The sequence below is a fragment of the Salmo salar genome, chromosome ssa06 (genome assembly GCF_905237065.1).
Source record: "Salmo salar chromosome ssa06, Ssal_v3.1, whole genome shotgun sequence".
Taxonomy (NCBI): Eukaryota; Metazoa; Chordata; class Actinopteri; order Salmoniformes; family Salmonidae; genus Salmo; species Salmo salar.
The window spans coordinates 90,376,234-90,448,322 of record NC_059447.1 but is presented as its reverse complement, the minus strand read 5'-3'; the positions used below and the strand labels follow the sequence as shown (position 1 = coordinate 90,448,322).

Here is a 72,089-nt window from a genome sequence, read left to right as displayed (position 1 = left end):
TAGGCTGGGTTTCTGTACAGCACTTTGAGATATCAGCTGATGTAAGAAGGGCTATATAAATACATTTGGTTTGATTTGACTCTGCATAAACTAAACTGGATGCGAGTCCTGTTTGTTAACCTGGAGCAGTGGCCCTATTGCTCTTAGCCAGATCAGTTTTGTAACACATTTTTATTCAGTTAAGAACAAATTCTTATTTTACAATGACGGCCCTACCCCGGACCAAACCTGGATGACGCTGGGCCAATTGCGCGCCTCCCTATGGGTCTCCAAATCACATCCGTATGTGATACAGCCTGGATTCGAACCAAGGACTGTAGTGATGCCTCTTCCACTGAGACGCTGTGCCTTAGACCGCTGTGCCACTCAGAAGCCCAAGCGCCCTCCCACCCCTCTTAGCCAGACCCGACAATCTGGTTCTAACCCTGTTACTGGGCCTTCTCTGACTCCACAGTCTGGGTCTAACCCTGTTACTGGGCCTTCTCTGACCCCACAGTCTGGGTCTAACCCTGTTACTGGGCCTTCTCTGACCCCATAGTTTGGGTCTAACCCTGTTACTGGGCCTTCTCTGACCCCACAGTCTGGGTCTAACCCTGTTACTGGGCCTTCTCTGACCCCACAGTCTGGGTCTAACCCTGTGTAATGTGTCTATGTGGGACAGACAGCCCTTAGTGACAGAGCCCAGTTATGTTGCAAACCAAACACAAACACTTAGAGACAGAAACGCACACAAACTGCTGTTGTGGAAATATCAGATCTGTTCGTGTTTTGTCTAGACAGCTGGTTACCATCGGCGATGGTGTTGTTTCACTTCAGAACCATGATGTCATAATGAACTCAGGAAGCACCACAGACACAGAGGGTTTTTCAAAAGAAATGCATACTACCGTATCTTCTCGAATACGTACTTCCTGTTTTGTACATATTTTGAAGCATGCATCGACGCGAGCTTCAATGGAAAGTATGCAAAGAACTATGACGCAACCATGTAAAAAAAAAAAAAAAAAACAACGCTAAATTTATTGAAATCAATGGTGGACATTATTTGAGCTGAAGCGAGATAAAATACACTCCGATGATGGAATTAAATGTTGCCTTTTCACATCTCATATGTTGCCTGACTACAATATTTAATTTTTATACGTTAATAAATACATGCTGTGTTAATTTTGGCATGTTTACCTGCCTACGTACCGTATATAGCAAGCCTATAATAAGCCAATAGGGCTAACTGGCTAGCTACAAGTACTGTTAGCTAGCCAGATAGATGTCAATTACTCGCTGTTATCTTGCTTAATATTAGTTTTAGGTCATTTTTGCCTGTTTAACTAGCTGGCTAGCTAGATTATTACGGTTCACATATCTAGCTGATAGTTATGAAGTAAAACGTTTGCTTTGTGTATATCTTGTTTTGTCTCTATTGTTGCCATTGTCCTGGCTGGAAGAAGGTTCAGTGAATGGGGAGGTGCAGCATGAGGTAATACAGTAGGGGGAGTACTGCTCAGCGTGAGGTAATACAGTAGGGGGAGTACTGCTCAGCATGAGGTAATACAGTAGGGGGAGTACTGCTCAGCGTGAGGTAATACAGTAGGGGGAGTACTGCTCAGCGTGAGGTAATACAGTAGGGGGAGTACTGCTCAGCGTGAGGTAATACAGTAGGGGGAGTACTGCTCAGCGTGAGGTAATACAGTAGGGGGAGTACTGCTCAGCGTGAGGTAATACAGTAGGGAGAGTACTGCTCAGCGTGAGGTAATACAGTAGGGAGAGTACTGCTCAGCGTGAGGTAATACAGTAGGGGGAGTACTGCTCAGCGTGAGGTAATACAGTAGGGAGGTGCTGCTCAGCGTGAAGTAATACAGTAGGGGGAGTGCTGCTCAGCGTGAGGTAATACAGTAGGGGGAGTGCTGCTCAGCGTGAGGTAATACAGTAGGGGGAGTGCTGCGAGACGTGAGGTAATACAGTAGGGGGAGTGCTGCTCAGCGTGAGGTAATACAGTAAGGGGAGTGCTGCTCGGCGTGAGGTAATACAGTAGGGGGAGTGCTGCTCAGTGTGAGGTAATACAGTAGGGGGAGTCCTGCTCAGCGTGAGGTAATACAGTAGGGGGAGTGCTGCTCAGCGTGAGGTAATACAGTAGGGGGAGTGCTGCGAGACGTGAGGTAATACAGTAGGGGGAGTGCTGCTCAGCGTGAGGTAATACAGTAGGGGGAGTGCTGCTCAGCGTGAGGTAATACAGTAGGGGAGTGCTGCTCAGCGTGAGGTAATACAGTAGGGAAGTGCTGCTCAGCGTGAGGTAATACAGTAGGGGGAGTGCTGCTCAGCGTGAGGTAATACAGTAGGGGGAGTGCTGCTCAGCGTGAGGTAATACAGTAGGGGGAGTGCTGCTCAGCGTGAGGTAATACAGTAGGGAAGTGCTGCTCAGCGTGAGGTAATACAGTAGGGGGAGTGCTGCTCAGCGTGAGGTAATACAGTAGGGGGAGTGCTGCTCAGCGTGAGGTAATACAGTAGGGGGAGTGCTGCTCAGCGTGAGGTAATACAGTAGGGGGAGTGCTGCTCAGCGTGAGGTAATACAGTAGGGGGAGTCCTGCTCAGCGTGAGGTAATACAGTAGGGGGAGTGCTGCTCAGCGAGGGGTAATACAGTAGGGGGAGTGCTGCTCAGCGAGGGGTAATACAGTAGAGGGGAGTGCTGCTCAGCGTGAGGTAATACAGTAGAGGGGAGTGCTGCTCAGCGTGAGGTAATACAGTAGAGGGGAGTGCTGCTCAGCGTGAGGTAATACAGTAGGGGGAGTGCTGCTCAGCGTGAGGTAATACAGTAGGGGGAGTGCTGCTCAGCGTGAGGTAATACAGTAGGGGGAGTACTGCTCAGCGTGAGGTAGTACAGTAGGGGGAGTGCTGCTCAAATGTATTGCATTCTCACACATGGTGGGAGAATGCACTCGGTGCATGAGAGTGTGGAGCACAATAGAATAGCATATTGAGAAACACCCAGAGTGTATCTTGTTGTTTCCAGTAGCTTTTTGCTGATGGTAACCACAGTAACAGTGACCGTGATGATGGTTATGGTGGTGGACAGTTACTGTAAGCCAATTTTTACTGATTGATTGATTTTAATACTAATCTCCATCCCTCTCTCTTCTCTTCCTCACAGTTCCTGCGGCATCAGAGGGATGTCCTACCAGTCTGGATTCGTCTGACCATGGCCCTCTACGGCTTCCTGTTTAACAGAGAAGCCCCTGCTGTACCCCACCTGAGAGGACAGGAGAGATGAGAGGGGGTACCCCCCCCCCCAAAACCCTCCACCCACCTCGGGTGTCCCCTCTTGCCTCCTCCCGTCCCCGAAAACGAGGGACCAGACTTGTAGATGGCACTGTATGATGGAACACGGGTTTGGATTCCTTTTTTTGTTTTTTTTAAATCAAAGACGACGAAGAAGAGAACGATAGTCACTGCTGGACGGAGATTAGAATCACGTTCCTTCTCTCTCTCTCTCTCTTCTCCTCTTTCTTCATGGTGATGATGATGATAATGAAGAAGAAGAAGCCATGCTGTTTGAAGATATAAATATTTTCTAAAATATATATATATATATATATATATATATATTTACTGTACTAAATAGTTTATATATATATATATATATATATATATATATATAACTATTTAGTACAGTAGATAGCATCTTTTTGGTTTGGTTTGAAAACACGCCAAAAGGAAATGGACAAGAAGCACGGGATGAAATTTAAAGAGAAATCCCTTAAAGAAAACACCATTGTGGACATGGAAGTTCTTGTGGACATGGAAGGTCGTGAAGTTCTAGTGGACATGGAAGGTCGTGAAGTTCTAGTGGACATGGAAGGTCGTGAAGTTCTTGTGAAGATTCTTAGAAGGTCTTATGAAGTTCTACTCACCCATCTACCACGATCTTACCAACAGGCACATTTTTTTCCAATGTATTTTCTGAAGAATACAAACTCCCTGTAACTAAATATTTTTCACTGTTCCACACTGATATATATATATATATATATATATATATATATATGAAAAATGGTTTGTCATAAAGATTCTGTGGTGGTTTCGCCAAGACAAGCGTGGTCTTAAGACGTGTCTTGTTGATCTCCGGTGTAGATTGAGAGAGAGAGAGAGTCTTTATCCTGCGTCTTTGCCAACAACATTAACATTCAGTCTGAATGAGATGAATGACCAGGTCCATTTTTTTTTGATTGACAGTATGAATGTATGTGTACTTAAAGATTCTAAGACTTAGGTCTGCAATGTATTCATTCAATCAAGCAACCTGACTTTGATTTGAAGTTTTTAGTGTGAGTAGGCATTTGTCGTCCGTGAAACCCAAAAAAAAAAAAAAATAACGCAAGCGTAAAATTTGTTTTGTCGGAGTTGAGGACTTTACTCCTGTGGAAAAGCATTTTTATTTTTTTTATTTTATGAACCTAAATCTTTATGAAGATGAATTTATCTGGCTGGATTGACAATCACAAACCAACAGACCCGGTGATTTGATACAGTTCTATCTGTTGTTGCATTATGAGTCTGCTGTGAAAAAGGGCAAATAAAAGTTGTTGTACAATCAACGATTTGGAGCAATACTGTATAGACTAACCAGTGGAAGGCACTAAAACCTTAGGGATCTATTGCAGTTACAATCAAATTGTCATTCATGGAAGAAATGCTCTTTTAAAAAAACCAAAAGTTCAATGAAGTTCATCTTCACACTTGACAACGTCACTCAGTTCAATGAAATAGATTTCACCTTTAACTCTCTCTCTTATCACAATCTTAGCGTGAATCACTTTGGCTTCAACTCCCATACACAGATACAATTGCCATGTATACAAACATGAGTAAATCCACAATAGGTATTTTACTGAGGGCTCAGCAGCAACAGTTCTAGTGAGTCTTTACCTACACTGTTACCTACTCCGTATGCACCTATGGCCTAGAATATGTTTACGTAATGGTGACCGCATTTAGATCATGCTGCATTTCTAAAATAAACTAACGACCACTGCTTTTCAAACTTGAGTTTTATTTCAGAGTTCTTACTACAAGTTCTTATTTGAGTACATTTTTTAAAAGTGGTTTTAAAGATGATGATATTAACAGAAGACAGGATTTTGTTTTTAAACTAATGTAATTTTTTTTCCCAAAAATCATTGTGATGTGAATATATTTGATGAAGACACTGATGGGGTTTCTCTTTTTTAAAAATTTTTTTTATATATTCTTCAGGGAGTAGTTGTTCAGTCACATGCCCACAATACTGAGTGTTTTTATTCTACTTTAAACAAGATGAAAATATGCAAATTCCTAATACGAACAACAAGCTTTGCATGTGTTGCTCTACTTCACATGACGACATCTGATCGACAGGCTTGTTTCCCAAATGTCACCCTATTCCCTAATATGGTGCACTACTTTTGACCAGCTTTGATCAGAAGTAGTGCACTATATAAGGAATAGGATGCCATCTGGGCTTCATCCATGTTCTTTGATGGTTATCAGTGACATCATTGACCACAGACACTGTTCTGTTTTTGACAGAAAGTTGCCTGCAAACCACTGAATGCTGAGCCAGTTGAAGTAGCTCTCTCTCTCCTCTCTTCTCTCTCTCTCTCTTTCTTTCTTTTCTCTCTTTCTCTTTCTCTCTCTTTCTCTCGTTCAACTACTCCCTGGACTTTCTATAAAAAAAAATCTTTTTTCTTTACATTTCTTTTTTTTTTTTTTGAAGTAATTTATTCTAATTTATTTTATTCACTCAGTGCTACTGTATAGCTATCGGGATGTACACAGTTTCTTCTCCTAGTTGATGGAACAGTCAGTCAGAAACAGTACTGTGTGTCAGTGTCCTAAATGGAACCCTATTCCCTATGTAGTGTATTACTTTTGACCTGAAAATAGTGTACCATTGGGGACTCAGCATGTGTGTTAGCTGGGCCTGTGGTTTTGGGAGGAAAGATGGACTAATGTGTCTTTTATACTAAGCTGTGTATGGGTCTTTTTAGAAATCACACCAACCAGCAGACAATCAAATGTACTAAATGTGCCTTGTGAGTATGAGACCAACCATCATCCATCACAGCCTTCTGGTCATGGTTATCTATAGAATGGTGGTCACAGCTCTCCTAGTTCAGTCTGGTCATGGTTATCTATAGAATGGTGGTCACAGCTCTCCTAGTTCAGTCTGGTCGTGGTTATCTATAGAATGGTGGTCACAGCTCTCCTAGTTCAGTCTGGTCGTGGTTATCTATAGAATGGTGGTCACAGCTCTCCTAGTTCAGTCTGGTCGTGGTTATCTATAGAATGGTGGTCACAGCTCTCCTAGTTCAGTCTGGTCGTGGTTATCTATAGAATGGTGGTCACAGCTCTCCTAGTTCAGTCTGGTCGTGGTTATCTATAGAATGGTGGTCACAGCTCTCCTAGTTCAGTCTGGTCATGGTTATCTATAGAATGGTGGTCACAGCTCTCCTAGTTCAGTCTGGTCGTGGTTATCTATAGAATGGTGGTCACAGCTCTCCTAGTTCAGTCTGGTCGTGGTTATCTATAGAATGGTGGTCACAGCTCTCCTAGTTCAGTCTGGTCGTGGTTATCTATAGAATGGTGGTCACAGCTCTCCTAGTTCAGTCTGGTCGTGGTTATCTATAGAATGGTGGTCACAGCTCTCCTAGTTCAGTCTGGTCATGGTTATCTATAGAATGGTGGTCACAGCTCTCCTAGTTCAGTCTGGTCATGGTTATCTATAGAATGGTGGTCACAGCTCTCCTAGTTCAGTCTGGTCGTGGTTATCTATAGAATGGTGGTCACAGCTCTCCTAGTTCAGTCTGGTCATGGTTATCTATAGAATGGTGGTCACAGCTCTCCTAGTTCAGTCTGGTCATGGTTATCTATAGAATGGTGGTCACAGCTCTCCTAGTTCAGTCTGGTCGTGGTTATCTATAGAATGGTGGTCACAGCTCTCCTAGTTCAGTCTGGTCGTGGTTATCTATAGAATGGTGGTCACAGCTCTCCTAGTTCAGTCTGGTCGTGGTTATCTATAGAATGGTGGTCACAGCTCTCCTAGTTCAGTCTGGTCGTGGTTATCTATAGAATGGTGGTCACAGCTCTCCTAGTTCAGTCTGGTCGTGGTTATCTATAGAATGGTGGTCACAGCTCTCCTAGTTCAGTCTGGTCGTGGTTATCTATAGAATGGTGGTCACAGCTCTCCTAGTTCAGTCTGGTCGTGGTTATCTATATAATGGTGGTCACAGCTCTCCTAGTTCAGTCTGGTCGTGGTTATCTATAGAATGGTGGTCACAGCTCTCCTAGTTCAGTCTGGTCGTGGTTATCTATAGAATGGTGGTCACAGCTCTCCTAGTTCAGTCTGGTCATGGTTATCTATAGAATGGTGGTCACAGCTCTCCTAGTTCAGTCTGGTCATGGTTATCTATAGAATGGTGGTCACAGCTCTCCTAGTTCAGTCTGGTCGTGGTTATCTATAGAATGGTGGTCACAGCTCTCCTAGTTCAGTCTGGTCGTGGTTATCTATAGAATGGTGGTCACAGCTCTCCTAGTTCAGTCTGGTCGTGGTTATCTATAGAATGGTGGTCACAGCTCTCCTAGTTCAGTCTGGTCGTGGTTATCTATAGAATGGTGGTCACAGCTCTCCTAGTTCAGTCTGGTCGTGGTTATCTATAGAATGGTGGTCACAGCTCTCCTAGTTCAGTCTGGTCGTGGTTATCTATAGAATGGTGGTCACAGCTCTCCTAGTTCAGTCTGGTCGTGGTTATCTATAGAATGGTGGTCACAGCTCTCCTAGTTCAGTCTGGTCGTGGTTATCTATAGAATGGTGGTCACAGCTCTCCTAGTTCAGTCTGGTCATGGTTATCTATAGAATGGTGGTCACAGCTCTCCTAGTTCAGTCTGGTCGTGGTTATCTATAGAATGGTGGTCACAGCTCTCCTAGTTCAGTCTGGTCGTGGTTATCTATAGAATGGTGGTCACAGCTCTCCTAGTTCAGTCTGGTCGTGGTTATCTATAGAATGGTGGTCACAGCTCTCCTAGTTCAGTCTGGTCATGGTTATCTATAGAATGGTGGTCACAGCTCTCCTAGTTCAGTCTGGTCATGGTTATCTATAGAATGGTGGTCACAGCTCTCCTAGTTCAGTCTGGTCGTGGTTATCTATAGAATGGTGGTCACAGCTCTCCTAGTTCAGTCTGGTCATGGTTATCTATAGAATGGTGGTCACAGCTCTCCTAGTTCAGTCTGGTCATCTATAGAATGGTGGTCACAGCTCTCCTAGTTCAGTCTGGTCATGGTTATCTATAGAATGGTGGTCACAGCTCTCCTAGTTCAGTCTGGTCATGGTTATCTATAGAATGGTGGTCACAGCTCTCCTAGTTCAGTCTGGTCGTGGTTATCTATAGAATGGTGGTCACAGCTCTCCTAGTTCAGTCTGGTCGTGGTTATCTATAGAATGGTGGTCACAGCTCTCCTAGTTCAGTCTGGTCATCTATAGAATGGTGGTCACAGCTCTCCTAGTTCAGTCTGGTCATCTATAGAATGGTGGTCACAGCTCTCCTAGTTCAGTCTGGTCATCTATAGAATGGTGGTCACAGCTCTCCTAGTTCAGTCTGGTCATGGTTATCTATAGAATGGTGGTCACAGCTCTCCTAGTTCAGTCTGGTCATGGTTATCTATAGAATGGTGGTCACAGCTCTCCTAGTTCAGTCTGGTCGTGGTTATCTATAGAATGGTGGTCACAGCTCTCCTAGTTCAGTCTGGTCATCTATAGAATGGTGGTCACAGCTCTCCTAGTTCAGTCTGGTCATGGTTATCTATAGAATGGTGGTCACAGCTCTCCTAGTTCAGTCTGGTCATCAGTCTAAAGGCTCAGCTGTGACACATCCTGTAGCACAGTAGCTGCCTGGTTGACCATAAGTGCATCCCAAAACTTCACTGTGTAGTAAAGGGCTTTGTCCCAAATGGCACCCTATTCTCTATGTAGTGCACTACATTTGAGCAGGGCCCATAGGGAATAGGGTGCCATTTGACCAGGGCCCGTAGGGAATAGGGTGCCATTTGACCAGGGCCCATAGGGAATAGGGTGCCATTTGACCAGGGCCCATAGGGAATAGGGTGCCATTTGACCAGAGCCCATAGGGAATAGGGTGCCATTTGACCAGGGCCTATAGGGAATAGGGTGCCATTTGACCAGGGCCCATAGGGAATAGGGTGCCATTTTGGACACAACCATATCCACCCTCTAGGGCACATGCCTAATCTATGACCTTTAACCCTGACCCCTCTCAACCCTGACCCCTCTAAACACACACACTCCCGGCTTATCACCCCAAAACTCAAATATCCAAACGACTGTTGACAATCAACGTGCACTGGGAAGTAATGTTGTTTTTATATGCACCCACTCTTCAGACTCCTGTACTGAACCTCTCTAGATCCATTTGTCTTTAAGATCTGTTGTATGCTGACTCAGCCTAGCTCAACAAGACTAGCTTTCTTGTGTCCCAAATGGCACCTACTCAACATTATAGTGCACTACTATTAACCGGGTCCCATAGGGGGTCCCAAATGGCTCCCATAGGGCTCTGGTCAAAAGTAGTGTACTATATAGAAAATAGGGTGCCGTTTGTGACACGACCTAGTAGCGATGTAGGATGAGGGTACAAGGAGGAGTGAGCCACCACGGCGTCCAGAATTATTTGTAAGTAGGAGGGGTTGTGTGGTCATCCTATGGGTTGGTGTTGACGTCAAATCCATAAGAACCAACCATTGTCTCAACCCTCCTTCGAGGTTAAAACTTATATGATATGTTCAACCTTCAATATCTTGAATATTAAGTTTTTTAAAAAATTCATTCGGTTTTTTGAATTTCCCAAGAAAGAGTGAATCTTAACTGTTAAGTGCTGTGATTATTTGTGTTTTATATCAACAAACAAAACAATTCGCTGCAGCTAATTCTTAACTTGTTAACTTTCTAAGCGAAAAAAAAACTTTTGTATACTTTTGTAAAAAAACAAAACAAATGTAACAATGAAGTCCGAAAACATGATTTTTATTTTTATTTTTTAAAGATCGCTTTTTAAATGTTGTGACATGCTTTTTGGTTTTTACCAATTTAAGTCCGCTGTGTCGTTCTCAGTTCAAGGGCTGTTTTTGATATTTGATAATTCTGTATATGGAGTAAAAATGCATGTCCCAGCATTCCTGAAATCTGTGTTTGAATGTAAATGAATTGAGAGGAAAAAACACAATGTCTCTTTTTTTAAATACTATATAAACTGAAACATTGTGAACTTCCATCTAACTCCTGCTCTGTTGAATTGGGACTCTCTTTAGCATTGCCTTCACATCACATCATTCTAGAACACATCATTAGAGCTCTCAGAACCATCTTCAGATATCACATCACATCATTCTAGAACACATCATTAGAGCTCTCAGAACCATCTTCAGATATCACATCATTCTAGAACACGTCATTAGAGCTCTCAGAACTGTCTCAAGGATTCCACATCGGTCGGGGCGGTGTGTTTTTTGAAGGAAGGCTCAGTCTAAATGTAGCAGACCTGTCTGTCCAAAATGGCACCCTATACCCTATGTAGTGCACTACTTTTGACCAGTGCTCTATGTTCCCTGGTCAAAAGTAGTATATAAGATATCGAGCCATTTGGGATGCAGGCGGCATTATGAGACGCTTCTGAGAGCCCTGCACAGTTTTCGAACAGCGTGAAACACAAGGGGAAAGAGAGGGGGAACGAGGGACATATTTGTTTGTCTAGTGCAATATGCTGTACATAAAGAGCTTGGCTCTACAAAATCCACAAATCTTACATTTTTCTCTAATGAAATGTAATTTTCTTGTTCAATGGGTACATTGCTGTCTTTTTCATTAAAATGTTCTGAAAGTTTCAAAATGTCTTGTTTTCCCTTTTGTTTCTGTCTCTTCTTATTACAAGTGGTATGCATTTATTTATTTAACCTTTATTTAACTAGGAAAGCTTTGTTCATGTACACTAGGCAGACACACGATAATGAAGATGTTCTACACACTATACGTACTGAAACGCGACCCTAGGCAACAGCAGTGACCAGGGTCTGGTTCCCTAGGCAACAGCAGTGACTAGGGTCTGGTTCCCTAGGCAACAGCAGTGACTAGGGTCTTGTTCCCTAGGCAACAACAGTGACCAGGGTCTGGTTTCAATGACAGACTCTTTTGAGAACTTCGTTAAGGCAAAAAAAAATGTTTATCTGGGGTGGGGTCTCCCAACAAATCACGGGGCAGACATACCAGAATATCGCGATTCGAAACCAAAGTTTTCAAGCGCAACCTTTTGCAGTGGTTTTAGTGAAGATAGTTGATGAAAACTAGCCACTTGCGAAACGCACCCATAAAAAATGAACTCCGTGGGCTCCATCTTGCTAGCTACTATTTTGTATTTTATTCAGTCGGATAAGGCAGTGACGTAGTTCCTCCATGCCAAACTGATGTTCTGTTGCGTACAGACGTGTTAAGACAGAACGTTTAGAAAATTGTGGGAGGCAATCCGGATGTCTGCAGAGACCACTGTACGCACACAGCCTGTGCCCAAACGGACCCTGGTCAAATGTAAAGCACTAAAGAGGGAATAGGTTGCCATTTTGGATGCACAACACACAGTCCATTTCTGCTCAAGTGGAGCATACATGATTTATTCTTGGCTGTTGTATCTTAAAACTCCACTACTACAGCACTCAAACACTCATCGGGGAGAGTGGTGTAAATTGAGCCATGTTTTACATTCTGCATCACTCCGTCAAGGAAAATATAGTATTATTTCTAACAAAGAAATCTGCGTATATTTCAAAATGTTGTGTATCCATGTAAATAGTCAGAATTAATGTAAACCTAACCGTTTTGAAAACATAGCTTGTCCAAAACAAAGTGGTCTCTTGGCACAACTTACCCCGGGGTATGGGGTAAGTTGAGCATAGGGACAGGGTAGGTTGAGCCGTGTTGAGGTAACTGGTTGATGGTGTCCTGTGACTGTGGGTGATGGTGCTGGTAGATCAAAGTTTAATTACTGGAATGGGGATGTGGTATATTGTATGCCTACTTTCAGATATAGATCTATGTTCAATATCACTTACCCTTCCATTTTTTGACCTGTTGTCTGGGACAGGGATGTTGTTTTGATGTGCCAGTTCGTAGGCAAGTTCTCTGCATTTGAGGCTATTAAGCCCATGAAACTGGTCTGCGAGATCCATTATATGTTTAATTAATAGAATGGCGGTGTGGTATATTCAACAATCACAGCACTTACACAAATGACTGATGACTGGCTGAGAGAAATTGATGACAAAAAAAAGATTGTGGGGGCTGTTTTGTTAGACTTCAGTGCTGCTTTTGACATGATTAATCATAGTCTGCTGCTGGAAAAACGTATGTGTTATGGCTTTACACCCCCTGCTTTATTGTGGATAAAGAGTTACCTGTCTAGCAGAACACAGAGGGTGTTATTTAATGGAAGCCTCTCCAACATAATCCAGGTAGAATCAGGAATTCCCCAGGGCAGCTGTCTAGGCCCATTACTTTTTAAATCTTTACTAATGGCATGCCACTGGCTTTAAGTAAAGCCAGAGTGTCTATGTATGCGGATGACTCAACACTATACACATCAGCTACTACAGTAACTGAAATGACTGCAACACTTAACAAAGAGTTGCAGTTAGTTTCAGAGTGGATGGCAAGGAATAAGTTAGTCCTACATTTTTCCAAAACTAAATCCTTGTATTTGGGACAAATCATTCACTAAACCCTAAACCTCAACTAAATCTTGTAATAAATCATGTGGAAATTGAGCAAGTTAACCTGTTAGGGCTAGGGGGCAGCATTGACACGGCTGGATAAAAAACATACCCGATTTAATCTGGTTACCACTCCTACCCAGTAACTAGAATATGCATATACTTATTACATATGGATAGAAAACACCCTAAATTTTCTAAAACTGTTTGAATGGTGTCTGTGAGTATAACAGAACTCAAATGGCAGGTCAAAACCTGAGAGATTCCTTTACAGGAAGTGGCCTGTCTGACCATTTCTTGAACTTCTTTTCCATCTCTATCATTTACTAAGGATCTCTGCTCTAACGTGACACTTCCCACGTCGTCCATAGGCGCTCAGAGCCCGGGAAAAAACAGAATGTCGTCATTCCAGCCCCAGGCTGAAACACATTATCGCCTTTCTCAAGTGGCCGATCAAGGGACACTGGCTTATGCGCGTGACCCCGACCGCCCCCGCCTTTGGGATTTTTTCCTCTGTTTGCCGAAAAGGAGATTCCCTGTCGGAATATTATCGCTTTTCTACGAGAAAAATGTCGTAAAAATTGATTTTAAACAGCGGTTGACATGCTTCGAAGTACGGTAATGGAATACTTAGAATTTTATTGTCCCGAATTGCGCCATGCGCGTGACACTTCTTTACTATTTCGGATAGTGTCTGGAACGCACGAACAAAACGCCGCTATTCGGATATAACGATGGATTATTTTGGACCAAACCAACATTTGTTATTGAAGTAGCAGTCCTGGGTGTGCATTCTGACGAAGACAACAAAAGGTAATCAAACTTTTATAATAGTAAATATGATTATGGTGAGTGCTAAACTTGCCGGGTGTCTAAATAGCGAGCCCGTGATGCCTGGGCTATGTACTTAGAATATTGCAAAATGTGCTTTCACCAAAAAGCTATTTTAAAATCGGACATATCGAGTGCATAGAGGAGGTCTGTATCTATAATTCTTAAAATAATTGTTATGCTTTTTGTGAACGTTTATCGTGAGTAATTTAGTAAAATGTTAGCGAATTCCCCGGAAGTTTGCGGGGGTATGCTAGTTCTGAACGTCACATGCTAATGTAAAAAGCTGGTTTTTTGATATAAATATGAACTTGATTGAACAAAACATGCATGTATTGTATAACATAATGTCCTAGGGTTGTCATCTGATGAAGATCATCAAAGGTGAGTGCTGCATTTAGCTGTCTTCTGGGTTTTGGTGACATTATATGCTGGCTTGAAAAATGGGTGTCTGATTATTTCTGGCTTGGTACTCTGCTGACATAATCTAATGTTTTGCTTTCATTGTAAAGCCTTTTTGAAATTGGACAGTGTGGTTAGATTAACGAGAGTCTTGTCTTTAAATGGCTGTAAAATAGTCATATGTTTGAGAAATTGAAGTAATAGGATTTTTAAGGTTTTGAAAATCGCGCCACAGGATAGCAGTGGCTGTTACGTAGGTGGGACGAATTCGTCCCGCCTAGCCTAGAGTTAAGGTGACTAAACTGCTTGGAGTAACCCTGGATTGTAAACTGTCATGGTTATAACATATTGATACAACAGTAGCTAAGATGGGGAGAAGTATGTCCACAATAAAGCGCTGCTCTACCTTCTTAACATCCTGGATGGTAGCTACCAACAAGTGTGGTGGCTAATTTCCGCATTACCAAATGAGGATTTACAAACACACCAGTCCGAGTTAAAACTACATCTTTAATACTTAAGATACTTTTGCAAAAGTTCTTGACCCCCAATAATGCATTCTCTCGAATGAATCATTTAATGAGGTGATTGCAGAATGGCTACAGGGATCTTTTATAGCAACGATACAGCCCCTTCAACGTTCATTGACAAACCACAGATACTTAGTAACAGTTCACAAAGGTTACGTTTTGTATGACAGATATCCATAAAACACATCAGACAGTAACTGCTATGTCAACAGGATTAATGGTATAGCCCAGTATCTGGTCTCCTTAGAACCGTCCCTCCCTGGTACGGTATTGAAAATAACTATTTCATCTAATGGCATATATCAATTGTCAACTCTAGATACTCCCATCTCAAGCAAACCCCCTCTTGACCCTACTCCTGGACAGGCTCACTGGAGGGAGTGAGCCTCTAGGCCATATATTATCACAGGATAAGTGTGAGATCTAAGAGACCATGGTCCCAGACACTGCCATAAACCTCCCCACAATAAGGAAAAGGAGGGTGTGACTTGCTCACAGACATTGTGGAGACAAGTCATTGGTTCCCCAGTAATCACGCCATCCCTTCACATGGTTTAAGAAATAGGTAAAGACACATTCCCATGACGACAAGTCTGACCTCTCCCCTCTCTGGGCCCCAAGTGTCTGAGCCCCAGCTAAGGTAGACATGCAACTGAAAAGACACCAGAGTCCAATGGACACTTTCTAATGACAAGTACCTCAAATAAGCATATTATACTAATAAAACATCTTAATTATGTATGTTACCCAACTAATTCTGATTCGTCCACGACACAAGGCAGGTCCTTCAGGCCCTAGGAAAATTACTACAGTCCAGGTGCCACAAAAAAAAAGGCCTTAGCAAAATTGCAATTGTCTCAGAACAGGGCAGCACGGCTGGCCCTTAAATGTACACAGAGAGCTAATATTAATAATATGCATGTCAATCTCTCCTGGCTCAAAGTGGACGAGAGATTGACTTCATCACTACTTGTATTTATGAGAGGTATTGACATGTTGAATGCACCGAGCTGTCTGTTTGAACTACTGGCACACAGCTCGGACACCCATGCATACCCCACAAGACATGCCACAAGAGGTCTCTTCACAGTCCCTAAGTCCAGAACAGACTATGGTAGGCGCACAGTACTACATACAGTGAGGGAAAATAGTATTTGATCCCTTCTCTCACTTCCTTGGCTGTTCTCTCAAGAACCTCAACGGGGGCTAGATCCCTGCTTGTTTTACGTTTGTATATACAGGGGGCATGATGATGTCTGCTCTGGAACAATACAAATGACTTGAGTTCATACGAACGACACACTGCAACAATATGATACATAAAATGGACTAAATGTTATAATCATTTGTGAACCCCTTTGGTTCAACTAACCCGTTTGGTTCAACTAACCCCTTTGGCTCAACTAACCCCTTTGGCTCAACTAACCCCTTTGGTTCAACTAACCCATTTGGTTCAACTAACCCTTTGGTTCAACTAACCCCTTTGGTTCAACTAACCCCTTTGGTTCAACTAACCCCTTTGGCTCAACTAACCCTTTGCTTCAACTAACCCTTTGGTTCAACTTACCCCTTTGGTTCAACTAACCCCTTGGTTAAACTAACGCTTATGTTCAACTAACCCCTTTGGGTTAACTTACCCCTTTGGTTCAACTTACCCCACTCTCCCCTACCGTGTACACACACACACACACACACACACACACACACACACACACACACACACACACACACACACACACACACACACGCACACGCACACGCACGCGCACGTTAAAGCTATTTGTTATGCAACCAACTGAGAATCAGATTTCCAACTACACAAGTTGAAATATAGTGCAGAACAAGATGAGATATAGGCCATTACAGCCCTGTAGAGATAGATAGTGTTGTGGTAGAGAGAGCACACAGTAACAAGTTTAGTGCTAGTCAACATCCCTGAAGAGTAATCTTATTCATAAGCTTATTGGACAATGAGTGATTTCAACGCTTTTCTTCTCTCCCTTTTTGGCTTTAAGGGAGAGGTAAAACATAAGAGGGGCTCTGCTATAGCCTGGTCCCAGACTGGTTTGTGCTGTTTTGCCAACTCCAATGCATGGCAATGACCATAGGAGTTGTCAAGACGGCACAAATAGACCAGTGACCAGGCTAGAGTTGTCAAGACAAGCACAAATAGACCAGTGACCAGGCTAGAGTTGTCAAGACGGCACAAATAGACCAGTGACCAGGCTAGAGTTGTCAAGACGGCACAAATAGACCAGTGACCAGGCTAGAGTTGTCAAGACAGCACAAATAGACCAGTGACCACGCTAGAGTTGTCAAGACAGCACAAATAGGCCAGGGACCAGGCTAGAGTTGTCAAGACAGCACAAATAGGCCAGGGACCAGGTTATATCTGCTCCTATTTTGTCTCCCTGTGTGGATTACATTAGTATCTTATGCGGAGTGGCTCCAGTTCTGTATTTTCTGGAACCTGACTTGCTGTGGCTATTGATACAGAGATTTCTTTTCTTAGCTTTAAAAAAAAAGGTTTCCAGAAGGACAGGAGGAGGCGGAGCGGGGGTGAAAACTCCGTAGTTGCAGCCTACGGCCTATCTTATACATAAAATACACAGACAGACAGACAGGCAGATGGACAGACACACATTCTCTCCCAGAGGTTCCTTCTCCTGTTCTGAACACATTGGTGGTGTGTTGTGGTGCGTAAAGCAGGTTGGGGGTTATACATACAAGTGGTGTAGACAGACAGACAGACAGACTCAAGAAAGTACAGTATAGTACTGTTTAGTACAGTGGTCGTTTACACACTGAAACACACACACACACAAAACACACACACACACACACACACACACACACACACACACACACACACACACACACACACACACACACACACACACACACACACACACACACACACACACACAGAGCTGGCCTCAACTCAACAGACCTGTTATTCTCTCTCAGAAACAGGAACAGATTTTGTGTTGTCTTGGAGACTGTGTTAGAGTTTGTTGTGATTGACTGCATGAGCATCAAAACAAATCACTGGTAGGCTGACGAAAGAGTCCAGGACTATATTTGGTGTAAAATTACACGGTTTGGATTTGCACTAAACAATTTTATGTCAGACACTTAAAAGGTAATGTATAACATCTGGTGTACTGTTTGCCTCGTGTACATTGTCTACTGGTATCACTGTCCAGGGACAATGTAAGCGACTGAAACTGTAAGAGTTACTGTATTGTGAAGTTAATTTCAGTGTTATTGTTATTGACACTTCTCGCTAAGTGTCCACTGAGGTTGAGAATTAGACACAGAACAGGCAGGCAGGGAGACACCTACAACACCGATGTCACAGGAAGGCCAAAAAAAGATCATCAAGGACAACAACCACCCGGGCCACTGCCTGTTCACCCTGCTATCATCCAGAAGGCGAGGTCAGTACAGGTGATTCAAAGCTGGGACCGAGAGACTGAAAAACAGCTTCTATCTCAAGGCCATCAGACTGTTAAACAGCCATCACTAACACAGAGAGGCTGCTGCCTACATACAGACTCAAAGCATTAGCCACTCTAACAAATGGATCACTAGTCACTTTAATAATGCCACTTTAATAATGTTTAAATATCTTACATTACTCTACTCATATGTATATACTGTATTTTATACCATCTACTGCATCTTGCCTATGCCGCTCGGTCATCACTCATCCATATATTTAAATGTACATATTCTTATTCATCCCTTACATTTGTGTGTGTGTACAAGGTAGTTGTTGTGGAATTGTTAGATTACTTGTTAGATATTACTGCACTGTCGTAACTAGAAACACAAGCATTTCGCTACACTCACATTAACATCTGCTAACCATGTGTATGTGACCAATAACATTTAGATTTGATTTGAGATGTTATACAAAGTAGAGGATCCCAGAGAAAGAGGAGAGGGGACATCACCTATTGCCGTGTCCTAAATGGCACCTCATTCCCTATGTAGGCCAGGGCCCATAAAGCTCTGGTCAAAAGTATAGCACTACATAGGTGAAAAGGGTGCTATGTTTGGGACAAAGCTGTTTCGGAGAGCAGAGCTGCAGCAGCAAGCAGGAGGAACAGGCTCCCTCAGGGGGAGCAGAGCTGCAGCAGCAGGCAGGAGGAACAGGCTCCCTCAGAGAGCAGAGCTGCAGCGGCAGGCAGGAGGAACAGGCTCCCTCAGAGAGCAGAGCTGCAGCGGCAGGCAGGAGGAACAGGCTCCCTCAGAGAGCAGAGCTGCAGCGGCAGACAGGAGGAACAGGCTCCTCAGAGAGCAGAGCTGCAGCGGCAGGCAGGAGGAACAGGCTCCTCAGAGAGCAGAGCTGCAGAGAACAGCTCCCTCAGAGAGCAGAGCTGCAGCGGCAGGCAGGAGGAACAGGCTCCCTCAGAGAGCAGAGCTGCAGCGGCAGACAGGAGGAACAGGCTCCCTCAGAGAGCAGAGCTGCAGCGGCAGGCAGGAGGAACAGGCTCCCTCATTTGAGAATAAAACACAGAAACACAGACATGTTACAGACACTTTACAGACACTTTACAGACAGAACCCCTTCCCCTCTTTATTACACGATTGTGATATGTGATTAATAAACATTGACACTAGTTCATTTTGAATAATAGTTTAACAATTAAAACAAGTTTAAACACTTCACTTCAAAGAATTATCACTTTCAAAATGTATAAATAAGCCTACTGGTATGTAAAGATTAGACATCGTAGTCTAAACAACACTAGATAGTGGAGCAGGAACAAGTTGGCTGTTATTACTACATCATCATTTCAGGTAAACAATAAAAAACTCCAAAACACCTACCTCGCTCTACTGATCAATGGAATAGATCTACTGGCTGAGCAGACCTTTGTTCCAGCCCAGGAATAGATCTACTGGCTGAGCAGACCTTTATTCCAGCTCAGCAATAGATCTACTGGCTGAGCAGACCTTTGTTCCAGCCCAGGAATAGAGCTACTGGCTGAGCAGACTTTTATTCCAGCTCAGCAATAGATCTACTGGCTGAGCAGACTTTTATTACAGCTCAGCAATAGATCTACTGGCTGAGCAGACCTTTGTTCCAGCCCAGGAATAGATCTACTGGCTGAGCAGACTTTTATTCCAGCTCAGCAATAGATCTACTGGCTGAGCAGACCTTTGTTCCAGCCCAGGAATAGAGCTACTGGCTGAGCAGACTTTTATTCCAGCTCAGCAATAGATCTACTGGCTGAGCAGACCTTTATTCCAGCTCAGCAATAGATCTACTGGCTGAGCAGACCTTTATTCCAGCTCAGCAATAGATCTACTGGCTGAGGAGACTTTTATTCCAGCTCAGCAATATATCTACTGGCTGAGCAGACCTTTATTCCAGCCCAGGAATAGATCTACTGGCCGAGCAGACTTTTATTCCAGCCCAGCAATAGATCTACTGGCCGAGCAGGCTTTTATTCCAGCTCAGCAATAGCACACTTGATTATCAACTAGATTTGATAAGTTTAAATCAGGTGTGTTATTGCAGGGCTGAAACATAACCCTGCACACACAGCAGAGCTACAGCAGGGTTGGCCTGCTCTAATTTGAATAGGTTTATATATTGTGTGTGATGATTAAGTGTGGTTTTTGTATGCAACATTCGCTAACATAGGTAGGCCTACACATTTAACCCATGGCATACAGGATATACCCTTAGTCTATTGGGACATTCATTGGGACCTCTCTCTTCATCTGCAAACCAGGCTTTCATAGCTTTCCATACCTGAGGGACAGAAAACATCACAAAGAAACAGGCTTCATTATACTCATATTAGAATATCATGTTGCTATTATCTCTCTGTCTTCAAAAGGGTTCCCCTCGAGGGAGTGGAACTGGGTCATATGTTTATAATGTCCTCCCACAAAATGACCTGCCCTGTCCAGTATCCTACACCCTCCTGTCCTGTCCAGTATCCTACACCCTCCTGTCCTGTCCAGTAGTCTACACTCTGCTGCCCTGTAGCCTACACTCTCCTGTCCAGTAGCCTACACTCTCCTGTCCAGTAGCCTACACTCTCCTGTCCAGTAGTCTACACTCTCCTGTCCAGTAGCCTACACTCTGCTGCCCTGTAGCCTACACTCTCCTGTCCAGTAGCCTACACTCTCCTGTCCAGTAGTCTACACTCTCCTGTCCAATAGCCTACACTCTCCTCTCCTGTCCAGTAGCCTACACTCTCCTGTCCTGTAGCCTACCCCCTCCTGTCCTGTCCAGTAGCCTACACTCTCCTGTCCTGTCCAGTAGCCTACACTCTCCTGTCCAGTAGCATACACTCTCCTGTCCTGTCCAGTAGCCTACACTCTCCTGCCCTGTCCAGTAGCCTACACTCTCCTGTCCTGTAGCCTACCCCCTCCTGTCCTGTCCAGTAGCCTACACTCTCCTGTCCAGTAGCCTACCCCCTCCTGTCCTGTCCAGTAGCCTACACTCTCCTGTCCAGTAGCCTACACTCTCCTGTCCAGTAGCCTACCCCCTCCTGTCCTGTCCAGTAGCCTACACTCTCCTGTCCAGTAGCCTACACTCTCCTGTCCTGTCCAGTAGCCTTCACCCTCCTGTCCAGTAGCCTTCACCCTCCTGTCCTGTCCAGTAGCCTACACTCTCCTGTCCAGTAGCCTACACTCTCCTGTCCTGTCCAGTAGCCTACACTCTCCTGTCCTGTCCAGTAGCCTACCCTCTCCTGCCCTGTAGCCTACACCCTCCTGTCCAGTAGCCTACACTCTGCTGTCCAGTAACCTACACTCTCCTGTCCAGTAGCCTACACTCTCCTGTCCAGTAGCCTACACTCTCCTCTCCTGTCCTGTCCAGTAGCCTACACTCTCCTGTCCAGTAGCCTACACTCTCCTCTCCTGTCCAGTAGCCTACACTCTCCTCTCCTGTCCAGTAGCCTACACTCTCCTCTCCTGTCCAGTAGCCTACACTCTCCTCTCCTGTCCAGTAGCCTACACACTCCTGTCCAGTAGCCTACACTCTCCTGTCCAGTATCCTACACTCTCCTGTCCAGTATCCTACATTCTCCTGTCCAGTAGCCTACACTCTCCTGTCCAGTAGCCTACACTCTCCTCTCCTGTCCAGTAGCCTACACTCTCCTGTCCAGTAGCCTACACTCTCCTGTCCAGTAGCCTACACTCTCCTGTCCTGTCCAGTAGCCTACACTCTCCTGTCCAGTAGCCTACACCCTCCTGTCCAATAGCCTACACCCTCCTGTCCAGTAGCCTACACTCTCCTGTCCAGTAGCCTACACTCTCCTGTCCAGTAGCCTACACTCTCCTGTCCAGTAGCCTACACTCTCCTGTCCAGTAGCCTACACTCTCCTGTCCAGTATCCTACACCCTCCTGTCCAGTATCCTACACCCTCCTGTCCAGTAGCCTACACACTCCTGTCCAGTATCCTACACCTTCCTCCTGTCCAGTAGCCTTCACCCTCCTGTCCAGTAGCCTACACACTCCTGTCCAGTAGCCTACACTCTCCTGTCCAGTAGCCTACACTCTCCTGTCCTGTCCAGTAGCCTACACTCTCCTGTCCTGTCCAGTAGCCTACACTCTCCTGTCCTGTCCAGTAGCCTACACTCTCCTGTCCTGTCCAGTAGCCTACACTCTCCTGTCCTGTCCAGTAGCCTACACTCTCCTGTCCAGTAGCCTACACTCTCCTGTCCAGTAGCCTACACTCTCCTGTCCAGTAGCCTACACTCTCCTGTCCAGTAGCCTACACTCTCCTGTCCTGTCCAGTAGCCTACACTCTCCTGTCCAGTAGCCTACACTCTCCTGTCCAGTAGCCTACACTCTCCTGTCCTGTCCAGTAGCCTACACTCTCCTGTCCTGTCCAGTAGCCTACACGCTCCTGTCCTGTCCAGTAGCCTACACTCTCCTGTCCTGTCCAGTAGCCTACACTCTCCTGTCCAGTAGTCTACACACTCCTGTCCAGTAGCCTACACACTCCTGTCCAGTAGCCTACACTCTCCTGTCCAGTAGCCTACACTCTCCTGTCCTGTCCAGTAGCCTACACTCTCCTGTCCTGTCCAGTAGCCTACACTCTCCTGTCCTGTCCAGTAGCCTACACTCTCCTGTCCTGTCCAGTAGCCTACACCCTCCTGTCCTGTCCAGTAGCCTACACTCTCCTGTCCAGTAGCCTACACTCTCCTGTCCTGTCCAGTAGCCTACACTCTCCTGTCCAGTAGCCTACACTCTCCTGTCCAGTAGCCTACACTCTCCTGTCCAGTAGCCTACACTCTCCTGTCCTGTCCAGTAGCCTACACTCTCCTGTCCAGAGAATCCTGTCCAGTAGCCTACACTCTCCTGTCCTGTCCAGTAGCCTACACGCTCCTGTCCTGTCCAGTAGCCTACACGCTCCTGTCCTGTCCAGTAGCCTACACTCTCCTGTCCTGTCCAGTAGCCTACACTCTCCTGTCCAGTAGTCTACACACTCCTGTCCAGTAGCCTACACACTCCTGTCCAGTAGCCTACACTCTCCTGTCCAGTAGCCTACACTCTCCTGTCCTGTCCAGTAGCCTACACTCTCCTGTCCTGTCCAGTAGCCTACACTCTCCTGTCCAGTAGCCTACACTCTCCTGTTCAGTAGCCTACACTCTCCTGTCCTGTCCAGTAGCCTACACTCTCCTGTCCAGTAGCCTACACACTCCTGTCCAGTAGCCTACACTCTCCTGTCCAGTAGCCTACACTCTCCTGTCCAGTGGCCTACACTCTCCTGTCCTGTCCAGTAGCCTACACTCTCCTGTCCAGTAGCCTACACTCTCCTGTCCTGTCCAGTAGCCTACACTCTCCTGTCCAGTAGCCTACACACTCCTGTCCAGTAGCCTACACACTCCTGTCCAGTAGCCTACACACTCCTGTCCAGTAGCCTACACTCTCCTGTCCAGTAGCCTACACTCTCCTGTCCAGTAGCCTACCTACTCCTGTCCAGTAGCCTACCTACTCCTGTCCAGTAGCCTACACTCTCCTGTCCTGTCCAGTAGCCTACACTCTCCTGTCCTGTCCAGTAGCCTACACTCTCCTGTCCAGTAGCCTACACTCTCCTGTCCAGTAGCCTACACTCTCCTGTTCAGTAGCCTACACCCTCCTGTCCAGTAGCCTACACTCTCCTGTCCTGTCCAGTAGCCTACACTCTCCTATCCAGTAGCCTACACTCTCCTATCCAGTAGCCTACACTCTCCTGTCCAGTAGCCTACACTCTCCTGTCCAGTAGCCTACACTCTCCTGTCCAGTAGCCTACACTCTCCTGTCCAGTAGCCTACACTCTCCTGTCCTGTCCAGTAGCCTACACACTCCTGTCCAGTAGCCTACACTCTCCTGTCCAATAGCCTACACTCTCTTGTCCAGTAGCCTACACTCTCCTGTCCAGTAGCCTACACACTCCTGTCCAGTAGCCTACACTCTCCTGTCCAGTAGCCTACACTCTCCTGTCCAGTAGCCTACACCCTCCTGTCCAGTAGCCTACACTCTCTTGTCCAGTAGCCTACACCCTCCTGTCCAGTAGCCTACACTCTCCTGTCCAGTAGTCTACACCCTCCTGTCCAGTAGCCTTCACCCTCCCTTCACTGACAGCTGCAGCTGCATTGTCACCCTCTTCCATGGCGTCAGCATGCTTGAGTTCGGCTGGCGGCTAGCCAAACCAAACGAGTGTGCTCGCATTCTCCCATAGAAGACCTTTGCTTGAGAAATGAGAAAAAAGCGGCAGTAGTACTGTTTGTCCATTTTGAGACGCCGTAGCCAGTACACAAGAAATCTGCCATTAATTTGTTACACAGTTTTACATCTAACTAAGATGTTTGGTGCAGTATTTCTCAATGACATTTTTGACATGTAATTGGTCATCTTCCATTGAATGATAACAAAGACTTTACTGAAGAATCCTTACAGTTGATCAATCACCAATAATTTGTATTATTGTATTTTTTATTGAACTTTTATTTAACTAGACAAGTAAGTTAAGAACAAATTCTTATTTACAATGACAGCCTACCCCGGCCAAACCCTAACCCGGACGGCGCTGGGCCAATTGTGTACTCACCCTATTGGACTCCGAATCACAGCCGGTTGTGATACAGCCTGGAATACGAACCAGGGTCTGTAGTGATGCCTCTAGCACTGAGATGCAGTGCCTTAGATCGCTGCGCCACTCGGGAGCCCAGAGTCAAAAGGGCGGGGACTTCGACTACCAACTTCGGCTTGCCTCAACAATAAAAGTCCTGAATGAAAATAAACATTGCAAAATGTCATCAGAATAACTCTATCTAAATGTTTCGGACTGGAAGCATGAGGACACCTTCACGGTGAGGGTGATAATGTGGGTGGGTGTTAGGGAGTTGGTGGGGGTTAGGGTTAGGGTGAGGGTGAGGAGGATTTAGGAGCTAGAGACAGGCAGGCTAAATGGGTATCACCTCTCTAAGGGGTTGTTAATGGCAGTAGTATGACCTCTCTAAGGGGTTGTTAATGGCAGTAGTATGACCTCTCTAAGGGGTTGTTAACGGCAGTAGTATGACCTCTCTAAGGGGTTGTTAATGGCAGTAGTATGACCTCTCTAAGGGGTTGTTAATGGCAGTAGTACCACCTCTCTAAGTGGTTGTTAATGGCAGTAGTATGACCTCTCTAAGGGGTTGTTAATGGCAGTAGTATGACCTCTCTAAGGGGTTGTTAATGGCAGTAGTATGACCTCTCTAAGGGGTTGTTAATGGCAGTAGTATGACCTCTCTAAGGGGTTGTTAATGGCAGTAGTATGACCTCTCTAAGGGGTTGTTAATGGCAGTAGTATGACCTCTCTAAGGGGTTGTTAATGGCAGTAGTATGACCTCTCTAAGGGGTTGTTAATGGCAGTAGTATGACCTCTCTAAGGGGTTGTTAATGGCAGTAGTATGACCTCTCTAAGGGGTTGTTAATGGCAGTAGTATGACCTCTCTAAGGGGTTGTTAATGGCAGTAGTATGACCTCTCTAAGGGGTTGTTAATGGCAGTAGTATGACCTCTCTAAGGGGTTGTTAACGGCAGTAGTATGACCTCTAAGGGGTTGTTAACGGCAGTAGTATGACCTCTCTAAGGGGTTGTTAACGGCAGTAGTACCACCTCTCTAAGGGGTTGTTAATGGCAGTAGTATGATCTCTCTAAGGGGTTCTTAACGGCAGTAGTACCACCTCTCTAAGGGGTTGTTAATGGCAGTAGTACCACCTCTCTAAGGGGTTGTTAACAGCAGTAGTACCACCTCTCTAAGGGGTTGTTAATGGCAGTAGTATGACCTCTCTAAGGGGTTGTTAACGGCAGTAGTATGACCTCTCTAAGGGGTTGTTAACGGCAGTAGTATGACCTCTCTAAGGGGTTGTTAATGGCAGTAGTATGACCTCTCTAAGGGGTTGTTAACGGCAGTAGTACCACCTCTCTAAGGGGTTGTTAATGGCAGTAGTATGATCTCTCTAAGGGGTTGTTAACGGCAGTAGTACCACCTCTCTAAGGGGTTGTTAATGGCAGTAGTATGACCTCTCTAAGGGGTTGTTAATGGCAGTAGTATGACCTCTCTAAGGGGTTGTTAATGGCAGTAGTACCACCTCTCTAAGGGGTTGTTAACGGCAGTAGTATGACCTCTCTAAGGGGTTGTTAATGGCAGAGTTGTATCTCATCTAGAAAGGAACACCCATTTCTAGGTTAACTGCTGTACCAATAAAGGTACAGGTACTTGAAATACTTCAGATGTGTTGACAGGAATCTGTTATCACCTTGGTTCACCGATCCATTCACTGAATTACGCTACAGCTACGAGGCTGGTGAGAATGGTGACATTTCAATGATCACTTTAAAAATAACGTATTTTTATTAACCTCTTTTGTTTCCTTTTACTGTCACTTGTTCGTCGGACCGAGGAGGAAAATAACGAACGAACGAGATCGAGTTACAAATCGTAGAAGACTAAAGAAAAAATATTTTCCAGTTTGAATCAAAACAAAACGTAGAGAGAGGTTGTATCCTGTATGGAAGTGGATTTCCTGCCCTCTAAAATAGGACAACAGGGTATCTAAAATAGAACAACAGGGTGTCTAAAATAGGACAACAGGGTGTCTAAAATAGGACAACAGGGTATTTAAAATAGGACAACAGGGTGTCTAAAATAGGACAACAGGGTGTCTAAAATAGGACAACAGGGTGTCTAAAATAGGACAACAGGGTATTTAAAATAGGACAACAGGGTATTTAAAATAGGACAACAGGGTATTTGAAATAGGACAACAGGGTATTTAAAATAGGACAACAGGGTGTCTAAAATAGGACAACAGGGTATTTAAAATAGGACAACAGGGTATCTAAAATAGGACAACAGGGGATCTAAAATAGGACAACAGGGTATCTGTCATGTCCTGACCATAGAAAGCTCTTATTTTCTATGATAGAGTAGGTCAGGGCGTGGGGGTTTTTCTAGTTATTATTTTCTATGTGGGGTTCTAGTTTAGTTTTTCTATGTTTGGGTGATTTGTATGATTCCCAATTGGAGGCAGCTGGTAATCGTTGTTTCTAATTGGGGATCATACATAAGTAGCTTGTTTTTCACTTGTGGGTTATGGGATATTGTTTATGTGTAGTTGCATTGTTAGTCACGGTTCGTTTATTTTTTATTTATTTGTTATTTATCTAAAGTTTCACTTTTGAATAAATTATGTGGAACGCTACTCACGCTGCGCTTTGGTCCGACCATTATTATTATAACGAACGTGACAGTATTTAAAATAGGACAATAGTTTATCTAAAGTAGGACCCTATTCCCTACATAAGTGCACTAAGGCCCACAGGGTGGATGTTTCCCGGCAGAGCTGGTACATTCTCTACTGTGTTGTGTTTCTTCCTTCATCAATGAACGGTTGGTTTACAGTCAACAGACTGAGCATGTGTTCCAAATGGCACCATATTCCCTATGGGGCCATGGTCAAACATTGTGCACTATCTAGGGATTAAGTTGCCATTTGGGACAGAGAGGCATGTCTGTTTACTGGTTAAACAGCCTGTCTGAGGGACAGATGGGTCACAGACAGAGAGGCCAGTCTGTTTACTGGTTGAATAGTCTGTCCCTAGAACATAGACCAGGGGAACTTCTGCTGGTGGTAGTAGTCTAGTATCAGTTTACATAGTGATGTAATGACATAATTACACTGAAACATCACAGGCTCAGTCTGTCACAGAGTGTACAGCACTGACTGTGACCTTTGACATTTGAGAGTACAGTTTGCTGTGTACAACAATAAGGATTATTTTACTTATGTGTTGACCTCACCTGACCCAATGTGTTAACGATGCGAGAAAATATATCAGGAAGGTGTGAAAAGAAAGCCCGGAAAATCGTCAAAGACTCCAACCACCCAAGCCATAGACTATTTTCTCTGCTGCCGCACGGCAAGAGATAGCGGTGCAGCAAGTCTGACACCAACAGGCTCTGGAACAGCTTCGAGCTTCAAGCAATACGACTGATAAATAGCTAACAAAATAGCTACACGGACTATCTGAGTTTACCTTGTATATTTATTGACCTTTTATTTCAATCTTTGGACAGTTTCTATGCACACTCACAAGGCTCTACACAGTGACACACACGGTCACTCCAACACACACACACACACACACACACACACACACACACACACACACACACACTCTCACTCCATCATTTGATCACTCACACATAATATGCATTTATACTGACTCTACACACCCACACACCCACTCCTATCCAAGCTGCTGCTACTCTGTTTATCTTACATCCTGTTGCCTAGTCACCTTACCCCTATATATATCTACAGTTGAAGTTGGAAGTTTACATACACCTTAGACAAATACATTTAAACTCAGTTTTTCACAATTCCTGACATTTAATCCTAGTAAAAATTCCCTGCCTTTGGTCAGTTAGGATCACCACTTTATTTTAAGAATGTGACATGTCAGAATAATAGTAGAGAGAATTATTTTTTTCAGCTTTTATTTCTTTCATCACATTCCCAGTGGGTCAGAAGTTTACATACACTCAATTAGTATTTGGTAGCATTGCCTTTAAATTGTTTATCTTGGGTCAAACATTTCAGGTAGCCTTCCACAAGCTTCCCACAATAAGTTGGGTGATTTTTGGCCCATTCCTCCTGACAGAGAAAATGTAACTGAGTCAGGTTTGTAGGCCTCCTTGCTCGCACACGCTTTTTCAGTTCTGCCCACAAATATTCTATAGGATTGAGGTCACGGCGTTGTGATGGCTACTCCAATACATTGACTTTGTTGTTGTCAAAACTATAGTTTGTTAACAAGAAATATGTGGAGTGGTTTTCAAACAAGTTTTCATGACTCCAACCTAAGTGTATGTAAACTTCCGACTTCCACTGTATCTTCCTCCATCACTCCAGTATCCCTGCACATGTAAATATGGTATTGGAACTGACTTTTTAAACATTTCCTGTATATAGTATGCTTACTTACCTACTTTATTGTGTATTTCATATTTCTTAGTAACACATTGATATTGATTACTGCATTGTTGGATATGGAGCTGGCAAGAAAGGCATTTCACTGTACCTGTGCATGTGACATTAAAACTTGAAATAACCTGGGAACCAAAACTTTACAAACACACAAATACAACGTACACACACACACACACACACACACACACACACACACACACACACACACACACACACACGTACCTGTATCATGTGGTAGTGAAAACAGTGTATGGTATGGTCTCTCTCTATGGGCCTGTAGACAGACAGGGTATTTATGTCCAGCTCGTCTCAAGGAAACACTAAACAGACAGGGTATTTATGTCCAGCTCGTCTCAAGGAAACACTAAACAGACAGGGTATTTATGTCCAGCTCGTCTCAAGGAAACACTAAACAGACAGGGAATTTATGTCTAGCTCAGCTCCATGGAAACACTAAACAGACAGGATATTTATGTCCAGCTCAGCCTCAAGGAAACACTAAACAGACAGGATATTTATGTCCAGCTCAGCCTCAAGGAAACACTAAACAGACAGGGAATTTATGTCCAGCTCAGCCTCACGGAAACACTAAACAGACAAGAAATGTATGTCCAGCTCATTCTCACGGAAATATTAAACAGACAGGATATTTTTGTCCAGCTCAGTCCCATGGAAACACTAAACAGACCAGGTATTTATGTCTAGCTCAGCCTCAAGGAAACACTAAACAGATCAGGTATTTATGTCCAGCTCAGGCTCATGGAAACACTAAACAGACAGGGTATTTATGTCCAGCTCAGCCCAATGGAAACACTAAACAGACAGGGTATTTATGTCCAGCTCAGCCCAATGGAAACACTAAACAGACAGGGTATTTATGTCCAGCTCAGCCCAATGGAAACACTAAACAGACAGGGTATTTATGTCCAGCTCAGCCTCATGGAAACACTAAACAGACAGGGTATTTATGTCCAGCTCAGCCCAATGGAAACACTAAACAGATGTTGCAGGCCTTCCTCAAGTATCGTTTCAAGTAGATGTCCTGGATGAGTGGGAGCCCGGTCCCAATAATGTACTGGGCCGTCTTTATCACCTTCTGGAGGACCTTGTGGTCGTGAATTGAACAATTCCCGTACCGGGCTGTGATGCAACCGGTCAGGACTCTCTCGATGGTGCAGCGGTAGTGTTTGGAGAGGACTCGTGGTGGCATGCCGAATTTCTTCAGGCGCCTTAGGAAGTAGAGACGCTGTTACGCCTGCTTGACAAGAATGGTAGTGTTGTTGGTCCATGTGAAGTCCTCGTGATATGGAACTTAAAACTGCTGAGTCTCTCTACTGCAGTCCCCATTGATGCAGATTGGGGCATGTTCCCTCCTCTGCTTCCTGAAGTCAACAATCAACTCCTTTGTTTTGCTGACGTTGAGGGAGGGGTTGTTGTCCTGGCACCACAATTCCAGTTCACTTACACTACCGTTCAAAAGTTTGGGGTCACTTAGAAATGTCATTGTTTTTGAAAGAAAATCAAATTTGTTGTCCATTAAAATAACATCAAATTGATCAGAAATACAGTGTAGACTTTGTTAATGTTGTAAATGACTATTGTAGCTGGAAACGGCAGATTTTTTATGGAATATCTACATAGGCATACAGAGGCCCATTATCAGCAACCATCACTCCTGTGTTACAATGGCACGCTGTGTTAGCTAATCCAAGTTTATCATTGTAAAAGGCTAATTGATCATTAGAAACCCTTTCGCAATTATGTTAGCACAGCTGAAAACTGTTGTACTGATTAAAGAAGCAATAAAATGGGTCTTCTTTAGACTAGTTGAGTATCTGGAGCATCAGCATTTGTGGGTTTGATTACAGGCTCAAAATGTCCAGAAACAAAGAACTTTCTTGTCAAACTCGTCAGTCTATTCTTGTAGGCTGACTCACCGTTGTTGGTTCTCAGGCCTACAAGCGTGGTGTCGTCAGAAAACTTGATGATAGGGATGGTGTCGTGCAAAGCCATGCAGTCGTGGGTGAACAGAGAGTACAGCAGAGGGCTGAGGACACACCCCTGGGGGTCCCCTGTGTTAAGAGTCAGTTTGGAGGAGATGTTGTTTCCAATCCTCACAGCCTGTGGTCTGCCCGTAAGGAAGTCCATGATCTAGTTGCAGATGGTGGTGTCCAGACAGACTCACAGTCTGTCAGTCCAATATTAACTTCTTGAGAACACCATTATTAGGATAAGTTAACTCTGTTATTAGGATAAGTTAACTCAGTTATTGGAATAAATTAACTCAGTTATTAGGATAAGTTAACTCAGGACCTTGAGTTTTCAGGGGGCTAGCAGGAAATTATACTTGGTCTGACTTGGAGAAAAGAAAACATTGGAAAGGAAGGAGATTGTGCTCAGAGGGAAGAAATTAGGTCTGCGTTCTAAACGGAAACCTATTCCCTGTATAGTGCACTACTTTTGAGCATAGCCCTATGGGCCCTGGTCAAATGTAGTGTTCTATATAGTGAATAGGGTGCCATTTGGGAAGGACACTCTGTTTTGCAATAACATCTGATTACAGTATTAATAGACTGATCCCCTGTCAGGGGATAAACACTACTTAGCAAAAACAAAACAATCAAGAAGTCAATCAATCTGGAAAACAAAAAACCTACCGATGCACAAGGAACTCCATGCTAGAAAACAAAACACCCATGGTGCACCAGGAACTCCATGCTAGAAAATAAAACACCCATGGTGCACCAGGAACTCCATGCTAGAAAACAAAACACCCATGGTGCACCAGGAACTCCATGCTAGAAAATAAAACACCCATGGTGCACCAGGAACTCCATGCTAGAAAATAAAACACCCATGGTGCACCAGGAACTCCATGCTAGAAAATACAACACCCATGGTGCACCAGGAACTCCATGCTCGAAAATACAACACCCATGGTGCACCAGGAACTCCATGCTAGAAAATACAACACCCATGGTGCACCAGGAACTCCATGCTAGAAAATACAACACCCACTGATGCACCAGGAACTCCATGCTAGAAAATACAACATGACAGACATTTTTATTTAAAATTCTTATTTACAATGGCAGCCTAGGAACAGTGGGTTATCTGTCTTGTTCAGGGGCAGAACAACAGATTTTTACCTTGTCAGCTCAGGGACTTGATCTAGAAACCTTTCAGTTACTGGCCCAATGCTCTAACCACTAGACTAACTAGGCGAACCACTAGGCTATCTGCCGAAATCAATGTGGAAACAAAACACCCACAATGCATCAGGAACGCCATGCTAGAAAACAAAACATGACAGACATAGAAATAGAAGTGTCTGTTTAGACTGAAGAGATTTTTCTCTATTTGGCTGCTGAACGTTTGAATGCCATCTACTACATTGATTGTAATGGATAGGACCAACTAGTCTTTGAGAATGGTGTGTTGTGGATGAAGGCCATTGTGCAAAAAGGAATCATCCTCCTCAAAGCAACTTTCTAATGTCAGGCACTAAAGCGGTCAAGGCATTGGACTCTGACAGACTGAACTCTGAACCCAAGATCCCACGGAGGTCAAGAGGTCATTGACATCAGTTTTCATCATAACTTCTGCTTCACCCTCTAAACTCAACACAGGCACGGCTGTGTTGTTTTTGGACGATCTCATTCGCCAGCAGTTGTTTCCTCAGCTGGAGAGAGCGAGCACAAAGGGATATAGAGGCATTGTTTAGCATGTTAACACTGTCAGTCTATCCCTCGGTTGTAAAAATAGTCCTCAGCTCCATTCTCTCTTTGCAGAGCCAGGGAGCGGAGAGCCAAAAACAATATTTGGCCTAGGCAGCAGATGTCCCCTAACTAACAAGCCCACTAGGGCTGGGAGGGGGAGCTCTTGGCATCGCTATACTCCGGAGAGAGAAGAAGAATGACATGGAAACAATGTGTGTTTATGAGGACTCTCTAGAAAAATGTATGCAGCAACACCCTCGTTGCTTTAAGAGGAGAAAGTGAGAGCTCTTGTCTTGCTTTCAGGGTTTCAGTTTTAAAATTGATGAGAACCCTTTTGGTTCCAGGTAGACATTTTTGGGGTTCTCTTTTGGGTTCCTTTCCACAGAGGATTCTACATGGAACCCAAAAATGTCCTATCTGAAACCAAAAAGGGTTATCCTATGGGGACAGCTGAAGAACCCTTTTGGAACCCTCTGTATGTTTTACAACATAAAGAAACAGCTCTCTCTCTCTCTCTCTCTCTCTCTCTCTCTCTCTCTCTCTCTCTCTCTCTCTCTCTCTCTCTCTCTCTCTCTCTCTCTCTCTCTCTCTCTCTCTCTCTCTCTCTCTCTCTCTCTCTCTCTCTCTCTCTCTCTCTCTCTCTCTCTCTCTCTCTCTCTCTCTCTCTCTCTCTCTCTCTCTCTCTCTCTCTCTCTCTCTCTCTCTCTCTCTCTCTCTCTCTCTCTCTCTCTCTCTCTCTCTCTCTCTCTCTCTCTCTCTCTCTCTCTCTCTCTCTCTCTCTCTCTTGCCAAAGCAAGTGAAATAGATAATAAACACAATAAAATTAACAGTAAACATTACACTTGCAAAAGTTCCAAAGAAATAAATACATTTCAATTGTCATATTATGTTTATATACAGTGGTGTAATGACGTGCAAATAGTTAGAGTACAAAAGGGAAAATAAATAAACATAGGTTGTATTTACAATATGACAGTTTATCCACATTGGATTTGTTTTCGAGTTCTTTGTGGATCTGTGTAATCTGAGGGAAATATATGTCTCTTATATGGGCATACATTTGGCAGGAGGTTAGGAAGTGCAGCTCAGTTTCCACCTCATTTTGTGGGCAGTGTGCACATAACCTGTCTTCTCCTGAGAACCAGGTCTGCCTTCAGTGGCCTTACTCAATAGCAAGGCCATGCTTACTCAATTTTGTACTCTCTGTTTAGGGCCAAATAGCATTCTAGTTTGTTCAGTTTTTTTGTCAATTCTTTCCAATGTGTCAGTTAATTATCTTTTTGTTTTTCCATGATTTGGTTGGGTCTAATTGTGTTGCTGTCCTGGGCTCTGTGGGGTCTGTTTGTGTTTGTGAACAGAGCCCCAGAACAAGCCTACTTAGGGGGCTCGTCTCCAGGTTCATCTCTCTGTAGGTGATGGCTTTGTTATAGAAGGTTTGGGAATCGCTTCCTTTTAAGTGGTTGTAGAATTGAACGTCTCTTTTCTGGATTTTGATAAATAGCCGGTATCGGCCTAACTCTGCTCTGCATGCATTATTTGGTGTTTTATGTTGTACATGGACAGTCTCAATTTGGTGTTTGTCCCATTTTGTGAATTCTTGGTTGGTAAGCGTACCCCAGACCTCAAAACCATAAAGGGCAATGATTTCTATAACTGATTCAAGTGTTTTTAGACAGATCATAATTGGTATGTCAAATGTTATGTTCCTTTTGATGGCAGAGAAGGTCTCTCAGATCGTTCACAGCTTTGTGGAAGTTACCTCTGACACTGATGTTTAGGCTTGATAAGCTTGATAAGCCTTTGTTTTGGTTTGTTTGTCAATTATGATGTGCAGGGTGAATACGTGGTCTGTCGTACAGTAATTTGGTAAGAAGCTAGTTTGACATTTGCTCAGTATATTGTTTTACTGAGGAAATGTACGAGTCTGCTGTTAATGCAGAGGATTTTCCCAAGGTTGCTGTTAATGCATAGCCCAATGGTAGTCATTGGGGTCACATTTGTTTCCACTTTTGTGGATTGAGGTGATCAGTCCTTGGTTCCAAATATTGGGGAAGATGCCAGATGATGTTAGAGAGTTTAAGTATAGCCAATTGGAATTTGTAGTCTGTATATTTTATAATTTAATTTAGGATACCATCAACCCCATAGGAATTTTAGGGTTGAAGGGTTTGTATTTTGTCCTGTAGTTCATTCAATTTAATTGGAGAATCCAGTGGGTTCTGGTAGTCTTTAATAGTTGATTCTAAGATTTTATGTCCTGCTATCATGTTGAGGTCCTTGTCGCAGGGGCGGGGGGCATGGGGTAGGCAGAAGGGGCATAGGTCTGATATGGGGGGCGGGGCCTATATAGGGTGTGGCCAGGCTTTGTTTGGGGTGGTTTCAGCTGGTTGGGGCGTGGCTGGTGATGCTGTGGTCTGGGTGTAGATCTTTTTTGCATGGGTTCTCTAGGTACAGGTCCTTCGGGAGGGGGTCTTGCAAGTCTGGGAGGGTGTCTCGCTGGTCTGGGCGCGGTGTCCGTTGCTCCTGTGTGAGGTACTGGGGCTACGGTTGAGGGTGACGGCCTTCAGGGTCCTGGCAAAAGTTGGGATTGCTGCCTTTGTAGAGGTGGACCTGGTTGTAAAGGCTGTTCAAGTCCAGGGTGGAGTGGTGGGCCAGGTAGACATTAGGCTTTGAGGCACAGTCACAGGAAATGTTTGCATTGTCCCGCTGCATGGTGAAAGTATTTTCGTGGTAGCAGGGTGGAGATAACCACTCGTGCGTTGGGGAAAGTGGAAGAAGCTTTTTCAATCACTCCCTTGAGTGCTGTGGACACCCTTTCCTGCTGTGCTCTCAGGTCATTTGTGCCCATGTGAATTATGATGTGGTTGTCCTCTGACAACAGCTCCGGGGCAGTGATTAGGCACCAGAGTTTATCCTCTTGAATGTATTTGCCATTTGAGTCAATGAGGAGCACAATCTCTGGATATTGTGTGTCCTCAGTGGATGTGTGGGGGTTGTCAGGAGGGCTATCGGGGGAACTGACAGTGGGAGTGGGGTCTGTTGGGTTGGTGGGTCCTGTGTTGTTCTGTCCCATTGTGGTGTTGAGGTTGTGGTCTGGTTCTGAGGTGGGCTGTTCTGCTGGCTTCTCTGGGGGGAGTGGCCTGCTCTCTGTCACACCTCAGCTTTCTCACCTTCTCCTTCAGTGCCATGTGTGCCTCTTTAAGTTCTCTCACCTCAGTCCGTAGAGCAGCCAGCTCTCTCAGACAGCCGTCCGTCTCCACCTTCTGCCCTCCAGGTGGGGGGGGGGGTTGTTGTGCTGGTCTGTTTTGTGGGTTTGTTCTGTCTGGATTGGGTGGACTAGCTCTCTGAGCTCCACCATGTCTCTCTCCAGCTCTGTGAATTTACACCTCTCAATGATGGAGGAGCAGCACAGTTGTGGGACCTGGGTGTGTTCAGTGCTGGGGGGGGGGGGGTGACTATCCTCGTCTGCAGGACAGCTTGAAGAGGTGTGATCAGACTCATTCAGGATGGGGGAGTTGTTACAGAGAGAGACTCTTTCCTGCTGTTCTCTCTCTTTGATCCCATAAAAGTCCTGCTGAAACTGCATGAGGACGCCCTGCACCATTACTGTCCCCAGACTGAGGATGCCCTGCACCATTACTGTCCCCAGACTGAGGATGCCCTGCACCATTACTGTCCCAGACTGAGGATGCCCTGCACCATTACTGTCCCAGACTGAGGATGCCCTGCACCATTACTGTCCCAGACTGAGGATGCCCTGCACCATTACTGTCCCCAGACTGAGGATGCCCTGCACCATTACTGTCCCCAGACTGAGGATGCCCTGCACCATTACTGTCCCAGACTGAGGATGCCCTGCACCATTACTGTCCCCAGACTGAGGATGCCCTGCACCATTACTGTCCCCAGACTGAGGATGCCCTGCACCATTACTGTCCCCAGACTGAGGATGCCCTGCACCATTACTGTCCCCAGACTGAGGATGCCCTGCACCATTACTGTCCCCAGACTGAGGATGCCCTGCACCATTACTGTCCCCAGACTGAGGATGCCCTGCACCATTACTGTCCCCAGACTGAGGATGCCCTGCACCATTACTGTCCCCAGACTGAGGATGCCCTGCACCATTACTGTCCCCAGACTGAGGATGCCCTGCACCATTACTGTCCCCAGACTGAGGATGCCCTGCACCATTACTGTCCCCAGACTGAGGATGCCCTGCACCATTACTGTCCCCAGACTGAGGATGCCCTGCACCATTACTGTCCCCAGACTGAGGATGCCCTGCACCATTACTGTCCCCAGACTGAGGATGCCCTGCACCATTACTGTCCCCAGACTGAGGATGCCCTGCACCATTACTGTCCCCAGACTGAGGATGCCCTGCACCATTACTGTCCCCAGACTGAGGATGCCCTGCACCATTACTGTCCCCAGACTGAGGATGCCCTGCACCATTACTGTCCCCAGACTGAGGATGCCCTGCACCATTACTGTCCCCAGACTGAGGATGCCCTGCACCATTACTGTCCCCAGACTGAGGATGCCCTGCACCATTACTGTCCCCAGACTGAGGATGCCCTGCACCATTACTGTCCCAGACTGAGGATGCCCTGCACCATTACTGTCCCAGACTGAGGATGCCCTGCACCATTACTGTCCCAGACTGAGGATGCCCTGCACCATTACTGTCCCAGACTGAGGATGCCCTGCACCATTACTGTCCCCAGACTGAGGATGCCCTGCACCATTACTGTCCCAGACTGAGGATACCCTGCACCATTACTGTCCCAGACTGAGGATGCCCTGCACCATTACTGTCCCATACTGAGGATGCCCTGCACCATTACTGTCCCAGACTGAGGATGCCCTGCACCATTACTGTCCCAGACTGAGGATGCCCTGCACCATTACTGTCCCAGACTGAGGATGCCCTGCACCATTACTGTCCCAGACTGAGGATGCCCTGCACCATTACAGTCCCAGACTGAGGATGCCCTGCACCATTACTGTCCCAGACTGAGGATGCCCTGCACCATTACTGTCCCAGACTGAGGATGCCCTGCACCATTACTGTCCCCAGACTGAGGATGCCCTGCACCATTACTGTCCCAGACTGAGGATGCCCTGCACCATTACTGTCCCCAGACTGAGGATGCCCTGCACCATTACTGTCCCAGACTGAGGATGCCCTGCACCATTACTGTCCCCAGACTGAGGATGCCCTGCACCATTACTGTCCCAGACTGAGGATGCCCTGCACCATTACTGTCCCAGACTGAGGATGCCCTGCACCATTACTGTCCCAGACTGAGGATGCCCTGCACCATTACTGTCCCCAGACTGAGGATGCCCTGCACCATTACTGTCCCAGACTGAGGATGCCCTGCACCATTACTGTCCCCAGACTGAGGATGCCCTGCACCATTACTGTCCCCAGACTGAGGATGCCCTGCACCATTACTGTCCCAGACTTGTAGGTTAACAGAGGTCGTTTCAATTTCCTCAATGTCTAGTATTGTGAGTTTCCACCCTGGGCCAATACTCTCTCTCTTGACATAGGGGTAGTGTACTCTTATAGCACTGTGTCATGCCAGGGGAGGGTCTGTGTGGATAATTAAGTTGCTTACGTTCCTCTTTTTGTAGCAGTCAGCAAGTAGTGTCTCTGGATTAACCTTGAGGAGCTTTTTTTTGTACTTATTCCGTGCAGTGTTTTTTTTTTATATCCATGGGGTACTGTATTGTAATGACCTCTGAACAGGGATAAGCCAATGGGGGCTTCAAAGGCCTCTGCATTTGGGTGGAGGTGGGGGGTGGGGGGCTGTGGATCTCTCCTGCCATTGTTAGGCTCAATAGTTTTCACACCTCTCACTTCACACTTCCTTGCTAATTGAAGTTGCAGCCAGGTCAGTTTTGTCCTTGCAGCTTGGTAGCTTAGTAGCCTTGTTTATTAGGCTTTATATAACAAAATTACTTTTACTTTCTAGCTTCAGAAGTAGGTTCAGACTGAACATTACTCACTCAGTTTTGTGTTGGATGGTATTTCCAGGTTCCGCTGTGTTTCTTCTGCAGGTTTTGGTTTATGACCTCAGTATCTCTCTCTCTCTCTCACTCTCTCTCACTCTCTCTCACTCACTCACTCACTCACTCACTCACTCACTCACTCACTCACTCACTCACTCACTCACTCACTCACTCACTCACTCACTCACTCACTCACTCCCTCTCTGTACTGGTCTAGTGTTTACTAGATCTACTGGTCCAGTCTGTACTAGATGTACTGGTCTGTTTAGTAGATGTACTGGTCTAGTGTTTACTAAATATACTGGTCTAGTGTTTACTAGATGTACTGGTCTAGTGTTTACTAGATGTACTGGTCTAGTGTTTACTAGATGTACTGGTCTGTTTAGTAGATATACTGGTCTAGTGTTTACTAGATGTACTGGTCTAGTGTTTACTAGATGTACTGGTCTGTTTAGTAGAGGTACCGGTCTGTTCACTAGATGTACTGCTCAAATGTTTACTAGATAAACTGGTCTAGTGTTTACTAGATGTACTGGTCTAGTGTTTACTAGATGTACTGGTCTAGTGTTTAGTAGATGTACTGGTCTAGTGTTTACTAGATGAACTGGTCTAGTGTTTAGTAGATGTACTGGTCTGTTTAGTAGAGGTACTGGTCTGTTGAACTAGATGTACTGGTCTAGTGTTTACTAGATGAACTGGTCTAGTGTTTAGTAGATGTACTGGTCTGTTTAGTAGAGGTACTGGTCTGTTGAACTAGATGTACTGGTCTAGTGTTTACTAGATGTACTGGTCTGTTTAGTAGAGGTACTGGTCTGTTGAACTAGATGTACTGGTCTAGTGTTTACTAGATGTACTGGTCTGTTTAGTAGATATACTGGTCTAGTGTTTACTAGATGTACTGGTCTAGTGTTTACTAGATGTACTGGTCTGTTTAGTAGATATACTGGTCTAGTGTTTACTAAATGTACTGGTCTAGTGTTTACTAAATGTACTGGTCTAGTGTTTACTAAATGTACTGGTCTAGTGTTTACTAGATGTACTGGTCTAGTGTTTACTAAATGTACTGGTCTAGGGTTTAGTAGATAAACACAAAAAAAAATACTGCAATGACGCAAGTTAACATGTCCTTTACATTTTCAGTGTCTTGACACAACAGACCTCCTCTCCAGTCTGAAGGGGCACAAAATAGAAACTGCTAAACTGCTAAACTGCTAAACTACAAACACTGCTGGTTAAAAGTGATGATTATGATTGTTCCTCTGGCTCAGGCTCAGAGTTAAGAACATAAAAACTTCAAACATGAGCAACAACAACCAGCTGCTGACGCCAATCTATATAAATAACCATATGTACACACACACAAGCCTGAGTAATGACAACCAGCTGCTGGCACCAATCTATATAAATAACCACACACACACACACACACACACACACACACACGGATCGGGAGCTGAGAATATCACTTGCAGTGAAGAATGGCTGGCCATAGGAGAATTATAGAAGTTGGATTGTCACACACAAGTACACACACACACACACACACACACACACACACACACACACAGGAGAAGTGTGCGAGTCTCACCCCAGTGTCTGACTGGGAGAGAGATAATATTGTGGTCTGGATGAGGTTTGTAAAAAAAGAACAGATCTGAGTTGTTACAGTATGTCTGTGTTGTGACCATGTGGGCTTGTTTATTCTGCAGCTCATCTCTGCAGTTAAAACACATGGAAAGAAGAGAAGCAACATGCTAAGGGTTTGAAGACTTACATCTGACTCTGCACCGTCGAACAGGAGGCCAGTTGAAGAGAACATGGAGGCCAGTTGAAGAGAACATGGAGACCAGTTGAAGAAAACATGGAGGCCAGTTGAAGAAAACATGGAGGCCAGTTGAAGAGAACATGGAGGCCAGTTGAAGAGAACATGGAGGTCAGTTGAAGAGAACATGGAGGCCAGTTGAAGAGAACATGGAGGCCAGTTGAAGAGAACATGGAGGCCAGTTGAAGAAAACATGGAGGCCAGTTGAAGAGAACATGGAGGCCAGTTGAAGAGAACATGGAGGCCAGTTGAAGAGAACATGGAGGCCAGTTGAAGAGAACATGGAGGCCAGTTGAAGAGAACATGGAGGCCAGTTGAAGAGAACATGGAGGCCAGTTGAAGAGAACATGGAGGCCAGTTGAAGAGAACATGCAGGCCAGTTGAAGAGAACATGCAGGCCAGTTGAAGAGAACATGCAGGCCAGTTGAAGAAAACATGGAGGCCAGTTGAAGAGAACATGGAGGCCAGTTGAAGAGAACATGGAGGCCAGTTGAAGAAAACATGGAGGCCAGTTGAAGAAAACATGGAGGCCAGTTGAAGAAAACATGGAGGCCAGTTGAAGAGGACATGGAGGTCAGTTGAAGAAAACATGGAGGTCAGTTGAAGAAAACATGGAGGTCAGTTGAAGAAAACATGGAGGCCAGTTGAAGAAAACATGGAGGCCAGTTGAAGAAAACATGGAGGCCAGTTGAAGAGAACATGGAGGCCAGTTGAAGAAAACATGGAGGCCAGTTGAAGAAAACATGGAGGCCAGTTGAAGAAAACATGGAGGCCAGTTGAAGAAAACATGGAGGCCAGTTGAAGAGAACATGGAGGCCAGTTGAAGAGAACATGGAGGCCAGTTGAAGAAAACATGGAGGCCAGTTGAAGAGAACATGGAGGCCAGTTGAAGAAAACATGGAGGCCAGTTGAAGAAAACATGGAGGCCAGTTGAAGAGAACATGGAGGCCAGTTGAAGAGAACATGGAGGCCAGTGTGGAACACTGTATATGCTGTAAAGGAGCTGCATGTGTGCAGAGAGAATTTGATTTGATGTGAGCATAGAGTGCATGTACAGTGGCTTCAGAAAGGATTCATAACCCTTGACTTATTCCACATTTTGTTGTGTTACAGCCTGAATTCAAAATGGATTAAATATAAATACATCTTCACCCATCTACACACAATACCACGTAAGGATAAAAGTGAAAACATGTTTTTAGAAATGTTTGCAAATGTATTGAAAATGAAATACAGAAATGTATAATTTACATAAGTATTCACACCCCTGAGTCAACACTTTGTAGAAGCACCTTTGGCGATGATTACAGCTTTGAGTTGTCTTGGGTATATCTGTATCAGCTTTGAGTTGTCTTGGGTATATCTGTATCAGCTTTGAGTCGTCTTGGGTATGTCTGTATCAGCTTTGAGTCGTCTTGGGTATGTCAGTATCAGCTTTGAGTCGTCTTGGGTATATCTGTATCAGCTTTGAGTTGTCTTGGGTATGTCTGTATCAGCTTTGAGTCGTCTTGGGTATGTCTGTATCAGCTTTGAGTCGTCTTGGGTATGTCAGTATCAGCTTTGAGTCGTCTTGGGTATGTCTGTATCAGCTTTGAGTCGTCTTGGGTATGTCAGTATCAGCTTTGAGTCGTCTTGGGTATATCTGTATCAGCTTTGAGTTGTCTTGGGTATCAATAAGTGCATAGATGATGTCGTCTCCACAGTGACTATGCGAACATATCCCAACCCCCCCAAAAAACATTATTACAGGCAATATCCGCGCTGGGCTAAAGGCTAGTGATACCGCTATGACCTCCGAAGAGATATCAAACATGCAAAAGGACAATATAAAAGGAAGATGGAATCATATTAAACTTGCTCTGACGCTCGTCATATGTCGTACAGTTACGGATTACAAAGGGAAAGACAGATGTGAGATGCCCGGTGATGCAGAACTTACAAAATGAGCTAAATGCCTTTTGATGCTCGCTTCAAGGAATACAACACTGAGTCTTGTGTGAAAGCCCTTGTTGTTCCCGATGAATGTGTTTTTTAACTCTTGTTGGCTGATGTGAGTTAAACTTTTGAACAGGTTAACTTCCGCAAGGCAGCCAGGCCAGACGGAATGCCAGGGTACATTCTCAAAGCATTCGCAAACCAGCTGGCAAGTCTCTTCACATTTTCAATCTCTCCTTGTCCCAGTCTAAAATCCAAACATGTTTCAAGCTGACTACCATTGTCCTTGTTCCAAAGAGCTCCAAGGTAACCAGCCTAAATGACTATCGCCCTTTAGCACTCCCATCTGTAATTATGAAGTGCTTTGAAAGGTTGGTCATGGCAAACATAAACACCATCATCCAAGACACGCTGGACACACTCCAATTCGCATACCGCCCCAACACATCCACAGATGACGCAATCTCATTTGTGCTTCACACTGGCCTCTTCCACCTGGACAAGATGGGAAATAACTATGTGAGAATGCTGTTCATAGACTACAGCTCAGTGTTCAACACCATAGTCCCCTCCAAGCTCATCACCAAGCCGGGGACCCTGGGACTGAACCCCTCCCTCTACAACTGGATCCTGGACTTCCTTCTTTATTTTACTCTTATTATTATTATCCTGATGCCTAGTCACTTTACCCTGCCTTCATGTACATATCTACCTCAAATACCTTATTATTATCTATCCTGATGCCTAGTCACTTTACCCTGCCTTCATGTACATATCTACCTCAAATACCTCATTATTATCTATCCTGATGCCTAGTCACTTTACCCTGCCTTCATGTACATATCTACCTCAAATACCTTATTATTATCTATCCTGATGCCTAGTCACTTTACCCTGCCTTCATGTACATATCTACCTCAAATACCTTATTATTATCTATCCTGATGACTAGTCACTTTACCCTGCCTTCATGTACATATCTACCTCCTTATTATTATCTATCCTGATGTCTAGTCACTTTACCCTGCCTTCATGTACATATCTACCTCAAATACCTTATTATTATCTATCCTGATGTCTAGTCACTTTACCCTGCCTTCATGTACATATCTACCTCATTATTATCTATCCTGATGCCTAGTCACTTTACCCTGCCTTCATGTACATATCTACCTCATTATTATCTATCCTGATGTCTAGTCACTTTACCCTGCCTTCATGTACATATCTACCTCAAATACCTTATTATTATCTATCCTGACACCTAGTCACTTTACCCTGCCTTCATGTACATATCTACCTCAAATACCTTATTATTATCTATCCTGATGCCTAGTCACTTTACCCTGCCTTCATGTACATATCTACCTCAAATATCTTATTATTATCTATCCTGATGTCTAGTCACTTTACCCTGCCTTCATGTACATATCTACCTCAAATACCTTATTATTATCTATCTGAATGCCTAGTCACTTTACCCTGCCTTCATCTACATATCTACCTCCACTGCCATGGCTATGCCTCTTAAATCTTGTGGAGTCCCAGGTAAAGACAGACAACGCAAACTTATGGGACACTTAAGTCAACCTTTTTTATCTAGCCTGCTAACTGCCTATTGGATGAGAGATGCACATTGCTCTTGCTTGCTGATTGTAAACTTGGCAGCATTAAAACCTGATCCAAATGGTTACATAATCAGGCCTAGACTGTAGGCCTGCGCAGTTATTTTGGCAATGAAACAAAACAGAACGTTTGAGGGTTTATTCCAATTCGCCGACATTACCGCAGCTTACAGCCCATGGCCAATAATTGTGTACTCACTTGATAACAATAGTAAATTCCTCGTTGCACTGTGTTGTTGTCGCCCAGGTATTATAATCGTCTTGTCTAAAAACTTAGGCTTAATCAGTAGTGAAACTTTGCCAGGGGACTACAGAGTACAGTCTGGAGGAACGAGATTTGCAATTTCATAATCTGTGAACCTTTTTCTTGCACTTTGACAGGTAAATATTTTTCTTATAGCTTTAATATTTAGCTAATGAATTTCCTAATATTTAGATAATATTTTGCTTCTTACTTCCGCTACACATCTCAAGCCTCTCTCTACCAGCTGTTGCCGTGCGCAACAGGCTATAGGCTGCACAAGCCTCTCCGCAATAGACCATTCCTCTTCTCGTAAAAATCCCAGGAAAGATATTGGCTACAAAATCTGGGCAGCTAGTCTTACAACAGCTATCCTCTACAGACCTTCTCTGGGTAAGATATATGTGTATGAGAGGGAGTACACACACACACAATATCTACTCTTACAGTCTGTCAACAGTGGTGAGGTATGTGTTGCAGTAGTATCATGAACACATGCCACACACACTTGGTGATAGTATGTATACAATCCATGCATATCTTTATCAGTATCCCCCATACTGCCCTGCTCTGCTGATGCAGAGGTATGTGTTAAAGTATCATGCACACACACACACACACACCTAAACATATACATCTATTTAATGTGCTGGGGCCCCGCTGTGTAAACTCCCACAGCCGCTCGCTGTGGTGAGGTATGTGAAAGTATTACAAGCTTGCAGCACCCCCTACTTACACTCTCTCGCTCTCTCTGCAGCTGCTGCTTTTGCCCTGTGGATATTGCCATGTCTTGCCCCCATGAGTAAACCCATGTATGCAGCAGGTATGTGTGGTACGCTGCTTGTCCACGGGGGTGGGGGGGGGCACGGTGCACTTGTGCCAAGGTCAAGGCACAAAGGGGTCAAACAGTCAGCCGTATGAACGCCTCAGCTGAAACAGAGTTTGAGGACAGGTGTCTGTGTTGTGTGTTTTTTTTTTTTTTTAAGTTTTCAGTCACTTTCCTCAACGGCTGTTCACCTTTTAATCTACGTGGTCTTTACTGTAATAATGACTTTGCCTATGTGGCTAACTAAACGTTAAATCGCTTAATCTTAAATCACAACTGTGTCAGAAGTTGATTGGGATGGCTTCCTCCTATCACAAGGTTAGATCCTTTTCTCTCTCTCTCTGTCTCTCTGTTTGTGGTGTAAATTACCACGGCAGCATGGTTTCCCTGATCTGACAGAGGAGGGCAAGAGTTGGTCCATGTTTGATTCTTATGGCATCAAATCATCCTCTAAAGTCCCTCGCGTGCGAGATAGCGCTGTGGAGCAAGATGAAAAATCATTGAGCAAACAAACACTGAGTCGAGAGCAAAGAGGTTGAGTGCCACGAAAGCACAGACCAGAGGAGCGTGCAAAAATTTGGTAGAGCGCGCAAAGGATGTGTCCCGCGAGCAACAGGCCATATTTGAGAGCAAGTGTGACTTTGGGGTAAGCAGAATATTATTGCGCAGATCAAAAAGAAAAATGTCGAAATAAAAAAATATAGAACCTTAACCCAAGAAACATGGTTCAAATGTGTAAAAAATATATTTTGAAAACATTTTCCACCAACTATAGGCATGTCTTTGTAAAGTTTTCACTCTCAAGTCTCTCAAGTCTTCTTACCTTTGGGTTTCAAAGGTAAGCATCACACCTGGCCATGACTGGAGAGTCCCATAGGGCGGCGCACAATTGGCCCAGCATCGTCCTGGTATGGCCCTGGGTTGTAAATAAGAAATAAGAATTTGTTCTTAACTGACTTGCCTAGTTAAATAAAAAAATGTATAATTATAAATACATAAAATAAACATTTAATTGAACAAAAAAAGATTTGTTTTATTGTAATTGTCGGATTGGGAACTACCATTGTCTATCAAATTACAGTGTCAAATTATTTCAATTTGGAAGTTTTATTGAGTACAGGCAGTAATACAGGAGCCAAATCACATAGAGAGTCTCATCACATCAGATGTTATCATTGAGCTAGAGCCATCTGTGGAAAGAGGAGTCTCATCACATCAGATGTTATCATTGAGCCGGAGCCATCTGTGGAAAGAGGAGTCTCATCACATCAGATGTTATCATTGAGCCGGAGCCATCTGTGGAAAGAGGAGTCTCATCACATCAGATGTTATCATTGAGCCAGAGCCATCTGTGGAAAGAGGAGTCTCATCACATCAGATGTTATCATCGAGCCAGAGCCATCTGTGGAAAGAGGAGTCTCATCAGATCAGATGTTATCATCGAACCAGAGCCATCTGTGGAAAGAGGAGTCTCATCAGATCAGATGTTATCATCGAACCAGAGCCTTTGAGGGGAGGAACTTGTGGCAGATGTCTGTGGAAAGAGGAGTCTTCACCACGCTCTGGTTGCGCTCCAGACAGCAGTAATGCTGGAACGTGTCCCAGGCCCTGTTGGTGACCACGTCACCTCCCTCAGAAACAGTGAATATATCCAGGTTCTTACAGTGGAGCATCAGCATAATCTATAGAGAGGACAGAAAGATACAGGAGATGGAATTACAATTTTAGAGTCGAAGGGCTGAATCTCAATAGCTCAAAATGTTATGCAAAAGTCTCTTGTGTCTAGGGTTAAGGGTTAGGGTTAGTTGCATATACAACCCATTACAGTGATCCAGGGTGGAATATAAACCAGGGTTTGGGATGTCAGCGATCAACATCATACTGCCCACAAAGCTCATTACCTAGCTAAGGACTCTGGGCATAAACATCTCCCTCTGTAACTGGATCCTAGACTTCCTGACGGGCCGCCCCCAGGTGGTACGAGTAGGCAACAACACGTCTGCCACGCTGATCCTTAACACTGGGGCCCCTCAGGGGTGTGTACTTAGTCCCCTCCTGTATTCCCTGTTTACCCACGACTGCGTGGCCAAACACGACTCCAACACCATCATTAAGTTTGCTGACGACACAACAGTGGTAGGCCTGATCACCGACAATGATGAGACAGCCTATAGGGAGGAGGTCAGAGAACTGGCAGTGTGGTGCCAGGGCAATAACTTCTCCCTCAACGTGAGCAAGACAAAGGAGCTGATCGTGGACTACAGGAAAAGGCAGGCCGAACAGGCCCCCATTAACATCGACGGGGCTGTAGTGGAGCGGGTCGAGAGTTTCAAGTTCCTTGGTGTCCACATCACCAACGAACTATCATGGTCCAAACATACCAAGACGAGAAGTGAGAGAAGAGGGCACGACAACATCTTTTCTCCCTCAGGAGACTGAAAAGATTTGGCATGGGTCCCCAGATCCTCAAAAGGTTCTACAGCTGCACCATCGAGAGCATCGTGACCGGTTGCATCACCACCTGGTATGGCAACTGGGAGGGTAGTGCAAATGGCCCAGTACATCACTGGGGCCAAGCTTCCTGCCATCCAGGACCTATATAATAGGCTGTGTCAGAGGAAAGCCCATAAAACTGTCAGAGACTCCAGTCACCAAAGTTATAGACTGTTTCTCTGCTACCGCACGGCAAGCTGTACCGGAACGCCAAGTTTAGGACCAAGAGGCTCCTCCAGCTTCTACCCCCAAGCCATAAGACTGCTGAACAATTCATAAAATCCCCACCGGACAATTTACATTGACACACCCCCCCCCCTCCCTTTTTTACACTGTACACTGCTGCTACTCGCTGTTTGTTTGTAACCTCTGGGTAGTCACTTTGCCCCCACCTACATGTACAGATTACCTCAACTAGCCTGTACCCCTGCACACTGACTCGTTACCGGTGCCTCCTCTATATAGGCTCGTTATTGTTATTCTTATTGTGTTACTTTTAATTATTACTTTTTATTTTAGTCTAGTTGGTAAATATTTTCTTCTTCTTGAACTGCACTTTTGGTTAAAGGCTTGTAAGTAAGAATTTCATGGTAAAGTCTACACTTGTTGTATTCATCACATGTTGCAAATAAAGCCTGATTTGATTTGAGTAAATGATGACATATAACCAGTTACATGTAATTTGATTACAACAAAAACGAACTGTACGCGGTTACATTACCAGCTAAAATATGAATAATCAGATTACAGATACTTTTGAAAAAAATAGATGATTACTTCTTGAATTACTTTTAAATTCAGAAAGGACGTTTGCGAAATAATACATCAATTCAGCATTGAGAAACATTTGCAGGTTTAAATTTGTACCAACTGAGCGAGTCTTGCCAAAAGTCAGAGACCACTATGATGACACACCAAATGTGTTTTTTTTGTTGTCTTCCTCTTATACCTCTTAAAGGGAAAATAATCCAAAATTAACTGAAAGTAAATCAGATTAAGTAACTGAGTTTGGGTAATCCAAAAGTTACGTTACTGATTACACATTTTTTTTTAAAGGTAACTAGTAACTGCAATGGATTACATTTAGAAAGTAACCTACCCAACCCTTATATCATCTGGTTGTCGTCATCAGACATGGTGTTGGCACAGTGGCTGTTTTGTTGAGATTACAATGTGATCCATCACTGTCATCAACAACAAAAAAGGTACATAGACATTGTTTGATACCCCTGGTCAGGATTCCACTGAGGAAGGTGGAGGGATACATATGTGATGAGTTGTGTAAGGCACAAGACGAGTTAAGAAACACTCATGACTCCAGAAGAAAGTTACATCAAGGTTAAAGGTGACTCACAGGTCCAAACTTGGCGTCCTCTGCCTTGTATCTCAAAGTATACAGTTAGCGATTTACGATATTGGCTATTTAGTTTGGATCTATCTCGGCTTTCCCTCACCTGATCTCAATCAAGGGCCTCTTCCCCAGTGAGGGCCTTCCCTGTCTGTTCTCACCCTGCCTCTCCCTCCTCTGCCACTCCCTCCCAGTCATGCTGGTCTTCCAAGTCCTACTTCTCTAATAAACCCCTCGTTAACTTAGCTACCTTGGGTAAACCAAAGATACTGGTAACTTTTATATGTGGTGAAACAGAAGACCAAATAACTACAGTACCAGTCAAAAGTTTGGGCACACCTACTCATTCAAGTGTTTTTCTTTATTTTTACTATTTTCTACACTGTAGAATAATAGTGAAGACATCAAAACTATGAAATAAAACATATGGAATCATGTAGTAACCAAAAAAGTGTTAAACAAATCAAAGTATATTTTATATTCTTCAAAGTAGCCACCCTTTGCCTTGATGACAGCTTTGCACACTCTTGGCATTCTCTCAACCAGCATTACCTGGAATGCTTTTCCAACAGTCTTGAAGGAGTTCCCACTTGTTGGCTGCTTTTCCTTCAGTCTGCAGTCCGACTCATCCCAAACCATCTCAATTGGGTTGAGGTCGGGTGATTGTGGAGGCCAGGTCATCTGATGCAGCACTCTACCACTCTCTTTCTTGGTAAAATATCCTTTACACAGAGCCCCATGGTCTTAAAAGGTATCTCCTCTCCTTGATACAGAGGGTCCCATGGTCCTAGATATGTGACTCACCACCTGGAGTCGGTCTTATGTAGCAAAATTTGAAATTGTGTTTTTTACATTGGATAAGAGTAGAGCTACAAAAATGGTATATCACACACTGCATTTGAGGAACAATGGGAAAGTAATTCTGCTTTGAAAGTTGATCAACTTGTAAACTCACTTTTGAGAAAATCACATTTGAATGTTTCGGTATCTCGTGAAGAGCTCTTCTTTGTCTACACCCATTCAGCATCGTTCACACCCTGTTAAGCTTTAGCCCCAACCATCTCGTTTTGCTCTCAGAGCGCACACTTGACGCTCTGGCCGATGATTTGTTTACCTCTGGATTACATGAAAACAGCCTAACCAGCTCTGCTGGCAACAATTTAATTACGCTTTTCTGCAGACGTTTACTGACACCGACCAAATTCACCGGGTGTTACACACACACGCCACGTAATGTTAGCAAAACGAGCAAACGTTAACTAGTTAAACAACAATGAACAAAGTTAGGCTGGACAATAGAACAAGTCTAAATTCACGCAAGGCTGAAAAATGGCAAAAGAACGTTGTCTAAGCTGGAACACTAGTGCGAACCCATAACAAACGAATGGAATTGAATGTTCGCAGAGCATCTTCTGACTGGAGTGACGCTTAGAATTCCATTTAGCCAAAATGGCACCAGAAAATGTATCCCTTTATATTTTACCACTACAATCTGTTCTTTCTGGTTGTTTACATGCTAACTACCAGCAACGTGGGCAGGTCTCATTGCCAACAATAGCAAAGCAGGCATTGTGATGTAAAACAATAAGCTGGGAATAGAATGCTCGAAAGGCGAGTTGGTGCCACGGTGCTCAATAGAACTAATAGGAGCTGGCAGGGTGAAAAATGCCCTAAAATAAGGCCAGTTTTCTTGTGATTACTTCAAAACTAGGGCAAGCAGCTGGGACATATGGTAATATTATGAAACTGGGCTCCACGTCGGATGCAATGAACTAGTTATCAGAAAAAAATCATTGTTATAAATGTCATGTGTCCAGCCTAACAAAGTGCCAACAATGCCACAGTGCTGGGAGCTAACCAACCAGGTTCAATGTTAGCTAGCTAACATTAGGCTCTAACTAGAAAAGCGAACGGCTCTGGGAAACAAATAATAACATCAACTAGGGAGCCAGCCAGCTAACATTAGCTAGATAGCGAACAGCAGACTTTAGCTTGAAATGAAACCACTTTCTGTCAAAATTGTAGATGTGTAATATCTGAAAATGTAGCTAGCTAATGCTTGACTATCTTACCTGTATACATCATCACGAATGATGGACGCGTCTCCCTGTCAGGAATGCCATTCCACGGTTCCCCTTAGTTTGAAGATGTAATCCTGAGACAGGTGTTTTTTTTCATCTCTTTAGCTATCATACTCTAAGTCCACTGGTTTCAAAAAATGCAGCTCCACTACACAACACATTTTTTAAAAAAGCTGCGTTGGACAAGATTACCAACACAGACTGACGAGCTCAAATAGTCAGAAGGTTTCTTCTATATGGCAGACCAATCCGAACTCCTCTGTCAGCATGTCCAGCCCACTCATTATATCAGCCAATCATCGCTAGTGGGAAGGTTGCCATCTTTTTCTGTGGCTTAAACAACAAGGCTCATAATTTAACAATTGTATTTGTATTTACAGATGGCAAACAAGTTTGTTATTAAGGCACATGAAAGTTCACATGTTCAAGATGGTATGTCTGCCAAAAAAAGCATTTTGATCAAAAAATATTTTTACGTTCAAACGCCTAGTTTCCTGAATCGGGTCACATATATTCCCCCTGGTCTACTCTGTTCTGGGTATCATGGGAATTATATTTCCCTCATTGATTATGGGGGTTCTTAGGGCAATTCCACTAGACTGGTTGTAAAGTATTTTGTCTGTAATATATTTTTGGTTATGTGTCGAACCCCAGTAAGACTAGCTGTCTTCATTGGCGTTGGCTAATGGGGATCCTAATAAATCAAATCCAAAAATCTAAACCAGACTTCATGACCTGTCTGTGTAGCGTTCAGTGTTGTTTATCTTGAGAAAATGCTTCCATTAGCCATCACATATCATTATCTTCTGGGAATCATCTTTCCCTCATTGATTGTGGGCAGAGCCATAATGAGTCCATACAGTATATTATTGCCTATAGATTGGACTATACTGTATATATTCCTAGCTGGGATCTTGGGGGAATTCCTCCATCAGTGGTCACATGTAATCATAATCACAAGCCCAGCATGAGCCATAAATAGTTTATAGCTCATTTGTTTACTGCTAAAAAACGGGTGATCATTTGGCTAATTTGTTTACTGCCTTTGAAACCCTGCTATAATTTCCTAATGTTATTAATACCATAATACAGACAGTTAATTCACTGTCGTTCACAACAACCCCTTGTCTTAATGTTTTGATGTACTATGGGTGCAGTGTTTGTGTACAGCTGTGTGTCTACACGCCCTGGTTGAGAATAAGCTTCAGGCATAGATTCTATTTGTTTTAAAAGGACATGAAGTTAACAAAACATATACAGTACCAGTCAAAATTTGGGACACACCTATTTTTTACTATTTTCTACATTGAAGAATAATAGTGAAGACATCCAAACTATGAAATTTTACATTACATTTTTACATTTTAGTCATTTAGCAGACACTCTTATCCAGAGCGACTTACAGTAGTGAATGCATACATTTCATTTCATACATTTTTTGTTCCCGTACTGGTCCCCCGTGGGAATCGAACCCACAACCCTGGCGTTGCAAACACCATGCTCTACCAACTGAGCCACACGGGACATAGATATAGAATCATGTAGTTATCAAAAAAGTGTTAAACAAATCTAAATATATTTTATATTTGAGATTCTTCAAAGTAGCCACCCTTTGCCTTTATGACAGCTTTGCACACTCTAGTAAAAATAAAGAAAAACCCTGGAATGTGTAGGTGTGTCCAAACTTTTTACTGGTACTGTACCTACTTCAATGTCAATATTGAAATACTAGTCGATTAGTTGGTTGGTTAGGGTCTCTACTGAAAAACTATAGCGCTTAACTTTTTATTGTTGGCCATCGACCCTACTTCACCAGGACCTTGCCTTTCATCGTCAAAATCTGGTTAGAGAACAGGCAAGCTGTGATTAGTTCAGCCGTGATTGGTCCAGAAACCTGACGAATTGTATTTCATTAGAATGCTACAGGCTATGTTCATTAGCTAGAATACTTAAAATTATGAGTGGTGAGTGGTGGTTAGTATGAGTATGAGTGGTGGTTAGACATTATGAGTGGTGGTTAGACATTATGAGGGGTGGTTAGACATTATGAGGGGTGGTTAGACATAATGAGGGGTGGTTAGACATTATGAGTGGTGGTTAGACATTATGAGGGGTGGTTAGACATTATGAGGGGTGGTTAGACATTATGAGGGGTGGTTAGACATTATGAGGGGTGGTTAGACATTATGAGGGGTGGTTAGACATTATGAGGGGTGGTTAGACATTATGAGGGGTGGTTAGACATTATGAGGGGTGGTTAGACATTATGAGGGGTGACATTATGAGGGGTGGTTAGACATTATGAGGGGTGGTTAGACATTATGAGGGGTGGTTAGACATTATGAGTGGTGACATTATGAGGGGTGGTTAGACATTATGAGTGGTGACATTATGAGGGGTGGTTAGACATTATGAGGGGTGGTTAGACATTATGAGGGGTGGTTAGACATTATGAGGGGTAGTTAGACATTATGAGTGGTGGTTAGACATTATGAGTGGTGGTTAGACATTATGAGGGGTGGTTAGACATTATGAGGGGTGACATTATGAGGGGTGGTTAGACATTATGAGTGGTGACATTATGAGGGGTGGTTAGACATTATGAGTGGTGGTTAGACATTATGAGTGGTGACATTATGAGTGGTGGTTAGACATTATGAGTGGTGACATTATGAGTGGTGACATTATGAGTGGTGGTTAGATATTATGAGTGGTGGTTAGACATTATGAGGGGGTGACATTATGAGTGGTGGTTAGACATTATGAGGGGTGGTTAGACATTATGAGGGGTGGTTAGACATTATGAGGGGTGGTTAGACATTATGAGGGGTGGTTAGATATTATGAGTGGTGACATTATGAGTGGTGGTTAGACATTATGAGTGGTGACATTATGAGGGGTGGTTAGACATTATGAGTGGTGGTTAGACATTATGAGGGGTGGTTAGACATTATGAGGGGTGGTTAGACATTATGAGTGGTGGTTAGACATTATGAGGGGTGGTTAGACATTATGAGGGGTGGTAAGACATTATGAGGGGTGGTTAGACATTATGAGGGGTGACATTATGAGGGGTGGTTAGACATTATGAGGGGTGGTTAGACATTATGAGGGGTGGTTAGACATTATGAGTGGTGACATTATGAGGGGTGGTTAGACATTATGAGTGGTGACATTATGAGGGGTGGTTAGACATTATGAGGGGTGGTTAGACATTATGAGGGGTGGTTAGACATTATGAGGGGTAGTTAGACATTATGAGTGGTGGTTAGACATTATGAGTGGTGGTTAGACATTATGAGGGGTGGTTAGACATTATGAGGGGTGACATTATGAGGGGTGGTTAGACATTATGAGTGGTGACATTATGAGGGGTGGTTAGACATTATGAGTGGTGGTTAGACATTATGAGTGGTGACATTATGAGTGGTGGTTAGACATTATGAGTGGTGACATTATGAGTGGTGACATTATGAGTGGTGGTTAGATATTATGAGTGGTGGTTAGACATTATGAGGGGTGACATTATGAGTGGTGGTTAGACATTATGAGGGGTGGTTAGACATTATGAGGGGTGGTTAGACATTATGAGGGGTGGTTAGACATTATGAGGGGTGGTTAGATATTATGAGTGGTGACATTATGAGTGGTGGTTAGACATTATGAGTGGTGACATTATGAGGGGTGGTTAGACATTATGAGTGGTGGTTAGACATTATGAGGGGTGGTTAGACATTATGAGGGGTGGTTAGACATTATGAGTGGTGGTTAGACATTATGAGGGGTGGTTAGACATTATGAGGGGTGGTAAGACATTATGAGGGGTGGTTAGACATTATGAGTGTTGACATTATGAGGGGTTGTTAGACATTATGAGTGGTGACATTATGAGGGGTGGTTAGACATTATGAGTGGTGGTTAGACATTATGAGTGGTGACATTATGAGGGGTAGTAAGACATTATGAGTGGTGGTTAGACATTATGAGTGGTGACATTATGAGGGGTGGTTAGATATTATGAGTGGTGGTTAGATATTATGAGTGGTGACATTATGAGTGGTGACATTATGAGGGCTGGTTAGACATTATGAGTGGTGGTTAGACATTATGAGTGGTGACATTATGAGTGGTGACATTATGAGTGGTGGTTAGATATTATGAGGGGTGGTTAGATATTATGAGTGGTGACATTATGAGTGGTGGTTAGACATTATGAGGGGTGGTTAGATATTATGAGTGGTGGTTAGACATTATGAGTGGTGGTTAGACATTATGAGTGGTGACATTATGAGTGGTGGTTAGACATTATGAGTGGTGACATTATGAGGGGTGGTTAGACATTATGAGGGGTGGTTAGACAATATGAGTGGTGACATTATGAGTGGTGGTTAGACATTATGAGTGGTGACATTATGAGTGGTGGTTAGACATTATGAGTGGTGACATTATGAGTGGTGGTTAGACATTATGAGTGGTGGTTAGACATTATGAGGGGTGGTTAGACATTATGAGGGGTGGTTAGACATTATGAGGGGTGGTTAGACATTATGAGGGGTGGTTAGACATTATGAGGGGTGGTTAGACATTATGAGTGGTGGTTAGACATTATGAGGGGTGGTTAGACATTATGAGGGGTGGTTAGACATTATGAGTGGTGGTTAGACATTATGAGTGGTGACATTATGAGTGGTGACATTATGAGGGGTGTTTAGACATTATGAGGGGTGGTTAGACATTATGAGTGGTGACATTATGAGGGGTGGTTAGACATTATGAGTGGTGGTTAGACATTATGAGGGGTGGTTAGACATTATGAGTGGTGACATTATGAGTGGTGACATTATGAGGGGTGGTTAGACATTATGAGTGGTGACATTATGAGTGGTGACATTATGAGGGGTGGTTAGACATTATGAGGGGTGACATTATGAGGGGTGGTTAGACATTATGAGTGGTGACATTATGAGGGGTGGTTAGACATTATGAGTGGTGACATTATGAGGGGTGGTTAGACATTATGAGTGGTGGTTAGACATTATGAAGGGTGGTTAGACATTATGAGTGGTGACATTATGAGTGGTGACATTATGAGGGGTGGTTAGACATTATGAGTGGTGACATTATGAGTGGTGACATTATGAGGGGTGGTTAGACATTATGAGGGGTGGTTAGACATTATGAGTGGTGACATTATGAGGGGTGGTTAGACATTATGAGGGGTGGTTAGACATTATGAGTGGTTAGACATTATGAGGGGTGGTTAGATATTATGAGTGGTGACATTATGAGGGGTGGTTAGACATTATGAGTGGTGACATTATGAGGGGTGGTTAGACATTATGAGTGGTGGTTAGACATTATGAGGGGTGGTTAGACATTATGAGTGGTGACATTATGAGTGGTGACATTATGAGGGGTGGTTAGACATTATGAGTGGTGACATTATGAGTGGTGACATTATGAGGGGTGGTTAGACATTATGAGGGGTGGTTAGACATTATGAGTGGTGACATTATGAGGGGTGGTTAGACATTATGAGGGGTGGTTAGACATTATGAGTGGTTAGACATTATGAGGGGTGGTTAGACATTATGAGGGGTGGTTAGACATTATGAGGGGTGGTTAGATATTATGAGTGGTGACATTATGAGTGGTGGTTAGATATTATGAGTGGTGACATTATGAGGGGTGGTTAGACATTATGAGGGGTGGTTAGACATTATGAGGGGTGGTTAGATATTATGAGGGGTGGTTAGATATTATGAGTGGTGGTTATACATTATGAGGGGTGGTTAGACATTATGAGTGGTGACATTATGAGGGGTGGTTAGACATTATGAGTGGTGGTTAGACATTATGAGGGGTGGTTAGACATTATGAGTGGTGACATTATGAGTGGTGACATTATGAGGGGTGGTTAGACATTATGAGTGGTGACATTATGAGTGGTGACATTATGAGGGGTGGTTAGACATTATGAGGGGTGACATTATGAGGGGTGGTTAGACATTATGAGGGGTGGTTAGACATTATGAGTGGTGACATTATGAGGGGTGGTTAGACATTATGAGTGGTGACATTATGAGGGGTGGTTAGACATTATGAGTGGTGGTTAGACATTATGAGGGGTGGTTAGACATTATGAGTGGTGACATTATGAGTGGTGACATTATGAGGGGTGGTTAGACATTATGAGGGGTGGTTAGACATTATGAGGGGTGGTTAGACATTATGTGGGGTGGTTAGACATTATGAGTGGTTAGACATTATGAGGGGTGGTTGGATATTATGAGTGGTTAGACATTATGAGGGGTGGTTAGACATTATGAGTGGTGACATTATGAGGGGTGGTTAGACATTATGAGTGGTGGTTAGACATTATGAGGGGTGGTTAGACATTATGAGTGGTGACATTATGAGTGGTGACATTATGAGTGGTGACATTATGAGGGGTGGTTAGACATTATGAGTGGTGACATTATGAGGGGTGGTTAGACATTATGAGGGGTGGTTAGACATTATGAGGGGTGGTTAGACATTATGAGGGGTGGTTAGACATTATGAGGGGTGGTTAGACATTATGAGGGGTGGTTAGATATTATGAGTGGTGACATTATGAGTGGTGGTTAGATATTATGAGTGGTGACATTATGAGGGGTGGTTAGACATTATGAGGGGTGGTTAGACATTATGAGGGGTGGTTAGATATTATGAGGGGTGGTTAGATATTATGAGTGGTGGTTATACATTATGAGGGGTGGTTAGATATTATGAGTGGTGACATTATGAGTGGTGGTTAGACATTATGAGGGGTGGTTAGACATTATGAGGGGTGGTTAGACATTATGAGGGGTGGTTAGACATTATGAGGGGTGGTTAGACATTATGAGGGGTGGTTAGACATTATGAGGGGTGGTTAGATATTATGGGACCATGACCAAACACATGGTGAGACGTATGTGATCATGTAAGGTACCAGCATTTGATAGGCTGTTGCTTCAATTACATTGGTTCTGAGGTTGTAAAGGAGACAATACTAGACTTCCAAAGGCTCCAATACTTCTGACTTCTTCATCCCAGGAGGCCATTTAGAGGCTGTTCTGTGCCCAGATGTGTGATGATTTAAAAAATAATCAACACATCTCTTGAACACAAGCACTGTACCTCTTTAAGTGGCTCAGTCCTGACAGAGAACACTGAGCGAGAAGAGAGCTGTGAGTGACAGGAGAGCTGTGAGTGAGAAGAGAGGAGAGCTGTGAGTGACAGGAGAGCTGTAAGTGAGAAGAGAGCTGTGAGTGAGAGGAGAGGAGGGCTGTGAGTGACAAGAGAGCTGTGAATGAGAGGAGAGCTGTGAGTGAGAAGAGAGGAGAGCTGTGAGTGACAGGAGAGCTGTAAGTGAGAAGAGAGCTGTGAGTGAGAGGAGAGGAGGGCTGTGAGTGACAGGAGAGCTGTAAGTGAGAAGAGAGCTGTGAGTGAGAGGAGAGGAGGGCTGTGAGTGACAAGAGAGCTGTGAGTGAGAGGAGAGGAGGGCTGTGAGTGACAAGAGAGCTGTGAGTGAGAAGAGAGCTGTGAGTGAGAGGAGAGGAGAGGAGGGCTGTGAGTGACAAGAGAGCTGTGAGTGAGAGGAGAGGAGGGCTGTGAGTGACAAGAGAGCTGTGAGAGACAAAGAGAGCTGTGATAGAGAAGAGAGGAGAGCGGTGAGTGAAAAGAGACCTGTGAGTGACAAAGAGAGCTGTGATGGAGAAGAGAGGAGAGGAGAGCTGTGGGTGAGAGGAATTAAAGGAATCACTCACAAACTGGAATTAAAGGCAGATTAAGTCAGTGGCTCAGATGGAACTATATTCATCTCCTTCAAATGTTGATATGTGGTTGCGTTGACAACCAACCACAATTCAACATTCCTTTTGTATTAAAGTAAATAGTCTAATGTAAAGGCTACTTTACAAACTAATGTAAGATGAAAATGAGTAACACCTCCATGGCCACATCGAGGCTAATGTCTAACTATACATGTATTCATTTATACATTTAATCATACAAAGCGGTCTTGTAATCACACAAAGAGGTCATGTAATCACGTAAAGCATGCATGTTCTCGATAGCATGCATACGTCTCAGGTCTGTGGAGATCTTCATAGTTGCTGTAATAATCAGAATTTCCAACAGCGTTAGTCACTGGCGCCATGTACTTTTAATGGAATCTCAACTACAATCCAGGTTGTTAGGTTCTTACCAAGCACAGTGTTAACACATTCATGTGGTGTATAAAGGAACTAAATATCTGACATTGTATTCCCATTTGATATTGTTCTGCATTTAAAATGGTTGAAAGCACAGTGATCATTTATACACTAGATGAATGAGTTCTGCATTTAAAATGGTTGAAAGCACAGTGATCATTTATACACTAGATGAATGAGTTCTGCATTTAAAATGGTTGAAAGCACAGTGATCATTTATACACTAGATGAATGTGTTATCACTGTGCTTTCAACCATTTTAAATGCAGAACAAAAGTTAAAATGGGAATACAATGTCAGATATTTGGTTAATTTATACACTAGATGAATGTGTTATCACTGTGCTTTCAACCATTTTAAATGCAGAACAAAAGTTAAAATGGGAATACAATGTCAGATATTTAGTTAATTTATACACCAGATGAATGTGTTAACTAAATATCTGACGTTCTCTTTTGCTACTTGTTGGTTATTGTCTGTCATTTGTTTCAATATATTTCATGATGTAGCCTGACATGATGTGTAGCCTGACATGATGTAGCCTGAGATGATGTGTAGCCTGACATGATGTAGCCTGACATGATGTAGCCTGAGATGATGTGTAGCCTGACATGATTTGTAGCCTGACATGATTTGTAGCCTGACATGATGTAGCCTGACATGATGTGTAGCCTGACATGATGTAGCCTGAGATGATGTGTAGCCTGACATGATGTAGCCTGACATGATTTGTAGCCTGACATGATGTAGCCTGACATGATTTGTAGCCTGACATGATGTAGCCTGACATGATGTGTAGCCTGACATGATGTAGCCTGACATGATTTGTAGCCTGACAAGGTGCTAACCTGACATGTGTAGCCTGACATGATGTGTAGCCTGACATGATGTAGCCTGACATGATGTAGCCTGACATGAGTTGTAGCCTGACATGATGTAGCCTGACATGATGTGTAGCCTGACATGATGTAGCCTGACATGATGTAGCCTGACATGATTTGTAGCCTGACAAGGTGCTAACCTGACATGATGTGTAGCCTGACATGATGTGTAGCCTGACATGATGTAGCCTGACATGATTTGTAGCCTGACAAGGTGCTAACCTGACATGTGTAGCCTGACATGATGTGTAGCCTGACATGATGTAGCCTGTCATGATGTAGCCTGACATGATGTGTAGCCTGACATGATGTGTTGCTAACCTGACATGTGTAGCCTGACATGATGTGTAGCCTGACATGATGTAGCCTGACATGATGTAGCCTGACATGATTTGTAGCCTGACATGATGTAGCCTGACATGATGTGTAGCCTGACATGATGTAGCCTGACATGATGTAGCCTGACATGATTTGTAGCCTGACAAGGTGCTAACCTGACATGATGTGTAGCCTGACATGATGTGTAGCCTGACATGATGTAGCCTGACATGATTTGTAGCCTGACAAGGTGCTAACCTGACATGTGTAGCCTGACATGATGTGTAGCCTGACATGATGTAGCCTGACATGATGTGTAGCCTGACATGATGTAGCCTGAGATGATGTGTAGCCTGACATGATGTAGCCTGACATGATGTGTTGCTAACCTGACATGTGTAGCCTGACATGATGTGTAGCCTGACATGATGTAGCCTGACATGATGTGTAGCCTGACATGATGTAGCCTGACATGATTTGTAGCCTGACAAGGTGCTAACCTGACATGTGTAGCCTGACATGATGTGTAGCCTGACATGATGTAGCCTGACATGATGTAGCCTGACATGATTTGTAGCCTGACATGATGTAGCCTGACATGATGTGTAGCCTGACATGATGTAGCCTGACATGATGTAGCCTGACATGATTTGTAGCCTGACAAGGTGCGAACCTGACATGATGTGTAGCCTGACATGATGTGTAGCCTGACGTGATGTAGCCTGACATGATTTGTAGCCTGACAAGGTGCTAACCTGACATGTGTAGCCTGACATGATGTGTAGCCTGACATGATGTAGCCTGTCATGATGTAGCCTGACATGATGTGTAGCCTGACATGATGTGTTGCTAACCTGACATGTGTAGCCTGACATGATGTGTAGCCTGACATGATGTAGCCTGACATGATGTAGCCTGACATGATTTGTAGCCTGACATGATGTAGCCTGACATGATGTGTAGCCTGACATGATGTAGCCTGACATGATTTGTAGCCTGACAAGGTGCTAACCTGACATGATGTGTAGCCTGACAAGATGTGTAGCCTGACATGATGTAGCCTGACATGATTTGTAGCCTGACAAGGTGCTAACCTGACATGTGTAGCCTGACATGATGTGTAGCCTGACATGATGTAGCCTGTCATGATGTAGCCTGACATGATGTGTAGCCTGACATGATGTGTAGCTTGACATGATGTGTAGCCTGACAAGGTGCTAACCTGACATGATGTGTAGCTTGACATGATGTAGCCTGACATGATGTAGCCTGACATGATGTAGCTTGACATGACGTGTAGCCTGACAAGACGTGTAGCCTGACATGACGTGTAGCCTGACATGATGTGTAGCCTGACATGATGTAGCCTGACATGATGTGACATGACGTGTAGCCTGACATGACGTGTAGCCTGACATGATGTAGCCTGACATGATGTAGCCTGAAATGATGTAGCCTGACATGACGTGTAGCCTGACATGACGTTTAGCCTGACATGACGTGTAGCCTGACATGATGTAGCTTGACAAGGTGCTAACCTGACATGATGTGTAGCCTGACATGATGTGTAGCCTGACATGACGTGTAGCCTGACATGATGTGTAGCCTGACATGACGTGTAGCCTGACAGGATGTAGCCTGACATGACGTGTAGCCTGACATGACGTGTAGCCTGACATGATGTGTAGCCTGACATGATGTGTAGCCTGACATGACGTGTAGCCTGACATGATGTGTAGCCTGACATGACGTGTAGCCTGACATGATGTGTAGCCTGACATGACGTGTAGCCTGACAGGATGTAGCCTGACATGACGTGTAGCCTGACATGACGTGTAGCCTGACATGATGTGTAGCCTGACATAATGTAGCCTGACATGACGTGTAGCCTGACATGATGTAGCTTGACAAGGTGCTAACCTGACATGACGTGTAGCCTGACATGATGTGTAGCCTGACATGATGTGTAGCCTGACATAATGTAGCCTGACATGATGTGTAGCCTGACATGACGTGTAGCCTGACATGATGTGTAGCCTGACATAATGTAGCCTGACATGATGTGTAGCCTGACATGACGTGTAGCCTGACATGACGTGTAGCCTGACATGATGTGTAGCCTGACATGATGTAGCCTGACATGATGTGTAGCCTGACATGACGTGTAGCCTGACATGATGTGTAGCCTGACACGATGTAGCCTGACATGACGAGTAGCCTGACATGACGTGTAGCCTGACATGACGTGTAGCCTGACATGATGTAGCCTGACATGACGTGTAGCCTGACATGATGTGTAGCCTGACATGATGTGTAGCCTGACATGACGTGTAGCCTGACATGACGTGTAGCCTGACATGACGTGTAGCCTGACATGACGTGTAGCCTGACATGATGTGTAGCCTGACATGACGAGTAGCCTGACATGATGTAGCCTGACATGTGTAGCCTGACATGACGTGTAGCCTGACATGACGTGTAGCCTGACATGACGTGTAGCCTGACATGACGTGTAGCCTGACGTGATGTAGCCTGACATGATGTAGCCTGACATGATGTGTAGCCTAACATGTGCCAAATCTAGACAGTGCATTATTATAGGGTAAGCGTTATAATAAGCCGACTCAATGTTTGCAGCCATAGGTGATAATATCGTTCTAGGAACTGATCCGTCGTCAGTATTGTGGAATAATCATAATGTTAATGTAAGAGTTGAATGGAGAACACTGATCCGAGAACAGTTCTTCCTTTCTCTCCATTCAGTATCAACACATGCCTCAACGACTCACTTCTGAAACATTTTCTCTGCGTGGTGTTTTGGGAAACTTATGTTACGTCTTCGGGCCTTTGTAGGAAAGACGCATTGTTAAAAAAAACTGTCAAACCTAAATTCAAACGCAAGCGGGAAACCGGGTCCAGTCTGAGGAGAATGACAGCGAGAACAGTAAGAGTCTAAAATACAGACACAGAACAGACCTTCAGTACAACACAACTTCTAATGAAATGCAATGTAAAAGACACAGAGCTCGCTCTGTTGAAACTTTGAATACATTGTTTTGTGCTGACTGAAGGACTTTGAAAAGAAAGTGACGGATTATAAAAAAAAATACATTTCCATTTACAGCAAGGAAGAATAGCAGACGTAGACAGACAGACGGACGGACTCTCACGATCACAGATGCTCTCCCGTTCTGTCAGACATATACCACATCCTCTGTCTACAATCATTACTTTCACATAACTAGATATACTGACTTAATAGGCACAGGAGACGATGATCACGGATATTGACTGTCTTCAAATATGAACAATGTGAAAGTTAGGAAGTGTGGTGTCAGACACGATTACAGAAACACTGAGCGTTAGATTTTTAATCTATCCCCCCGAGGGAGTTACAGTCTCTCACTGCTGAATGGTCAGTCTCTTCTCGCTCTTTCCCTGTCACTTTCTCTCTCCTCCCCCCTTCTCTCTGTATGCCCCTCTCGCTCTTTCTCTCCCTACCTCCTTCTCTCTTCACCCCCCCCGCACTCTTTAAAACAAAACCCCATTAGCAACCATAGCGACAGATAGCAAGAGAAAGACCTGACCAGGTCTGTCACCTATCGAGGGTGCTGATTGGTCGATGGGGTCTGTTCTTGCTTTGTTGCCATGGGATGTGCAGGCAGGTCTGTCAGCCAGAGAGAGTGTTATGTTGCCGTGGACTCTCCACCCAGCAGTCCTGTCAGTCCCATTACAGGGCCTTCAGAAAGAAATCGTGCACATTGACTTATTGCACATTTTGTTGTGTTACAACCTGAATTCAAAATGGATTAAATATATGTTTTTCCTCACGCATCTACACACAATGCCCTATAATGACAAAGAGAAAAAATGTTTTTTTGGAATGTTTGCAAATGTATTGAAAATGAAATACATGTTACAATTACCTTTGGCAGCGATTAAAGCTGTGAGTCTTTCTGGGTAAGTCTCTGAGAGCTGTGAGTCTTTCTGGGTAAGTCTCTGAGAGCTGTGAGTCTTTCTGGGTAAGTCTCTAAGAGCTGTGAGTTTCTGGGTAAGTCTCTGAGAGCTGTGAGTGTTTCTGGGTAAGTCTCTAATAGCTGTGAGTCGTTCTGGGTAAGTCTCTGAGAGCTGTGAGTCTTTCTGGGTAAGTCTCTAATAGCTGTGAGTGTTTCTGGGTAAGTCTCTAATAGCTGTGAGTCTTTCTGGGTAAGTCTCTGAGAGCTGTGAGTGTTTCTGGGTAAGTCTCTAAGAGCTGTGAGTGTTTCTGGGTAAGTCTCTAAGAGCTGTGAGTCTTTCTGGGTAAGTCTCTAATAGCTGTGAGTCTTTCTGGGTAAGTCTCTGAGAGCTGTGAGTCTTTCTGGGTAAGTCTCTAATAGCTGTGAGTCTTTCTGGGTAAGTCTCTAATAGCTGTGAGTCTTTCTGGGTAAGTCTCTAATAGCTGTGAGTCTTTCTGGGTAAGTCTCTAAGAGCTGTGAGTCTTTCTGGGTAAGTCTCTGAGAGCTGTGAGTCTTTCTGGGTAAGTCTCTGAGAGCTGTGAGTCTTTCTGGGTAAGTCTCTGAGAGCTGTGAGTCTTTCTGGGTAAGTCTCTGAGAGCTGTGAGTCTTTCTGGGTAAGTCTCTAAGAGCTGTGAGTCTTTCTGGGTAAGTCTCTAAGAGCTGTGAGTCTTTCTGGGTAAGTCTCTGAGAGCTGTGAGTCTTTCTGGGTAAGTCTCTGAGAGCTGTGAGTCTTTCTGGGTAAGTCTCTAAGAGCTGTGAGTCTTTCTGGGTAAGTCTCTAAGAGCTGTGAGTGTTTCTGGGTAAGTCTCTAAGAGCTGTGAGTCTTTCTGGGTAAGTCTCTAAGAGCTGTGAGTCTTTCTGGGTAAGTCTCTGAGAGCTGTGAGTCTTTCTGGGTAAGTCTCTAATAGCTGTGATTCTTTCTGGGTAAGTCTCTGAGAGCTGTGAGTCTTTCTGGGTAAGTCTCTGAGAGCGTTGCACACCTGGATTGTATAATATTTGCACATTATTCTTTTCAAAATTATTCAAGCTCTGTCAAATTGGTTGTTGATCATTGCTAGACAACCATTTTCAAGTCATGTCATATATTTTCAAGCAGATTTAAATGAAAACTATAACTAGGCCACTCAGGAACATTCACTATCTTCTTGGTAAGCAACTCCAGTGTAGATTTGGCCTTGTGTTTTAGATTGTTGTCCTGCTGAAAGGTGAATTCATCTCCCAGTGTATATTTGGCCTTGTGTTTTAGATTGTTGTCCTGCTGAAAGGTGAATTCATCTCCCAGTGTATATTTGGCCTTGTGTTTTAGATTGTTGTCCTGCTGAAAGGTGAATTCATCTCCCAGTGTATATTTGGCCTTGTGTTTTAGATTGTTGTCCTGCTGAAAGGTGAATTCATCTCCCAGTGTTTATTTGGCCTTGTGTTTTAGATTGTTGTCCTGCTGAAAGGTGAATTCATCTCCCAGTGTATATTTGGCCTTGTGTTTTAGATTGTTGTCCTGCTGAAAGGTGAATTCATCTCCCAGTGTATATTTGGCCTTGTGTTTTAGATTGTTGTCCTGCTGAAAGGTGAATTCATCTCCCAGTGTATATTTGGCCTTGTGTTTTAGATTGTTGTCCTGCTGAAAGGTGAATTCATCTCCCAGTGTATATTTGGCCTTGTGTTTTAGATTGTTGTCCTGCTGAAAGGTGAATTCATCTCCCAGTGTATATTTGGCCTTGTGTTTTAGATTGTTGTCCTGCTGAAAGGTGAATTCATCTCCCAGTGTATATTTGGCCTTGTGTTTTAGATTGTTGTCCTGCTGAAAGGTGAATTCATCTCCCAGTGTATATTTGGCCTTGTGTTTTAGATTGTTGTCCTGCTGAAAGGTGAATTCATCTCCCAGTGTTTATTTGGCCTTGTGTTTTAGATTGTTGTCCTGCTGAAAGGTGAATTCATCTCCCAGTGTATATTTGGCCTTGTGTTTTAGATTGTTGTCCTGCTGAAAGGTGAATTCATCTCCCAGTGTATATTTGGCCTTGTGTTTTAGATTGTTGTCCTGCTGAAAGGTGAATTCATCTCCCAGTGTATATTTGGCCTTGTGTTTTAGATTGTTGTCCTGCTGAAAGGTGAATTCATCTCCCAGTGTATATTTGGCCTTGTGTTTTAGATTGTTGTCCTGCTGAAAGGTGAATTCATCTCCCAGTGTATATTTGGCCTTGTGTTTTAGATTGTTGTCCTGCTGAAAGGTGAATTCATCTCCCTAGGATTTTGCCTGTGTGTGGTTTCTTTTTATCCCCCAAAAACTCCCTAGTCCTCGCCGATGACGACCAAACCCATAACATGACGTAGCCACCACCATCCTCGAAAATATGAAAAGTTGGTACTCAGTGATGTGTTGGATTTGACCCAAACATAACGCTTTATATTCAGGACAAAAAGTTCATTTCGTTGACACTTGTTATTAACCCAGCAGCTCTGGGACTGTGACCCCACCATTATAATAAATAGCAGCTCTGGGACTGTGACCCCACCGTTATAATAAATAGTAGCTCTGGGACTGTGACCCCACCGTTATAATAAATAGCAGCTCTGGGACTGTGACCCCACCATTATAATAAATAGCAGCTCTGGGACTGTGACCCCACCGTTATAATAAATAGCAGCTCTGGGACTGTGACCCCACCGTTATATAACCCAGCAGCTCTGGGACTGTGACCCCACCATTATAATAAATAGCAGCTCTGGGACTGTGACCCCACCATTATAATAAATAGCAGCTCTGGGACTGTGACCCCACCGTTATAATAAATAGCAGCTCTGGGACTGTGACCCCACCATTATAATAAATAGCAGCTCTGGGACTGGGACCCCACCGTTATAATAAATAGCAGCTCTGGGACTGTGACCCCACCGTTATAATAACACAGCAGCTCTGGGACTGTGACCCCACCATTATAATAAATAGCAGCTCTGGGACTGTGACCCCACCATTATAATAAATAGCAGCTCTGGGACTGTGACCCCACCGTTATAATAAATAGCAGCTCTGGGACTGTGTCCCCACCATTATAATAAATAGCAGCTCTGGGACTGTGACCCCACCATTATAATAAATAGTAGCTCTGGGACTGTGACCCCACCGTTATAATAAATAGCAGCTCTGGGACTGTGACCCCACCATTATAATAAATAGCAGCTCTGGGACTGTGACCCCACCATTATAATAAATAGCAGCTCTGGGACTGTGACCCCACCATTATAATAAATAGCAGCTCTGGGACTGTGACCCCACCGTTATAATAAATAGCAGCTCTGGGACTGTGACCCCACCGTTATAATAAATAGCAGCTCTGGGACTGTGACCCCACCATTATAATAAATAGCAGCTCTGGGACTGTGACCCCACCGTTATAATAAATAGCAGCTCTGGGACTGTGACCTCACCATTATAATAAATAGCAGCTCTGGGACTGTGACCCCACCATTATAATAAATAGTAGCTCTGGGACTGTGACCCCACCATTATAATAAATAGCAGCTCTGGGACTGTGACCCCACCATTATAATAAATAGCAGCTCTGGGACTGTGACCCCACCATTATAATAAATATCAGCTCTGGGACTGTGACCCCACCATTATAATAAATAGCAGCTCTGGGACTGTGACCCCACCATTATAATAAATAGCAGCTCTGGGACTGTGACCCCACCATTATAATAAATAGCAGCTCTGGGACTGTGACCCCACCATTATAATAAATAGCAGCTCTGGGACTGTGACCCCACCATTATAATAAATAGCAGCTCTGGGACTGTGACCCCACCATTATAATAAATAGCAGCTCTGGGACTGTGACCCCACCATTATAATAAATAGCAGCTCTGGGACTGTGACCCCACCATTATAATAAATAGCAGCTCTGGGACTGTGACCCCACCATTATAATAAATAGCAGCTCTGGGACTGTGACCCCACCGTTATAATAAATAGCAGCTCTGGGACTGTGACCCCACCGTTATAATAAATAGCAGCTCTGGGACTGTGACCCCACCATTATAATAAATAGCAGCTCTGGGACTGTGACCCCACCATTATAATAAATATCAGCTCTGGGACTGTGACCCCACCATTATAATAAATAGCAGCTCTGGGACTGTGACCCCACCATTATAATAAATATCAGCTCTGGGACTGTGACCCCACCATTATAATAAATAGCAGCTCTGGGACTGTGACCCCACCATTATAATAAATAGCAGCTCTGGGACTGTGACCCCACCATTATAATAAATAGCAGCTCTGGGACTGTGACCCCACCGTTATAATAAATAGCAGCTCTGGGACTGTGACCCCACCATTATAATAAATAGCAGCTCTGGGACTGTGACCCCACCATTATAATAAATAGCAGCTCTGGGACTGTGACCCCACCGTTATAATAAATAGCAGCTCTGGGACTGTGACCCCACCGTTATAATAAATAGCAGCTCTGGGACTGTGACCCCACCGTTATATAACCCAGCAGCTCTGGGACTGTGACCCCACCATTATATAACCCAGCAGCTCTGGGACTGTGACCCCACCATTATAATAAATAGCAGCTCTGGGACTGTGACCCCACCGTTATAATAAATAGCAGCTCTGGGACTGTGACCCCACCATTATAATAAATAGCAGCTCTGGGACTGTGACCCCACCATTATAATAAATAGCAGCTCTGGGACTGTGACCCCACCATTATAATAAATAGCAGCTCTGGGACTGTGACCCCACCATTATAATAAATAGCAGCTCTGGGACTGTGACCCCACCGTTATAATAAATAGCAGCTCTGGGACTGTGACCCCACCATTATAATAAATAGCAGCTCTGGGACTGTGACCCCACCATTATATAACCCAGCAGCTCTGGGACTGTGACCCCACCATTATAATAAATAGCAGCTCTGGGACTGTGACCCCACCATTATATAACCCAGCAGCTCTGGGACTGTGACCCCACCATTATAATAAATAGTAGCTCTGGGACTGTGACCCCACCGTTATAATAAATAGCAGCTCTGGGACTGTGACCCCACCATTATAATAAATAGCAGCTCTGGGACTGTGACCCCACCATTATAATAAATAGCAGCTCTGGGACTGTGACCCCACCATTATAATAAATAGCAGCTCTGGGACTGTGACCCCACCATTATAATAAATATCAGCTCTGGGACTGTGACCCCACCATTATAATAAATAGCAGCTCTGGGACTGTGACCCCACCATTATAATAAATAGCAGCTCTGGGACTGTGACCCCACCATTATAATAAATAGCAGCTCTGGGACTGTGACCCCACCATTATAATAATAGCAGCTCTGGGACTGTGACCCCACCATTATAATAAATAGCAGCTCTGGGACTGTGACCCCACCATTATAATAAATAGCAGCTCTGGGACTGTGACCCCACCATTATAATAAATAGCAGCTCTGGGACTGTGACCCCACCATTATAATAAATAGCAGCTCTGGGACTGTGACCCCACCATTATAATAAATAGCAGCTCTGGGACTGTGACCCCACCATTACAATAAATAGTAGCTCTGGGACTGTGACCCCACCATTATAATAAATAGCAGCTCTGGGACTGTGACCCCACCATTATAATAAATAGCAGCTCTGGGACTGTGACCCCACCATTATAATAAATAGCAGCTCTGGGACTGTGACCCCACCGTTATAATAAATATCAGCTCTGGGACTGTGACCCCACCATTATAATAAATAGCAGCTCTGGGACTGTGACCCCACCATTATAATAAATAGCAGCTCTGGGACTGTGACCCCACCATTATAATAAATAGCAGCTCTGGGACTGTGACCCCACCATTATAATAAATAGCAGCTCTGGGACTGTGACCCCACCATTATAATAAATAGCAGCTCTGGGACTGTGACCCCACCGTTATAATAAATAGCAGCTCTGGGACTGTGACCCCACCATTATAATAAATAGCAGCTCTGGGACTGTGACCCCACCGTTATAATAAATAGCAGCTCTGGGACTGTGACCCCACCATTATAATAAATAGCAGCTCTGGGACTGTGACCCCACCATTATAATAAATAGCAGCTCTGGGACTGTGACCCCACCATTATAATAAATAGCAGCTCTGGGACTGTGACCCCACCATTATAATAAATAGCAGCTCTGGGACTGTGACCCCACCGTTATAATAAATAGCAGCTCTGGGACTGTGACCCCACCATTATAATAAATAGCAGCTCTGGGACTGTGACCCCACCATTATAATAAATAGCAGCTCTGGGACTGTGACCCCACCATTATAATAAATAGCAGCTCTGGGACTGTGACCCCACCATTATAATAAATAGCAGCTCTGGGACTGTGACCCCACCATTATAATAAATAGCAGCTCTGGGACTGGGACCCCACCATTATAATAAATAGCAGCTCTGGGACTGTGACCCCACCATTATAATAAATAGCAGCTCTGGGACTGTGACCCCACCATTATAATAAATAGCAGCTCTGGGACTGTGACCCCACCATTATAATAAATAGCAGCTCTGGGACTGTGACCCCACCATTATAATAAATAGCAGCTCTGGGACTGTGACCCCACCATTATAATAAATAGCAGCTCTGGGACTGTGACCCCACCATTATAATAAATAGCAGCTCTGGGACTGGGACCCCACCGTTATAATAAATAGCAGCTCTGGGACTGTGACCCCACCGTTATAATAAATAGCAGCTCTGGGACTGTGACCCCACCATTATAATAAATAGCAGCTCTGGGACTGTGACCCCACCATTATAATAAATAGCAGCTCTGGGACTGGGACCCCACCGTTATAATAAATAGCAGCTCTGGGACTGTGACCCCACCGTTATAATAAATAGCAGCTCTGGGACTGTGACCCCACCGTTATAATAAATAGCAGCTCTGGGACTGTGACCCCACCGTTATAATAAATAGCAGCTCTGGGACTGTGACCCCACCGTTATAATAAATAGCAGCTCTGGGACTGTGACCCCACCGTTATAATAAATAGCAGCTCTGGGACTGTGACCCCACCATTATAATAAATAGCAGCTCTGGGACTGTGACCCCACCATTATAATAAATAGCAGCTCTGGGACTGTGACCCCACCATTATAATAAATATCAGCTCTGGGACTGTGACCCCACCATTATAATAAATAGCAGCTCTGGGACTGTGACCCCACCATTATAATAAATAGCAGCTCTGGGACTGTGACCCCACCATTATAATAAATAGTAGCTCTGGGACTGTGACCCCACCATTATAATAAATAGCAGCTCTGGGACTGTGACCCCACCATTATAATAAATAGCAGCTCTGGGACTGTGACCCCACCATTATAATAAATAGCAGCTCTGGGACTGTGACCCCACCGTTATAATAAATAGCAGCTCTGGGACTGTGACCCCACCATTATAATAAATAGCAGCTCTGGGACTGTGAC

General features: G+C 44.1%; 1 protein-coding gene and 1 long non-coding RNA gene across 2 annotated transcripts in view; one reads left to right on the top strand and one right to left on the bottom strand.

Annotated features, from left to right (window-relative positions):
• Positions 1-10,930, top strand: part of bmf2 (BCL2 modifying factor 2) — a 21,323-nt gene extending 10,393 nt beyond the window's left edge. Inside the window, exon 4 of the mRNA XM_045721172.1 lies at positions 3,147-10,930. Coding sequence (XP_045577128.1) covers positions 3,147-3,266 — 120 coding nt within the window. The 3' untranslated portion in view covers positions 3,267-10,930. The remainder of the gene's footprint in view (positions 1-3,146) is intronic.
• An 8,031-nt stretch (positions 10,931-18,961) lies between these two features.
• LOC106608289 (uncharacterized) lies at positions 18,962-46,309 on the bottom strand. Its single transcript, XR_006770374.1, has 3 exons — positions 46,074-46,309; positions 24,631-24,808; positions 18,962-20,333 (listed from the first exon to the last, which is right to left on the bottom strand). It is a non-coding gene; the product is annotated as an uncharacterized lncRNA (long non-coding RNA).
• Positions 46,310-72,089: the final 25,780 nt, after the last annotated feature.